We start from the raw sequence: 72,089 nt of genomic DNA on the forward strand, positions 1-72,089 counted from the left end.
GATAGATTCTAACGTTCGAATACAACGGGTGTAAGCCAGAGTTACACATGCAAAACACTTAGGTTGACTTGACGAGCCTAGCATGTACAGACATGGCCTCAGAACACGAGAGATCGAAAGGTCGAATATGAGTTGTATAGTAGATACGGTCAACATGGAGATGTTCACCGTTGATGACTAGTCCGTCTTACGTGATGATCGGACACGGCCTAGTCGATTCGGATCATGTATCACTTAGATGACTAGAGGGATGTCTATCTGAGTGGGAGTTCATTGAATAATTTGATTAGATGAACTTAATTATCATGAACATAGTCGAAATTGTCTTTGCAAATTATGTTGTGGATTAATAACTCGTGCTTTAGCTCTTTGTTTTAATACGTTCCTAGAGAAAGACTAAGTTGAAAGATATTTTGTAAGCAATTGTGCAGACTAGGGCCGTAGTCTGAGGATTATCCTCACTGCTACACAGAAGGCTTCTGTTCTTGATGCACCGCTCGGTGTGCCAACCCCTCTGGCGTCGTCTGTGGATGTTGTGAACATCTGGTAGACACGCTCTGATGACTACCTAATAGTTTAGTGCGCCATGCTTTATGGCTTAGAGTCAGGGCTCCAAAAGCGTTTTGAACGCCATAGAACATATGAGATGTTCGAAGAGCTGAAATTGGTATTTCAAGCTCATGTCCGTGTTGAGAGGTTGAGACCTCTGACAAGACCTTTGCCTACAAGATGGAGGAGAATAGCTCAGCCAGTGAGCATGTGCTCAGAATGTCTGTGTACTTCAATCACTTGAATCAAGTGGGAGTTAATCTTCCAGATAAGAGAGTGATTGACAAAAGTTCTCCAATCGCTATCACCAAGCTACTAGAGTTTCGTGTTGAACTATAACATGCAAGGGAAGTTAATCCCGGAGTTGTTCGTCGTGCTTAAGGCCGTAAAGGTAGAAATCAAGAAGGAGCATCAAGTGTTGATGGTTAACAAGAGCACTGGTCTCAAAGAAGGGCAAGGGCAAGAAGGGAAACTTCTTGAATGGGAAGCCATTTGCCGCTCCAGTGAAGAAACCCAAGAACCCAAACCCGAGACAAAGTGCTTCTATTAGGGGAACGGTCACTGGTAGCGGAACTGCCTCAAATACTTGGTAGATAAGAAGGTTGTCAACTTCAACAAAAGTATATTTGATATGTGTGTGTTATTGATGTGTACCTTACTAGTACTCCTAGTAGCACCTGGGTATTAGATACCAGTTCAGTTGCTAATATTGGTAACTCGAAACAAAAGCTACGGAATTAACGGAGACTAGCTAAGGGCGAGGTGACGATGTGTGTTGGAAGTGTTTCCAAGGTTGATGTGATCGCCATCGCACGCTCCCTCTACCTTCGAGATTAGTGTTGAACCTAGATAAATGTTGTTTGCATTGGTGTTTGCATTGAGCATGAACATGATTAGATCATGTTTATTGCAATGCGGTTATTCATTTAAGTCAGAGAATAATGGTTGTTCTGATTACATCAATAATACCTTCTATGGTCATGCACCCAATGTGAATGGTTTATTGAATCCCGGTCGTAGTTATACACATGTTCATAACATTGATGCCAAAAGATGTAGAGTTGATAATTATAGTACCACTTTCATGTGGCACTGCCGCTTAGGTCATATTGGTGTAAAGCGCATGAAAGAACCTCCATGCTAATGGACTTTTGAAGTCACTTGATTTTGAATCACTTGACACATGCGAACAATGCCTCTTTGGAAAGATGACTAAAACCCCGTTCTTTGGAACAATGGAACGGGCAAGTGACTTGTTGGAAATCATACATGCTGATGTGTGCGATCCGATGAGTGTTGACGCGCGCGGTGGATATCGTTGTTTTCTCACCTTCACCGGTGAATTGAATAGATATGGGTATATTTACTTAATGAAGCATAAGTCTGAAATGTTTGAAAAGTTCAAGCAATTTCAGAGTGAAGTTGAGAATCATCGTAACAAGAAGATCAAGTTCCTTCGATCTGATTAAAGGGAAAGTATCTGAGTTATGAGTTTGGCAATCACTAAAGACAAGGTGGAATCGTTTCACAGTTGACGCTGCCTGGAACATCATAGCATGATGGTGTGTCCGGACGTCGTAATCAAACCTTATTGGATATGGTGTATGATGTCTATTACCAATCTACCACTATTTTTGGGGATATGCATTAAAGACAATTACATTCACTTTAAATAGGGCACTAGGGATGGCACCCGCGGGGTATGGGTATGGGTGGAGATACCCCATACCCTTACCCGTCCATCTTGAGTTTACCCATCACCCATACCCATACCTGTCAAGGATACAATTTTCCCCATACCCGTCACCCGACAGAGTATATGGATACCCGCCGGTAAAAATAGCCGCGTTTACAACACATCAATTGAGTAGAAAATAGTTGTAAAAAATAGGATATAATCATAAATTATTAATAGCAACACATTTTAAACAACAATGTACAACAACATACTGTAACAACAACATATTCTCATAAACAAAAATACTTGCCTATAAAGTGACATATAAAAATATTAAACAAGAACACATAATCATAAATAACAACACATATGCATACACTTTAAGTTCATGAAATCATGATAAATTATAGAGATAATTTGAATATACATTAGAGTTTTTACCTAGCGTGATTAGGAGGGGAATGAATACATTGGGATATTAACAGAAACCCACCTGTCAACATTTTAGATGGGTACATGGGTATGTGGGCATGGGTTATACGATCTCATACCCGTACCCTCTCTACCCGATGGGTATGATATTTTCACATTTAAGTACCCATGGGTAATTTTTTGTCCCATACCCTTACCCTAATAGGGTTTTTACCCACAGGGTACGCGGGTAATGGGTACCCATTGCCATCCCTATATCTAAGTCCGTGGAGACGACACCGTATGAACTATGGTTTGGCAAGAAACCAAAATTGTTGCTTCTTAAGGTTTGGGGCTACGATGCTTATGTCGATAGGCTTCAAAAGCTCGAACCCAAAGCGGAAAATTGTATCTTCATAGAATACCCAAACAAGACAATTGGGTATACGTTCTATCTCATATCTGAGGGAAAAGTGTTTGTCGCTAAGAATAGTTCCTTTCTCGAGAAAGAGTTTCTCTTGAAAGAATTGAGTGGGGGGAAGATAGAACTTGATGAGGTTGCTGAACCTTCACTTCAACCAGAGAGTAGCGCGGCACCGAAAGATGTATCTGTGGCAACTACGTCAGTTGAAGAGAAAGCTAATGATGATGATCATGAAGCTTCAGATCAAATTACTATCGAACCTCGTAGGTCGACAAGGGTGTGTACAACTTCTCAGTGGTAACCATGTCTTAAAGGTCATGTTGTTGGACAACGATGAACCTATGAGCTATGAAGAAGTGATGGTGGGCCCGGATTCCAACAAATTGCTAGAAGCCATGAAATCCGAGATAGGATCCATGTATGAGAACAAAGTATGGACTTTGGTGGACTTGCCCGATGAACGGTAAGCCATTGAGAATAAATGGATCTTTAAGAAGAAGACAAACGCTGATGGTAATGTCACTATTTGTGAAGCTCGACTTGTCTCAAAGAAGTTTCCAACAAGTTCAAGGAGTTGACTATGATGAGACTCTCTCAATCATAGCGATGCTCAAGTCTGTTAAAACTATGTTAGCAGTTGCTGCATTTTCATTTATGAAATCTGGCAGATGGATGTCAAAACAAAGTTTCCTTGACGGTTTCCGTGAGGAAAGGTTGTATGTGATACAACCAAAAGGTTTTTGTCAATCCTAAGGATGATAAAAGGTATGCAAACTCCAGCGATCCTTCCATGGATTGGAGCAAGCATCTCGGAGTTGGAACATACGCTTTGATGAGGCGATCAAAGCATTTGAGTTTATACAAAGTTTGCAAGAAACTTGTATTTGCAAGAAAGTGAGTGGGAGCACTACAACATTTCTGATAGGTATATATGGATGACATATTGTTGTTCAGAAATGATGTAGAATTTCTAGAAAGCATAAAGGGTTGTTTGAATGGAGTTTTTCAAAGGAAGACTTGTGTAAAACTGCTTACATATTGGGTATCAATATCTATAGAGATAGATCAAGACGCCTGATAAGACTTCCACAAAGCACATACATGATCTTGAAGGAGTTCAAGATGGATCAGTCAAAGAAGGAGTTCTTGCCTGAGTTGTGAGGTGTGAAGTTAAGACTTGAAGCTCGACCACGACAGAAGAAAGAGAAAGGACGAAAGTCGTCCCCTATGCCTTAGCCATAGGCTCTATACGATATGCCATGATGTGTGCCGTGATGTGCCTTGCCACGTGTCTGGCAAGGGCGTACAAGAGTGATCCAGGTGTGGATCATTGGACAGTGGTCAAAATTGTCCTTAGGAATAAGGAAATGTTCTCGGTTATGGAGGTGATAAAGAGTTCGGCGTAAAGGTTACGTGGATGCAAGCTTTAACACCTATCCGGATGACTCTAAGTAGCAAACCGGATACGTATAGTGGAGCAACCATTTGGAATAGCTCCAAGTGGAGCATAGTACCAACATCTACAATATGAAATCGAGATTTGCGAAGAACACACGGATCTGAATTTTGCAGACCCGTTGACTAACACTTCTCTCATAAGCATAACATGATCAAACCCTAGAACTCATTGAGTGTTAATCACATGGTGATTTGAACTAGATTATTGACTCTAGTAAACTCTTGGGTGTTAATCACATGGCGATGTGAACTAGATTATTGACTCTAGTAAACTCTTCGGATGTTAGTCACATGGCAATGTGAAATATAAGTGTTGATCACATGGAGATGTGAACTAGATTATTGACTCTAGTGCAGGTGGGAGACTGTTGGAAATATGCCCTAGAGGCAATAATGAAATGGTTATTATTATATTTCCTTGTTCATGATAATTGTCTATTGTTCATGCTATAATTGTATTAACCGGAAACCATAATACATGTGTGAATACATATATCATAATATGTCCCTAGTAAGCCTCTAGTTGACTAGCTCGTTGATCGATAGATGGTCATGGTTTCCTGACCATGGACATTGGATGTCATTGATAACGGGATCACATCATTAGGAGAATGATGTGATGGACAAGACCCAATCTTAAGCGCAGCACAAGATCGTGAAGTTCGTTTGCTAAAGCTTTTCTAATGTCAACTATCATTTCCTTAGACCATGAGATTGTGCAACTCCCGGATACCGTAGGAATGCTTTGGGTGTACCAAACATCACAACGTAACTGGGTGGCTATAAAGGTGCATTACAGGTATCTCCAAAAGTGTCTGTTGGGTTGGCACGAATCGAGACTGGGATTTGTCACTCCGTATGACGGAGAGGTATCTCTGGGCCCACTCGGTAATGCATCATCACAATGAGCTCAATGTAACTAAGGAGTTAGCCACGGGATCATGCGTTATGGAACGAGTAAAGTGACTTGCCGGTAATGAGATTGAACGAGGTATTGGGATACCGATGATCGAATCTCGGGCAAGTAACATACCGATAGACAAAGGGAATTGTATACGGGATTGATTGAATCCCCAACATCGTGGTTCATCCGATGAGATCATCGTGGAACATGTGGGAGCCAATATGGGTATCCAGATCCCGCTATTGGTTATTGGCCGGAGAGATGTCTCGGTCATGTCTGCATGGTTCCCGAACCCGTAGGGTCTTCACACTTAAGGTTTGGTGATGCCAGAGTTGAAATGGGAAATAGTATGTGGTTACCGAAGGTTGTTCGGAGTCCCGTATGTGACGAGGAGTTCCGGAATGGTCCGGAGGTGAAGATCGATATATTGGACGAAGGGTATTGGAGTCCGGAATTGTTCCGGAGGTACCGGGTGACGACCAGCATGTCCGAAAGGGGTTTCGGAGGCCCCGACAAGCGTTGGGGTGCCTTATGGGCCAAGGGGAGGGGGCACATCAGCCCACTAAGGGGCTGAGCGCTCTCCCATCCCATCTCACATAACTTGGAGAGGTGGGGGCGCCTCCCCTAGGGCAGCCACCCCTCCCGTCTTGGGGGGCAAGTTTCCTAGGGGTGGGGCGCCCAAACCCATCTAGGGTTTCCCCTCTGGCCGCCGCCCCTCCCCTAGGGAACCCTAGGGCGCCTCTTCCACCCTTTCCCCCTATATATAGTGAGGGAGAGAGAGGGCAGCCGCACACCCTTCCCCTGGCGCAGCCCCTCCCCCTCTCCTACACCTCATCCTCCTCCGTAGCGCTTGGCGAAGCCCTGCCGGAGAACCACAAGCTCCATCACCACCACGTCGTCGTGTTGTCGGAGTTCTCCCTCAACTTCTCCTCTCCCCTTGCTGGATCAAGAAGGAGGAGACGTCCCCGGGCTGTACGTGTGTTGAACGCAGAGGCGCCGTTGTTTGGCGCTTAGATCGGAATCGACCGCGATCTGAATCACTGCGTGTACGACTCCACCAACCGCGTTCTTGTAACGCTTCCGCTTAGCGATCTTCAAGGGTATGAAGATGCACACTCTCTCTCTCTCTCTCTCTCTCTCTCTCTTGTTCCTAGTATCTCCTAGATTGATCTTGGTGACACGTAGAATTTTTTTTGAATTATTGCTACGTTCCCCAACATCTTAGACATTGAAAAAAATATTTTCACGCAACCCTTTCCCCTCAATATTTTCCCGCCACCCGTTTGCCGCCAACCCCTTCCCGTCATATGTTCCTGATACATCTCCAACGTATCTATAATTTTTTGATTGTTCCATGCTATTATACTATCTATTTTGGATGTTTAACGGGCTTTAATATGCTCTTTTATATTATTTTTGGGACTAACCTATTAACCGGAGGCCCGGTGCCAGTTTCTGTTTTTTTGCCTATTTTAGTGTTTCGCAGAAAAGGAATACCAAATGGAATCCAAACGAAATGAAACATTCGCGATGATCTTTCTTGGGCCGAAAGCAAACCAGGAGACTTGGAGTGAAAGTTTGTAACTCGGTGAGGCGACCACGAGGCAGGAGGGCGCGCACAGGGGGGTAGGCGCGCCCCCCACCCTCTTGGACCCCATATAGTTCCACCGACGTATTTCTTTCGCCTATATATACTCTCATACCCTAGAAACATCAGGGGGAGCCACGGAACCACTTTCCACCGCCGCAACCTTCTGTACCCGTGAGATCCCATCTTGGGGCCTTTTCCGGCGATCTGCCGGAGGGGGAATCGAACACGGAGGGCTTCTACATCAACACCATAGCCTCTGGGATGAAGTGTGAGTAGTTTACCACAGACCTTCGTGTCCATAGTTATTAGCTAGATGGCTTCTTCTCTCTCTTTGATCTTCAATACAAAGTTCTCCTCGATGTTCTTGGAGTTCTATTCGATGTAATACTCTTTTGTGGTGTGTTTGCTGAGATTCGATGAATTGTGGATTTATGAACTTGATTATTTATGAATATTATTTGGTTCTTTTCTGAATTCTTATATGCATGATTTGATATCTTTGCAAGTCTCTTCGAATTATCGGTTTAGTTTGGCCTAAAGTAGATATATTTCTTGCAATATCTTGAAGATATTGCATCTCTTTTTTTTGCACCGCATCTTGTTTACTATTTTGCAGTTCCCGCCAACCCTTTCCCGCCATACTGCAGTCGTTTTTTCCTGCCATTTTCTTCTCTCTACCTATAAAACCCCCTTCAGACGGGGGTGGATAAGCATTCCAGTGTAGTGTAGTCGAGATGTCCCATTATCCTTTCGATCGTAGTTTTCACCCTGGGATGAGCAGGACTCTTCTGAGGCTAGCTACCGATTTCAGGATGGACAATAGCATAGTTCCATGGGACGAACTCACCGGTAGTGACATCATAATGAATGAGTTGGCTCACGAATTACGTAGGTCTGGGTGGCCTGAAAGGACCTATGAGGAGGTACGTAAAGAACTTCTTAGGTTGCATGAAAGATGGAAGAAGGTAGTGGAGCTGAAGAGTGAAACTTTCAAAAGGACTGCAGAAAAGCATCCATTTTTATGGACTGAAGAAAGCGAAGACGATGATGATATCTTCATGCCGCCGCTTCCGGGTTCTGCATCCTCGAAGGGCAAGTGTTCTGTGATTTTTTTTCAAAACTGTGATGATTTTTATAGCAAATTTGGAATCTATGCGTCCTCACGCAAGAAAATCAAAACTCTTGCCCACTTTAGTCCAGAAAATCAATGTCTAAGATGGGCAATGGTTGCACAGTATTTATATGCCAAAGTAAAAAAATACATTTCGGCCTAACGTAAGCCGAAGAGTGGAGCCATGCAACTTCGGCCAACCATTAACGGGAAAAGGTGGGCCCAAGAGACTTTTCGGCATACTCCTGATCAAAAAGGACTTTTCGGCCTACTACTGACAAAAAGGTCTTTTCGGCCCAGGTACGCACCTCTTCGGCCAAGGCACGGCCGAAAAGTCCATTTCGGCCAAGGGGAGGCCGAAAACACCCTTTTCGGCCCACGCATGACCGACGGGGTGCTAGTTTTGATTTTTCTCCACTGCATGCTATAGTTTCCGAATTTGCTATAAAATACGTCATAGTTTTGAAAAAAAAATCTCCATTTCCATCTATTTATGTGACAAGTAATTCAGGATGGAGGAAGTATGACGAAGAATCTTGTCCAACAATTGTCATACAAAATCGTAGGCTTGGTTTGCTGGGAAGGAGGACTGCTGCTTCGTCCGGAAGAGCTCCACAGATCTACGAGTACTAGTAAACTGCTGACATTTAGAAGGCTGTTTGGTACTGCAGCAGTGACGCTTCGACCTCTACTTCCTCCCTTCAGCTGAATGCTTATATATCAATAGCAAGATTATTATTATTTTGAACAAACACGCCCCCTGTACTATTATATCAGAAAGAACAGTACAAACAATGCCACAAGGGCTTGGTCTACCTTATGATCCTATTTTAGTTCCTGTAATCACTGATATGGACTAGTGGAAGTTTTGCAAGATTGCCCAAAAAAATTGGATAATGAGAAGATTTCTGCACCCCACAAGGATGAAATATTCATGGTGGAAAATGGTCGTACAAATTTCAGAATTACAAGTGTAGGAATGGGGCAACCAATCATATCATACTACCTAGTCAAAGTTTCATATTTCGCATCCATTATTGTTGTCTCGTCCTACACACGAAGTGCGACACGATTGCAATACATGCCACATGCTGTCATTTCATATACCATCTCGTTCCCGCTCCTTGGGTTAACGAAAATGGTAGCCCCATTTGTCTGCAGACACATGAAAACAAATTCAGCATGATCCCCGACCCCAACCAGCACAGTATCCTCATGCCGCACGCACAGAAATTCTGTCCACCAGCTCCCAACTGTTTTCACCATTGTTATCCATTTCTTGTGGTGCTAGACACTGAGCTGAAACCCCTCGGCATGGATGAGAAGGAGCCCAAAATCACCTCCATATGAGAGGTTGAAGTTTGCGTTGAATCCATCTGAGGATTTCATGACAAAGAATTGTGGACGCGGCGTGCCAAATCTGACGTGTTAACGTTGCCATGTTGTCAGGAATAGCTAAATTATGGAGCATCCTTCATATCTGGCCTCCCAGTTGCCTTATATGGCATTTCAAGACTGCCTTTTGAAGCGTGCTCCATATGGCAGTTGCGTATAATTCCATATGACGGGAAGTAAACTTCACGTGTGGGAAAACGATGTCCGATTAACACATGGGTCTTGCGATTATGGAGGGTGCATTATGGTGACTCTGTGTTTGCGACAGTTTTTGATGTTAGTGATCAAGAGTAGTGGAGCAAGGAGACATCTGACAAGGAGTGAAAATAGTTTATTTCTGAGGTTATTATCGAGTGCACTTTCAAGTGGTAGCACAAATATGTTTGATGCAAAAATCAAGTCAAGTCCTTAATAAAGCAGAGACGACGTAGAGAACGTGCGTGTGGACTTGGAATATATTATCACATTCACAGCACGCAAAGCTAAGGCATGCAGGCAGCAGGGACGGCATAGTACTAGAAGTATATCATTCCAAACTTGTGAGGACCTAGTAGAATATCATTGTGGGCACGCAAAGCTAGAGCATTCCAAAGTGAGAGGCTGGCTGGGGCTGTAAAGTTGTAGCCGTGCATGTCCAATTTATCTTTGGCCTTGACAACATGACGAGAGCCCGCCAGCCAAACTTATATTTGGCTACCGTGAGACTTCATTCATCACTGCTCTCTGTTCGCAGGGTCTCCAGCTCCCTCGAGTGATTGTTACTTGTGATAAACATAGATAAGGATACACTCATAGACACGTACACACACAAGCACAAGGAGAGAGAGAGAGAGAGAGAGAGAGAGAGAGAGAGAGAGAGAGAGAGAGAGAGAGAGAGAGAGAGAGAGAGAGAGAGAGAGAGAGAGAGAGAGAGAGAGATGGAGACGTCTTACATTTGGAGAGGAGCTCTGCAATGGTGGGACGATTGGCAGCTGCGCGTGCTCGTCCTGGGCAGCCTGGGCCTTCAGTGGTTCCTCCTGCTGGCTGCCCCCATGCGCAAGTACGCCCTCCCGCGCGTCTTGAGGACGTTCATCTGGCTGGCGTATATTTCCAGCGATCCTCTGGCAATCTACGCGCTGGCCACCCTCTTCAATATAATCGCCACGCAAAGACCAGCAACTTCGGTGGTGACACTGGCCGCGAGCAGCAGTCGAGCATCCTGGAGGTCCTATGGGCTCCGATCCTTCTCATCTACCTCGGTGGGCAGGAGGGAATGAGTGGCTACGAGATAGAGGACAACAAGCTGTGGGGGAGGCACACCGTGACCTTGGTGTCCCAGGTGGCCGTCGCCCTGTACGCCTTCTACAAGTCGTGGCCCAGATCCAACGACCCAAAGCTATTGGTGGTCGCGGTTCTTCTCTTCGTCGTCGGGATCATCAGCTTCAGCCAGAAGCCATGGGCTCTCAAAGCTAAAGCCAGGAGACTGGCGGCTGTATCGTCCGGGGTGCAAGGACCAAAGAAGCCTTCCAACTGGAGGGAGCGAATGAACCAGTTTTTCTCCGGGGCGAGCCACTGCTTCACCGGCACCCGGAAGGCACAAAGTAATTTTTCAACCAATTTTTGTTTAGCTATATGTAGGTTGGCTGAAAATACAATTTGGGTCAGTCGATTTTTTGCGCCATTGATTTCTGCTTCAAGATTCATGCTCCTAGTTTTTTTGTTTCTGTTGTGACTACTGTTGTGTTTTGGGCTCAAATATTCCACTGACCATGGTTTTGGGTCAGTCGATTTATTATTGCGCTTAGGCCCATTTTGCTTATCTGTTGATAGGCCGACGTTGCTTCCTCTTTTTTTTCTGTTTGTATGCATTTTTTTTCTTTTTCTTTTCTAGTCGGTTTTTGTCGGTAATTTTGGGACGTTGGATGGGTGTAAAATGTATACATGCATGTATCGTATAACATGTGTATAAATTATACTATCTCCGTGTCAAAATATAAGACGTTTTTGTAGGCTAGTTTAGCCTAAAAAATGTCTGATATTTTGGTACTGAGGTAGTACTAGAGTGCAAAAATTGCAGTACCGTATGTTTATTTCTTACATATTAAAAAAGTGTAAAGTTGCATACAACTTTTTCTAAGTATTATTATTTTTCTTCTTCTTAAAGGGTATAATAGCAATGCCACTAATTCATTCTACCTCTTCATTTTTTTAGTTTTTCTTTCTTTTTCTTTTTTTCTAATGGTAATATAAATGTCACTAATTCATAAGTTCGGAGGAAACTTCATCTTTTCGAAATCCCACTATTATAAGCATATTCTTGCATATTATAAAAAAGCTAATTTTATGTAAACTATGTGCAAATTTTGAGATTATTTGCTTAAAACTTTTCATTTTTTTTCTCCTTATTAAATGGTAATGGCAATGCCCTAATTCGTTCTTTCTTAGAAAACTTAATTATTTTGATTTTATTTTAGTTTTTTTCACTTTCTTTCTTTTGAAAGGATAATATCAATGGCACTAACCCGTTCTATCTTGGAAAACTTTATTATTTTCATTTTATTCCAGTTTCTGTTTCATTTTCTTTCTTCTTAAAGGGTAATATCAATGCCACTAATACATTCGTCCTTATAAAAAAATATTTTAGTTTTTGTTTTATTTCTCTTTTCCTCTTCAATGGTAATACCAATGCCACAAATTACAGTACTATATTTATGTTGTTGCATATTTTTAAAAAGTGTGCAGTTTTCTTGTATATATTGTGCAAATTTTATAATTGTTTGTAATAATTTTTTTTATTCTGTCTTGTTAGAGAGTAATACCAATGACACTAATTCCTACTTTCTAAGAAAATTCATTATTTTAATTTGTTTTAGTTTTTATTATTTTTTCTTTATTTTTGAAGGATAATACCAATGCCGCTGATTCATTCTTACGCATAAGTTTTATTATTTTAATTTTTTAATTTTATTTCATGTTTTGATTCTTTAATGATAATACCAATGCCACTAATTCATCCTTTTTGAAACTTCTTTTTCCAAAAATTTATCTATTATATTCTTACTCTTGCATATTAGAAAAAATGTAATTTCTGTGTAAACTGTGTGCAAATTTTGTAACTGTTTGTTTTAGATTTTGTTTTAGTTTCTTTTTTCTTAAAGGGTAATACTAATGTGACTAATTCATTCTTTCTTAAAAAACTTCATTATTTTTTATTTAGTTTTAGTTTTTATGTGTGGAAACTTCATTTTTTATTTTTATGTGTGTAAGTATATAAGCAACTATTGCACATTATATATGCAAATTATACTAGAGCGTGAAAATTGCAATATTATATGTTTATTCTTTGCATAGTACAAAACATGCAATTTATGTTACTAATTCATTCTTTCTTAGGGAAACTTCTTTTTCGCAAAAAAATATCCACACTTATATGTTTGTTATTACATATTGTAAAAAACATAATTTATGTGTATATTTTGGCATTTTTAAAAAATGTTTATATTTTCTTTCTTCTTGACTTTTTAAATTATTTTGTTAAGTGCACACATTCATTATTTTGATTTTGTATTGTTTTCTTTCTTCTTTTAGGGTAATACAAAAACCACTAATTAAGTCCTTGCGAGACTTCCTTTTTGCAAAAACTTCACTATTATATGCTTATTCTTGCATGTTATATTAAACCACAATTTATATGTTATTTTTTCATTTTTTCCTAAAATATTCTTTCATTATTTGTTTTATCTTGGCCGATGGGTCAAGCTATTCTGAGATGTTCTGCTTAACTATCTTGACATTTGGTTATACTCCAATAAAAATCACATCATCTATTGGACCTAGCTCGTATATAAATCTCGGTTTGGTAGTTGGGTATGAAGAGGTGAAGACGTTATTGAATATTTAGAATGTGTAGGAAAGTTCTTAGATAATTTTTGGATATCTCGGTTTGGTAGTTGACGTACCAAAAAATGATTATTTGTGGTTTGCGGTTATTGTAAGTTTTCTTTATCCCTTTGCATTCATTCATGCCATTTTCACCCTATTGAGAAGCGTACATACATAACTTTTCACCAAGCTACGGTCCACACTGCGTCAGATGTACTAGTGTGGAATGTTTTCAGTCAACTGACCTCTAGCCGATCCCTTTTTCAACAGGCGGACTGGAGGAGGGCGGCAGGAAGCAGCAGGTGGTCTGGACGGAGGCAGACAGAGTGTTGATGGTGCTTGCAGACATGTCTCTGCTAGCAGCTGCCAAGGACCTGGTAGCACAACAGAAAATCGGCAAGGTGGAGGATGTTCTGCAACCTCTGGTCGTCGGTGAGATGGCCTTGCCGGGCTGGCTGCGGATCATATTCGCATTCCACTACACCAGAGAGCATGTGGTTGGAGGTCCCAATCCTCTCTACCTGCTCTATCATCGGTTGATGGTCCCGATCCTGCACATCACCGCCCTGACGCTGTTTGCAATGAGCGGCAAGCACCCGTACAAGCACACACACCGACGTGAAGATAACATACATCGTTATGTGCCTCACTGCCGCCATGGATGTCCTCGCGCCATCCATCCACCGACTCCTATACCACACCACCTAATGTCCAAGACAAAATTTACAGCCCTGTGCGGGACGATACCCAGCTATAACCTCATAGACACCGCTCTCCGGGAAGGTGACAAGAGCATTGGGTGGATATACATGTGGGCTTCAATTGCAATTTCAACAGCTTTTGCAGGCCTCAACTTGGTCAACTGTACGAAAAGGTCACACAAACTGTGATTATAGATCTGGTGGAAACACAAGACCAAGACCTTGCGAGTTACAGGATCTTCAATTCCAGCAACTGGGTTCTAAGCCAGGAGCTGCGAGAGAGAAAACAATGCTTAGGCGTCTCATTTGACCGGAGCGTCCTTCTGATCTTTGCTTCCGCTGCGATGACTTGGCCGGACCGTAAGACGCGCTGGAAGCTCATGTACCGGGCGTGGCTGGGCATGCTCTGCTACTCCGCCAGCATGTGCAGGGGCTACCTGCACGCCAAGAGCTTGGGTGAAGGCGGAGAGTTCCTCACTTACGTCTGGCTCGTGCTCATGCTCAAGGGGGCCAAGAGCTTGGTCGACAAGCTTCAGATGCCGCCGGAGACTCAAGCTTCCGACAATGCCGGATCACAAGCATGAGATCATCGAGGGTCGGAAGACGAGGCCGATCGAAGAGCGCAGACTGTGCGTGGTTCATTGATTTATCTACCTGTTTGCTTGTTTTTCTGATGCATTTCTGTTTGTGTGTTGATGACTAGTAGTTGCAAATAATCTTCTTGTTCTTGTGTGTTTAATATTTTTGCAGTAACTGTTTATTGGCCACTAGTTGAGCTATGTCATTTACGCTCTTCTCATGTATACGCAATGCCCACTAGCTAGGCTGCTACTAGCAAGCATTTTTGTATCACGCTTTGTGTTAATTTCTCTGGCTCATATTACTTGTTGCTCAAACCTATCCATATTACAAGGGCCCTCCGATCCACGTTACTTGTCGCTCAAACTGATGTATTTACCACTGAAATACGTCTAGATACGTCTGTTTGGACAACAAGTAATATGGATTGTTGTAGGGAGTATAAACATAATATCAGGCAGGCAGCAAGCAGCCTGATGGTTTTAAAGTTCGGACATGGTTCTACAAACACCTATCTAGCTCAGGTGCCCTAGTAATTCGACCAAGTGTGCTGGAAAAAGAAACCGCAAACTTTCTGCAATTTTCCTAGAGTATTCTGTTCAAAACTGGGTATCAAAGAACAATGTATGGAAGAACATACCATTTAGTTCTGCATGATCATCATGGTCTACAATAACAATACAACATGGCCTTCTGGTTCTTTAGCTAATCAGTACACGTAAGGTAGAATCCTCCAGGGCACAAGCTTGCAGTACTCTGCCCAGATGTCCTTGTACTTCTCCGAGCACCTCGCCTCGTCTCTTCTCTCCCTCCATATCAGCAGGATCAGCAGGTAGGTCGGGTAGAAGTACGGGATCACAGAGCTGCAGAAAAAAATTATGGGTTACATACAAGGTTACATACATGCTTGACAGGATTGAGATGACTGATTTTAAGCCACAGGAAGGGTATCTCTCACCTGGCTCCACAAGGCAAGCTGAATGAGAGTGCCAGAAGCAGATCTCCAAGGTAATTGCAGTGCCTTGCAATGCCCCTACACGCAACGACAAAGAGACAAAGGACTTGTTCTTTTAGTTTTTTTACATTCAGGACAGCAGCAGTTAGCATGCATGATTACTCCCAAGAGACAAGGGGACATCCAAGGTTTGAAAAACTTCACATGTCTAGAAAACTACTGCTGTTCAGTCAAGTGCAATGGTTGCATAAATCTGTCGCGAACATCATTTAGGTAGGCAGGCGCGCAGTGTTCTAACTAGTATGAATCACATTTGTGTTGACTGTTTACCTACTTACTACCTACCTACATGTGCTTCCCTCACATTTTTCTTCAGCCGACTAAACAGGACCGGCTAAATATTCAGAAGAAGAAAAAAGTGTATGCGGGCTCTATTTTGTTTACACTCTATTAAACAGAAAGAGATCAATTGCAGTACACGATGCTGCTAAAATAGCCAGCATTACACAGTTCAGAACAAGATGTGCACAGATAACTAGTCGACAAAGAAGAAAAACAAGCACAGGTTCCACGAGATGAATGTAGAACTTACCAGTAGCCAGATACAAGTAGTTTTCCCCCAACAACTTTGGGAGGTTTACCCCATATAGGAGCTTTAGGGTCCTTCTTGAACAAATGTTTCTGTTTGTTGGCACCTCTGAACACTAGATAGCTGTGTGCAAAATGAAGCAAGGCTTGGTCAAAGATATTACAATGCAAGAAGCAGATTGTACAGCATAGGTAATCCAATGGAGGGTTTGTGAGGGACACGGAAAAGAGTACCCAATAAGGAAAATGATGCAGTTAGCAACGGAAGCCAAAAGTGGCAGCTCCACTTTGTTTCTCAGAAGCCACCAACCCTGGTCAACAACACATCATAAAACTTGGTGAGCAGCTCATTTGACAACCTTCATAATTTAACACAAGAGACAGGGATACTATTACAGGAAGCTGCACATTTGATAGTCATATAACTGAGAGAACAAATTTAGGAATAATGCACTGAGTAAAGTATATTCAGTAGCGGCATGAGTAGATATTAGCAATTCAAATAATACCCTTTTTCCATAAATGGAATACCTGAATAGTGAAGGTAAAAGGAACGAAAACTAGATCACCAAACACCAGCATGAATCCCAACCTTTCCGCAATAATGTCCCATCTGGAAATAATGGTCAAGCGAATCACAGGAAGGAAAAAAAAACAATGAAGTATGAAGCTTCATCCTTGCCACCATAAGCCCCATATGCAGTCTATAAGCAACAACATTCATCTATTTACTAGAAACAACATGTACTTACGTGGAGGTCATGAATTCTTCATGAATGAAGTAATCTATAATATACCACTGCATGAAGAAACATAATTACTTTCACTTATAATATAGTAGCTGATGATCGAATAAGTAGTTGTCAGTGTTCAATACCCCACAAAAGAATTGGTAAAGAATGACTGCACGGTTAACTGAACCAGCTAGGTAGCTCTTTGCAAGCAAAGAGAGGTTGATAAACAACCATGCCATCATTCCAGCCCTTATGAAAAAGAACCTGCAACCATGATGAACAGAAGAAAAAACATTTATGATCAGGTCCATAGTTTACTGTGATTCATACTTTCTTTTACTGTTTTAGTGATAAAGTTATGCAGGGAAAGTTTTTGAAACTGAATATATATAGTTAATATTCAACATTAACTTGTATTCACACTAATTGCCACCACAAAATAGGATGATATGACCTGTGGAAACAATTATGCAGAAATAAATAAATAGCTATGCAGCATGCCGAACTTCATTTCCAATTGTACTTCAGTCTATAAGAAATATTCATTTGTATTTATGTATCTATTTTATGTATCTATATAAAAATAGAAGCTAGCATGTCAGTTTTAAAGGCAGGAGATCTCAAGAAAATAAAAACTTGCTGTTAATTTATCAATGGGTTAACAAGACCAGTATCAAATAAATGGGAGTAGCTACACTAGCAAACCAATAACTCAATTTTCACAGCAATCATATGCCATCCCAAATTTCCCAGCAAGTGTCACAATTACGTAAGTAAACAAGGAAGACACTGCCAACGTACTTGAGGTCAACTCCCATGAAATGGGGATTAAGCTGCACTCCGAACCACCTGTTAGACAAAGTGGCACCTAACATCATTAAACAGGAAAACAGGAGTGGAATAGACAAGGTGATATCTAACATCATTAAACAAGAAAACAGGAGTGGAGTTCTGAAAATAAAAGGTCCTGTTTGTGTGAATAAAGTTGCGCAAAAGTACCAATCTTCTATGAAGCTCCCAGTAGCATGTGGTTTCAATGAAGAACTTTGATGGCGGGACCTTAACCCAGTATAATAGAGCAGGAAACTGACCTGAAATGGAACATGATGACATGAGTTAATCGAGAGGATGTTATTTGATTTGTTCCACCTGTGACCAGATGTTACCAAATAGTATTAGGTGTTCAAGTTCAATACTAGTGTTATTACCCAAGTCTGGCTTTACCATGACTGAACTTGTGACAGTTGGGTTCAGACATGAGTGTCCAACAAGTCTAAATTTACATCATAGTTGTATAAATAAGATGTCGAGGTAGGAAGTGGCACCTACAATGACACTGAAAGTGAAGGTGGTCGACAGCAGCTCGAGCCCACGGTCAGCCACGACCTGCAAAGCAAATAACAATCGCGACCCCGATCAATTCAGCATAACTTTTTGTGACTCTCCCGGATGCGGTTGACTTTTGTGGATCTCACCGTGGGAGTCATCCAGCCCGTGTAGACGCCGAGCGCGGAGAGCCCCAGGAGCAGCAGGAGCGAGAGCAGACCTGCACACGCGCGCGCGCGCCGGTTAGAGTCGGCTGAGCAGACAGACAGACAGACGGCGGAAGAAAGAGAAGCGCTTTGCGCGTCAGAGAGAGAGAGAGAGAGAGAGAGAGAGAGAGAGAGAGAGAGAGAGGGAGAGGGAGAGGGAGAGATGAGGGGCACCATTGCAACGGTAGTGGAGGCGGGAGGAGTCGGGGAGGACGGCGCCGGCGACGAGCTTGCCGGGGAGGAGGGCGCCCGCGGCGGCGAGGTACGCGAGGTAGGAGGCCAGCACCACCGCCGCGCTCCAGGAGGGCGCCAGCGCCGCGAGCACGCCGGCGGCGGCCGCCGCGTCCATCCCCGTCGTCGCGGCGAAAGGGGATCTCAGCTAGTCACTCTGAAGCCAACTGCAGCGCGACGAATCCGGAGGAAATCGGGGGAGCCCGTGGACCACAGTAAACTGGGAGTCAAATTTCCAGTGAAGGTGGGCCTTTGAATTCAAAGGAGGCCCATTTCCGTCAGCTCTGTTTGAAACGCAGGTCTTTTTTTTTGTATATATAATGCGTCCCTCAAATTCGAACAAAAATTTGCAGAAAATTTTGGATAGTTTCATAGAAATACTGTGATTCATGTAGGGTGCCTCGGGAGGATTTATTTACATAACTTGCCAACAAGATGCCACCCCGACCGTGTCTGCCCTTATGTGTGTGTTTTTTTTTAAAGGATCCCAAGACCTCGCGTATATTGTGCAAGTAACCAAACTATTGTTTGAGAGACAACTCAAGTGCACGCTGATATCGGTAAAATATGTGAATATTGATTTATATGTATGCTCATATGTATGTGGCAACCGTGTGGCAGATTGCAAAACTGCCACACGATCTCATAAAGCGACGCCTTCGTCAAACCCACCCATCCAGGCACCCACGATCCCCACCTATCTATCGCGTTGCTACCCTGCGCAGAATCTCGTGGTCACCGCCCACGCCGCCGCCCACGCCAGTCCGTGCCCCCAAGCTCGACATGCTTGCCAGCCCTTCCTGGGTCGAGGTCGTCCGTGTTGATCCACTCCGCCGAGCGCTGCCACCGCCGTCAGCGCGAGTCCCGGCCACCGCGCTCACGTGCTTCCCCATCTCAGCGAACTTCCTTCTCAGGCGGTCGTGATGGGAAGGCAGAGGAGGGCCATGGTGGGGCGAGCAGCGGTGCTCTCCCTTGAAGCAGGGCTAGAAGCGAGGCGGCGAGTGCACGTTTCACGGTCGGGAAGGCGGGCGGGCGACGACTGCCGGCACGGGTGCTGCTGCTGCGGCCACTCGCGACAAGCGGTGGTAGATAGCCTAACGAGCTGCTGTAGCGGGTGCGGGGCTCACAACCGGGAAGACGATGGGCAGCGGCGTCCGGTGCTCACCCAGTAGCCGGAGAGGCCAACGACGGCGGCCGACGTTGTTGCTGCTGGTGCTGCCACGTCCACACGTGACGAGCTGTTGCGGCCACGGACCAAGATCCATTCAGCAAGCAGCAGTTTCTCATACTTGTTGTTTGATTGATCCATTCAACTGCAAGAGTGCACGTCTCTGTGTCGCGGACATGGACCAAGATCAGCAGTTGTTTGGTCTGTTCAGCTCCGGCTCATGCGTCTACTTCGAATGATGATGATGCTTTTTACAAGTGCCAGTAGTAGCTTGAAGGAAAGAGCCTCATGTTGATGAAAATAAAAATGATGCTAGCATCAATTTTGAAGCAGCAGCAGCAGATCTAGCATCAATTTTGTTCTCTCTTAAGGTGAATAGAGTACTCAGCTTCTCTTTGGTTGAAATTTTGCTCATAAATAGGGGGGTATATGTTGATGATAAATCATGGTTGTTGAAAATAGTCTCGCAAGAGGTGAAGAACCAAATCCATTGTATATTTTATCTGTTCTTTCCCAAACCAAACACACAGTTAGATACAAACATCGCGATAACTTTGACCCAGGGAAAAAATGTTGGAAAATATACCCCGGTAATTGATGTGTAAATATCATGATAATATACACACAAAAGAGCTGATAACTCACATACAAATATCACAGTAATTTTGGACCCTAGGAAAATGTTCTTGAAAACATACCCTGATAAATTACGTGAAAATAATATGGTAATATATGAAAAACATACCTGATAAATTACATACAAACAACGCAGTAGCTTTTACCAAAGAAAGAAAAACGTTGTTGAAAAACATACCCAGTAACTTATATGAAAATACCATGGTAATATACGAACCACCTATCCGATAACCTACTTACAAACACCACGGTAACTTTAACCAAGGAGGGGAAATTATTGAAAAACATCATTGATAACTTAAGTAAAAATAGCACGGTAATATATGAACCACATGCCCGATAAGTTACTTACAAACATCATGGTAACTTTGACCAAAGGGGGGTGGGATTGTTAAAAACATCCCCCGATAACTTATATGAAAATAGCACGGTAATTAAAGAACCGTGTACCTAATAACTTACGTACAAATACCGCGGTAACTTTGACCAAGGAGAGAAAAAGTTGTTGGAAACATAACCCCCTCCCCTTGATAACTTATGTAATAATAGCACGGTAATGCACGAATTACATACCTGATAACTTAAGTACAAACACCATTGTAACTTTTGACCAAGGGGGGAAAATTGCTGAAAAATATAACCCTGTTAACTTATGTATAAATACCACGGTGAATAACATACTACAGGGGTGGTAACTTATGTAGCCGAGGCATGTTAACTTTTGACCCAGAAAAAGAAGTCGTTGGAATATACGTACCAACATGGGATATAGTTCCGAAGATCTCGTGGCGACGAATCTTTTATGTGAAAACGGTTTTGCATCAGATCGATGGTTTGAGGTACAAAACATTTTGAATTTTGAGAATAAGAAGAATCTAAGATGACATCGACTTTTTTATGCTCTAGTGCATACATACATATGCATGTAGAGAAGGTGTGAGAACAATGTTTATGCCTCCGGTAATTTATGTGAAAATACCATGGTAAGTTGAATACTACATGTGTGATAACTTATGTAGCCGAGGCGTGGTAACTTTTGATCTGGAAAAAAATTCGTCGGAACATACCAACATGGGATCTAGTTTTGAAGATCTCGCCGTGACGAGTCTTTTATGTCAAAACGGTTTTTGCATCGGACTGACGGTTTGAGCTACAAAACATTTTGAATTTTCGGAATAAGGATAATCTAGGATGAGATCAACTTTTTTGTCTTCTGGTGCATGCATGTAATTAAAGTAATGAATGCCCATGAAAAAAAGATGATTCATTCTAATGCAATTATGCATGTAATTAAAGAGGAAAGAGAAGGTGTGTGGTAGTTTTAGCTATGTGGCACACGTGTGCCAAATATCACAATCCTATATGTATCTAGTGGTATGCATGTATGGACCATGCATGTAAAAATCCAATCAAAAATATATAATATTATTTCTCTGCGAAAAATGTCTGAACATATGGCATCCACATATCACGTAGATCATCATGAACATGGTGATTCTAGTGTTGGGACACACGTACAGACATATCCGCCTTGGTGGGAGTGGGAACAAAACAAAGTTTAGCCATATTCACCTTGGTGGGAACAAAATAAAGTTTATCCAGTGTGGAGCTAAGTCATGAATACCTCACACGAGTAGCCTATTTTAGACCATATCTAGAATGCAATAATAGGTAGATACGTCTTTAATAGATGTACAAAATTGTCAACCAAAACAGTGGCCAAGCACCATTGTATGTTCCAAACTTAAAAGACTGAGTTCTTGCAAGATATGTCGCGCGGCAACTTAATTGTGTATTTTCGGCAATGGAGCTAGTTGAAAGACTTACCTCCCGATGAACAGATAGAAAGAAATGCAATGACTAGTATATGAGGCATAATCCGAGGCAGTCATCACCTCACAACACTATCAATTCTGATAGTAGCTACACTAGTAGAAAAAGGACCTAATGTGAGACACATTAGTCCCGGTTCGATTTTGGCCCGGTACTAATGGCACCATTAGTGTCGGTTCGAACGACTATGCATTAATGCCGGTTCGTGTTGAACCTTTAGTACCTGTTCGTGCCACGAACCGGTGCTAAAGGGGTGGTGGCAGGCTGGCGTCAGGCGGGGGCCCCATGATCACCTTTATTACCGGTTCGCGGCACAAACCGGTACTAAAGAGCTAACCTTTAGAACCGGTTCATGCCATGAACCGGAACTAAAGGAGTCTAACCTATAGTCCCGGTTGGAGACACAAACCGGGACTATAGGGCTATTTTCAAACTCTACCCCCCCCCCCCCCCCCCCCCCCGGTCCGTGTATCGCATTTCAGTTTTGAAACAATCAAAAGAAAATGATAAAAACTTCAGAAAATAAAATCCTTCGAGAGGTAGTTATATTACTACACCTACTAGTTATGAAAATTTGAAAACTTAAATTTGGACATGTTTTGCAAAAAGTGTAGGGAAAATATAAAACGGCTATAACTTTTGCATACGATGTCGGAAAAAAACGTATAATATATCAAAAAATTCAGCACGAAAATCCGCATCCGATGGAGACCACCTACGGCCTGTTTGCAATTTTTTAGAATCCTCAAATTCCAAAAGGAAAAAAAGATATGGTCAAATTTCAGTTTTTTTAAAAAAATTTGGTTAAATCTGGTCAAACTACTTATTCAAGAAGTATTAATGTTACTACATAATTATTCAAGAATATTAGTGTTACTAAATAATTATTTCAATTTTTTGAATTTTGGTCAAATCTGGTCAAACTATGGTCAAACTATGGTCAAACTATGGTCAAACTTATTCAAAAATATTAGTGTTACTAAATAATTACTGTTTTTTAGAATAATAGTTTCAAACTCAAACGGTGAAACGTGTGACCTAATGCTCAAGCTAAACTGCTGAGGGTTAATAGGATTTGACAACTTACATTTGTCAGGAAAATAACAAGTGCAGACTTGGAATGTAGGGGGAATAGAACTCCGAAGTTAAGCGTGCTTAGGCTGGGGGAGTGAGAGGATGGGTGACCGGCCGGGAAGTTAGGCGATTTGAAATGAGTGATCCACACTTGAGCAGTTAATAGAGGTGATTAGAGACTAAATCATTAAATAATTTAGAAAAAATCAAAATCAAAATTTTTTTCCAAAATTTTCAAAAAAAAAACCTTTAGTAAAGGTCCCCCATACCAGGGCGCGAGCTCACGCCACGTGGTGGCACTTTAGCGCCGGTTCGTGCCGAACCGGTACTAAAAGGAGATGGAACCGGCACTAAAGACCCTTACGAACCGGTTTTAAAGCTCCGTTTTCTACTAGTGCTAGTTAGACAAGTGTATCAAAGCCGTATCAATTTTGATGGAATAAGTTTAGAGTTAACCTTCAAGAGACTACATAGTGTACTATAGCAACCATAGAATCACATCGTAAGAGAGATAGGCGTATCTAGACCTAATGATATAGTTATCATAGTGAGAGGGGGGGGGGGATAATGATGCATGGGAGTTGGGACTTTGGGAGAAGGAATAGTTGTACACACATATAGTGGGGAAGGCATTGTGAATTCCACCTTTTCATTTGACCGTAATGAAAACCATCATTTCAGATGAGAGAATAGCAACCACCATGGCTGCTATCACTATTTTCCCATTAAAAAATATAATTTTTGTGGAGCTACCACACCATTAATATTTTCAGCTTCCGTGTACCTACTCAATGTTCCTTGGATTTAGTAGCACTGTCACTGCTCCACATATATTTCCTACTATCATTCAGTTTTGTTGGCCCACTATGTTGGTTACGCATCTCCCTTTTCTGAATTCTATAAAGCGCAATGGTCTAGTAGAACAAAAATCAACATATTAGTTTAGTTGGGTGCATCATTTGACAAAGATCCTGGAAACATACCATTCAATTTATCATCTAGAAAAAAGACCATGTATTCTCGTCTAGGTATTCCTCATTTAGCTTATCTAGTTAGGCATGGAAGGCATAGGGAACCTGTAGACAACTGTTACTTGCCTCAGAAGGTTCACTCACACATACATGATGGCATATCAATCAACCGCCATGTTCAGCATGACTACGTGGAAAAGTACGCAAATGATGACACATCGACCGACTGCGGTGTATTGCTCTTCATTAGCTTCAGTGGCGACACACATGGATGGATGCATGGTTCATCAGTAATGTATTTCTCAAAACTGTTCAATGTTGCGCTTATTTGATAATCTGATGTGCAAGAAATGTCTATGAAATTAGAGACACGTAGTTTAAGGAAACACCAAACTATGATTATTTTTTGGATAAGCTATATTATCACAATACACCACAATGCCGAACACCTCCTTACAAGGACTGGGACTTTGGGAGGAGAACAGTAGTTGTATGCGCATATAATGGGGAAGGGAATTTTGCATTCGACCTTCTCATTTTTATCGTAGTGAAAGCCACCACTTCCGACGAGGAACTCAACCAATATCACCATGTTCTCATAAATTATATGATTTTGTGATCATAGACACAACTACCACATCATTACTATTTCCACCTCCTATGTACCTACGAAATGTACCCCTAAAAAAATGTACCTACGAAATGTTCCTCGGCTTCGCTACGTTCCTCACTCCTACCCCTAAAAAAATGTACCTACGAAAGGTATGCATCTCAACTTCTCTGAAGTCTATAAAACACAAAGGCCTAGAGGAACAATAATCAATATATTCTAATTTACTTGTCTGCATCTATTGACGAATATCTTTAGAAGGACGTTTGATTTATCATCTATGATGAAAAGACCACATATTCTCCTCTAAGTATTGCTCCTTTAGCCTATCTAGCTAGGCATGGAAGGCACTGGGAACTCCTAGACAGTTGTTATTTGCCACGCAAGGTTCACTCAAAGACCTGTCAGGGATACAACCGGCAAGCAATGAGGGTGGGAGAGGGACTTGGTCGGGGAGGCACAAGGTATGTGAAGAAGGACACTTTTGCTTCGGCACACCCCCCCTAAACACAAGAAGGACTGAGATTGCTCGATACCCATTCGTAATCAGGGGCATGATGGCCATATCCTATATACCTAAGAGATTCATCCCCACTACTTGATTTATCTCAACATGCAACCCATCCACATCATCACACAACCCATCCAAATCAGAGAATAATGGTTGTTCTATTTATATGAGTAATATCTTTTATGGTCATGCATCTTTGAAGAGTGGTCTATTTTTGATGAATCTCGATAGTAGTGATACACATATTCATAATTTTGAAGCCAAAAGATGCAGAGTTGATAATGAAAGTGCAACTTATTTGTGGCACTGTCGTTTAGGTCATATCGGTGTAAAGCGCATGAAGAAACTCCATACTGATGGACTTTTGGAACCACTTGATTATGAATCACTTGGTACTTGCGAACCGTGCCTCATGGGCAAGATGACTAAAACACCGTTCTCCGGTACTATGGAGAGAGCAACAGATTTATTGGAAATCATACATACCGATGTATGTGGTCCGATGAATATTGAGGCTCGTGGCGGATATCGTTATTTTCTCACCTTCACAGATGACTTAAGAAGATATGGGTATATCTACTTAATGAAACATAAGTCTGAAACATTTGAAAAGTTCAAAGAATTTCAGAGTGAAGTTGAAAATCATCGTAACAAGAAAATAAAGTTTCTACGATCTGATCGTGGAGGAGAATATTTGAGTTACGATTTTGGTGTACATTTGAAAAATTGTGGAATAGTTTCGCAACTCACGCCACCCGGAACACCACAGCGTAATGGTGTGTCCGAACGTCGTAATCGTACTTTACTAGATATGGTGCGATCTATGATGTCTCTTACTGATTTACCGCTATCGTTTTGGGGATACGCTTTAGAGATGGCTGCATTCACGTTAAATAGGGCACAATCAAAATCCGTTGAGACGACGCCTTATGAACTGTGGTTTGGCAAGAAACCAAAGTTGTCGTTTCTTAAAGTTTGGGGCTGCGATGCTTATGTGAAAAAGCTTCAACCTGATAAGCTCGAACCCAAATCAGAGAAATGTGTCTTCATAGGATACCCAAAGGAGACTGTTGGGTACACCTTCTATCACAGATCCGAAGGCAAGACATTCGTTGCTAAGAATGGATCCTTTCTAGAGAAGGAGTTTCTCTCGAAAGAAGTAAGTGGGAGGAAAGTAGAACTTGACGAGGTAACTGTACCTGCTCCTTTATTGGAAAGTAGTACATCACAGAAAACTGTTTCTGCGACACCTACACCAATAAGTGAGGAAGCTAATGATGATGGTCATGAAACTTCAGATCAAGATACTACTGAACCTCGTAGATCAATCAGAGTAAGATCTGCGCCAGAGTGGTACGGTAATCCTGTTCTGGAAATCATGCTACTAGATCATGATGAACCTACAAACTATGAAGAAGCGATGGTGAGCCCAGATTCCGCAAAGTGGTTTGAAGCCATGAAATCTGAGATGTGATCCATGTATGAGAACAAAGTATGGACTTTGGTTGACTTGCCCGATGATCGGCAAGCAATTGAGAATAAATGGATCTTTAAGAAGAAGACTAACGCTGATGGTAATGTTACTGTCTACAAAGCTCGACTTGTCGCGAAAGGTTTTCGGCAAGTTCAAGGGATTGACTATGATGAGACCTTCTCACCCGTAGCGATGCTTAAGTCCGTCCGAATCATGTTAGCAATTGCCGCATTTTATGATTATGAAATTTGGCAAATGGATGTCAAAACTGCATTCCTGAATGGATTTCTGGAAGAAGAGTTGTATATGATGCAACCAGAAGGTTTTGTCGATCCAAAAGGAGCTAACAAAGTGTGCAAGCTCCAGCGATCCATTTATGGACTGGTGCAAGCCTCTCGGAGTTGGAATAAACGCTTTGATAGTGTGATCAAAGCATTTGGTTTTATACAGACTTTCGGAGAAGCCTGTATTTACAAGAAAGTGAGTGGGAGCTCTGTAGCATTCCTGATATTATATGTGGATGACATATTACTAATTGGAAATAATATAGAATTTCTGGATAGCACAAAGGGATACTTGAATAAGAGTTTTTCAATAAAAGACCTCGGTGAAGCTGCTTACATATTAGGCATAAAGATCTATAGAGATAGATCAAGACGCTTAATTGGACTTTCACAAAGCACATACCTTGACAAGATTTTGAAGAAGTTCAAAATGGATCAAGCAAAGAAAGGATTCTTGCCTGTGTTACAAGGTGTGAAGTTGAGTAAGACTCAATGACCGACCACTGCAGAAGATAGAGAGAATATGAAAGATGTTCCCTATGCATCAGCCATAGGATCTATCATGTATGCAATGCTGTGTACCAGACCCGATGTGTGCCTTGCTATAAGTCTAGCAGGGAGGTACCAAAGTAATCCAGGAGTGGATCACTGGACAGCGGTCAAGAACATCCTGAAATACCTGAAAAGGACTAAGGATATGTTTCTCGTATATGGAGGTGACAAAGAGCTCATCGTAAAAGGTTACGTTGATGCAAGCTTTGACACTGATCCGGATGATTCTAAATCGCAAACCGGATACGTGTTTACATTAAACGGTGGAGCTGTCAGTTGGTGCAGTTCTAAACAAAGCGTCGTAGCAGGATCTACATGTGAAGCGGAGTACATAGCTGCTTCGGAAGCAATGAACGAAGGAGTCTAGATGAAGGAGTTCATATCCGATCTAGGTGTCATACCTAGTGCATCGGGTCCAATGAAAATCTTTTGTAACAATACTGGTGCAATTGCCTTGGCAAAGGAATCCAGATTTCACAAGAGAACCAAGCACATCAAGAGATGCTTCAATTCCATCCGGGATCTAGTCCAGGTGGGAGACATAGAGATTTGCAAGATACATACGGATCTGAATGTTGCAGACCCGTTGACTAAGCCTCTTCCACGAGCAAAACATGATCAGCACCAAGGCTCCATGGGTGTTAGAATCATTACGGTGTAATCTAGATTATTGACTCTAGTGCAAGTGGGAGACTGAAGGAAATATGCCCTAGAGGCAATAATAAAGTTATTATTTATTTCCTTATAATCATGATAAATGTTTATTATTCATGCTAGAATTGTATTAACCGGAAACATAATACATGTGTGTGAATACATAGACAAACAAAGTGTCACTAGTATGCCTCTACTTGACTAGCTCGTTAATCAAAGATGGTTATGTTTCCTAACCATGAACAATGAGTTGTTATTTGATTAACGGGATCACATCATTAAGAGAATGATCTGATTGACATGACCCATTCCATTAGCTTAGCACCCGATTGTTTAGTATGTTGCTATTGCTTTCTTCATGACTTATACATGTTCCTATAACTATGAGATTATGCAACTCCCGTTTACCGGAGGAACACTTTGGGTACTACCAAACGTCACAACGTAACTGGGTGATTATAAAGGAGTACTACAGGTGTCTCCAAAGGTACATGTTGGGTTGGCGTATTTCGAGATTAGGTTTTGTCACTTCGATTGTCGAAGAGGTATCTCTGGGCCCTCTCGGTAATGCACATCACATAAGCCTTGCAAGCATTGCAACTAATGAGTTAGTTGCGAGATGATGTATTACAGAACAAGTAAAGAGACTTGCCGGTAACGAGATTGAACTAGGTATTGGATACCGACGATCGAATCTCGGGCAAGTAACATACCGATGACAAAGGGAACAACATATGTTGTTATGCGGTCTGACCGATAAAGATCTTCGTAGAATATGTAGGAGCCAATATGGGCATCCAGGTCCCGCTATTGGTTATTGACCGGAGACGTGTCTCGGTCATGTCTACATTGTTCTCGAACCCGTAGGGTCCGCACGCTTAAGGTTACGATGACAGTTATATTATGAGTTTATGCATTTTGATGTACCGAAGGTTGTTCGGAGTCCCGGATGTGATCAGGGACATGACGAGGAGTCTCGAAATGGTCGAGATGTAAAGATTGATATATTGGAAGCCTATGTTTGGATATCGGAAGTGTTCCGGGTGAAATCGGGATTTTATCGGAGTACCCGGAGGTTACCGGAACCCCCCGGGAGCTATATGGGCCTTAGTGGGCTTTAGTGGAAAGGAGAAAGGGACAGCCCAAGGTGGCTGTGCGCCTCCCCCCTTCCCCTAGTCCTATTAGGACTAGGAGAGGTGGCCGGCCCCCTCTCTCTCTTTCCCCCCCTCAAGGAGTCCTATTCCAACTAGGATTGGGGGGGGGGAATCCTACTCCCAGAGGGAGTAGGACTCTCCTGGCGTGCCTCCTGTGGCCGGCCAGCCTCCCCCCTCTAGTCCTTTATATACTGAGGCACCCTAGAACACACAAGTTAATCCACGTGATCTATTCCTTAGCCGTGTGCGGTGCCCCCAGCCACCATATTCCTCGATAATACTGTAGCGGAGTTTAGGCAAAGCCCTGCTTCTGTAGTACATCAAGATCGTCACCACACCGTCGTGCTGACAGAACTCTTCTCCGACACTTTGCTGGATCGGAGTCCGGGGATCGTCATCGAGCTGAACATGTGCTCGAATTCGGAGGTGCCGTAGTTTCGGTGCTTGATCGGTTGGATCGTGAAGACGTACGACTACTTCCTCTACGTTGTGTCAACGCTTCCGCAGTCGGTCTGCGTGGGTACGTAGACAACACTCTCCCCTCTCGTTGCTATGCATCACCATGATCTTGCGTGTGCGTAGGAATTTTTTTGAAATTACTACGAAACCCAACAGCGAGATGTGGCGCGCCCCACCAGACACATGTCTGACGGGTAGCGCGAGGAAATAGCCTGTGTTGCGAGACCGATCTGACCCTCAAGATGATCTCTGATCAAAAAAACCTTCAACATGATAGTTGTTTGTCTCGTCGAAACGGTCAAGATTGCTTTTGGGCTTGTTTTCATCCGAGATCGTTTACCACTGCAAAAAAGACCCACAAGGTGCAGCCAGTTTAAATCGAACAGTTTTGGAAAGTTCGGATAAAACCAGTCCGAATTTGACTAGGGTTTTGGATGTGAATTGATGTAATTTTCTTGTAAGGAAAGCCTAGATAAATCCTTTGCTTGTACGGGAAGTCCAGCCGCCTCTTATATATGTTGGTGGTGACGGCCGATTGAAACAACACACAATCGAACAAATCAATATACTACTTTTTCATCTACGTTTTATCTCTCCACCGTTTTTCTCTCTCGTTCTTCGCTGTTCTTCGTGTTTGAGAGCTGAGAATCCCGAGGCTCTAGGGGCGAGCGAATCGACCTAGGGCAGCCCATAGCCGCCGCAATCCCTGACGGGGTCCCTCCCGGGTGCGCGGGGTTTCGGGTCTGCAAAAGCGCCCGCCGACTGTCTTGCGTATTGCGCTGTCGGTCGGGTCTCCTTCAACGTGAGCTGCGGTGCATCACCCCCGGCGTCGAGGGTACACGTGACGTGTTCGTGTGTTAACACCTCCTGCAGCACAAGCACCACACGAGAAAACCCCCCTCAGCCTTCCATAGCGAGGCCGTTACCACTGCGGCAGAGGCCGACAGAGGCAAGGGAGGGAGGGTACCCATGACACAAACCATACGATGGGGACCTGAGGTGGCAGCGGGGGAAGAAGGGGGTCTTACTGGTTGCCCTGCTTTGTGTGGCCCTAGAGTAGGCTACTCGAGAGTCGTTTTGTTGTTCTTTGGTAATGCGGTTGATCTCATCCACCCAATATCCCATACACTGGGAGAATTATTCCCAGCCGCTGCATCTATTTTCTTCGCCTCCGTCTCCCTTCTAACATCTCCTCTTCCTCTGTCTCTCTCTTCTGTCGTCTCCTCCACGACAACTCCACCCGCCTAAATTGCTTCATGGCAGGGGCAGCGACCCCTTCACCTCTCCAGTCATCAAATCTCCTTCCTTACTCTACATCCTAACCCCTAGATTCATCCGGGGGATCATTTGCCCCAATTTTTTTCAAAAAGGGGCGCTTTATATATATACTTAAAAGGTTTAATTTAGTTAAATGATATGTCCAGGATTGTTTCAATGACAAGTGGCCCCAGACCCCACCCACCAAGAGAGTCCCTTGAGGCGCCGCCGTGCTCGGTCACGAACGGTGGATCGAGGCTAAGACCTGGCTTTGCGCGTAGTGTCAGGCCTCTCAGACTATAGGTGGCCAAACAGGCCGGGATAGCTGGGCCGGCCCGATAGCACGGCCGGCACGGCACGTGCTAAACGGGCCAGGCCCGACACGCGGCACCCCAGGGGCTGTGCCTGGGCCTGAAGGCCGAGCACGCAAGCCGGCATGGCCCGGCCCGATTATATTTTATTTTTTATTTTTTTTATGTATCCTAATATGGCCCAACAGGTAAAAATAGGCTAAAAACGCCCGGTGCGCAAAATAGGTGGCCTGTGGGCCGGCCCGACTAGCATATGGGCCGTGCTTGGACTGCAGGCTGCAGCACGCGGGCTGGCACGGCACAGCCCGTATAATAATCATGCCTCGGCGGGCCGGGCCGTGCCAGGCACGATTAGGATGGGCCGTGCTGTGTCGGGCCGGGCCGGCCCGTTTGGCCAGCTATATCTCAGACTAGCTGCTGCAGGGCAACGACAGCTCCACCGGCGTGATGATTTCAAACAGTTGAAAGATGAAATAATTTTACGTAAATAATTCGAACGAAGATCATAATCAGGACTCAGTAAACCGAATGAGTCAATTAATGTCCATCGCCATCTGCAAAAATGGGCAGGCCGGACGGGTCCATACGGCAGAAATATCACCAACAAGCAGCGGACGCATCGATTGACCAAATTACCAAAATTTATACACATTCAGGTCAACGTTGCAATTCCGTGTGAGTTCGTTACAGTTGATCCAATCCGGGCCTTGAACCATCCTACTACCACTAGTTCTACTTCTACCAAAGAAGAAGAATCATACTACCGGTCGATCCGATCAGAGCCAGCCGGAGCCCGCCCGGTCGTCATCTCACATCTTAGGCGGCGGGGACTCCGAGGAAGTCGAGCGCGGACCGGGCCATGACGGCGGCGAACTCCCCGAAGCTAATCACGCCGTCCCCGTCCGCGTCCGCGTCCCGCATCATGGTCCGCAGCTCCTCGAAGGTGAGCGGCTGGCCCAGCTTGGCCATGGAGCGCGCGAGCTCGGCGGCGGAGATGTAGCCGTTGCCGTCGCGGTCGAAGGCGCGGAAGACCTCGAGCAGCTGCGCCTGGTCGACGAGCCGCGGCGCGTGGGCGGTGAGGACCGGCGCGATGGCGCGCGCCAGCTCGTCGAACTCCACGGTGCCGCTGCCGTCGGCGTCGATGGCGAGGAGCAGCGCGCGCGACTCGTCGCCCGTGGGGCGTAGGCCGAGGGAGCGGAGGAGGGCCGCCAGCTCGAGCTGGGTGAGGCTGCCGTCGCCGTCCATGTCGAAGCGGTCGAAGAGGGAGCGCAGCTGCTTCAGCTGGCTGCCCCAGAGCGACGCCCCCTTGGCTGGCGCCGGCGATGGGTTCGTCATGTCGATGGAGGTAAAGGTTGGATCTTTGACTTGGTGGCGGTGAGGGTGGGGGTGGATGGGATCGGAGGAGGTGGAGGTGGGGATGGAGAATGGGTTTGGGGTGAGACCGGCCGGGGTGGAGAAGACGACTTTGGTATATATTTATGGAGAGATTACCGGGCGGCAGGCGGGGAGGAAGACGCGTCGGCGTTGGTGGTGACCGGGTCGGTGGGTGCATGCACGGAAGGAGCGGAGCGATGGAGGAGGAAACTCTAGGTGGGTGCGCCCGCCGTGCGCGTCAAAAACTGCACGGTAATACGTACTCCACTTTCTTGTTTTTTTAAACACAGTACAGACGCAAGGGCTCATATACACATGCATACACTCACTTCTACTTCAGAGAGGGGATGGTCAGTGGCTCAGTGCTGCTGGCGTGAGGTTTTACTTAGTTGTGTGGCATGCAAAATTAGACATGGAGTACAAAAGAACTTGGTGTTTGTACCTTTTTTCTTAACAAAAAACACTTGAGTCTATAAACCAAACTAGCAGTAGAAACATAATATCACTGTACAAAGAAATTGTGCCGGGGTCCCTGGGGCTCTCGAATAGGCCGATGGTGTACCGCTCCAATGCTCAAGCCATCCTAACATTGTTCACGGACGGAAAGTTATCATGACCAAGGTTTTGCAGAACCACCGTAGAAAAGAAAATGTCACAACCAGAAAAGCTCAGCTTCCAATAAAACTCGCGCGCATCACGTCGACACCTAAGGATGCACCAACGTGACCAGAATGACCGCAAATGATAGTTTTGGCTCCGCCACACCGACAGTCTCTAGTTTCACGTACAAAATGAATGGTGAGAATCTTTGCCTGCGAACCATAGACATTGCCAACATACAAAAACATCGAGATGGAAGAATTAATCAACGAGAAACGCCATCACTATCAACGGTGCACCACCGAGGACTAAGTTATTGTATGCCGTCGCCACTATCTGTCGTAAGGGTTGAAGCGGCGGACAACGAAGGCCTGCCTAAAATTTCCAAATGGAGGAAACCACATCTCCATCATAGATTTAGGCCTTCTAGCGCTCCCACAGCAATAGGTCTGGTGAACGAGGATAGGGGGACAACATCTCACCGATGAAGGAAAGGTAGCAGCGCGGTGCGCCCAAGATCATCTCTTGCTAGGGTTAGGAGCGAAAGGGCTTGGGTGTAGTCTATAACTTGTGTGCGTTTTTTCAGCCGGATCTTTGCACGGTTGGGCAATTTTCGGAACTTCTCCATTGAATTAGTTCTGCGAATTTAATTTCTAGATACAGTTTAGTCATGTGATTATTGTCTGAAGTAAAAAAAAAAGGTTGTATAGAATGACTGACTGGTGGAGACGAGGAGACTGACTCCAGGTCAGGTGAGGTGGGTACCTTGTTGGTTTTTTGTTCCCTGGTGGCGCCTGTGCCTGAACTCAGGTCAGCTGTAACTATCCCCAAATAAAAACAACTTTTTTTTGGAACAAATAAAAACAACTTAGATGTGAGTAGCAAGTTATAATCAGCCTCTCCTCTCCTTATTATTTTTAGACCAGCTCGTAAACCTACTCGAGGCTTGAGAGCGAGATGATGACGGTGGTGCTTGCCTGCTGGCGTGAGGTTTACTTGGTCGTGGTAGTTGCGACATTAGCTAGTGCTCGCGGGAGGTTCAGAAAGGGCGAAAATGAAGGAGAATTTAGCTCCTGTGTTGGGGCTTGACACAGTTGGAGTTGGGTATTTGTACAGCTCGTGCAGAGTTATTGTTATTATGAATTTATTACAGTGAAACCACATAGATGTGCGCATACCGCGTGACAGGCTTGCCATGGTGCAAATGTGCTCGTTCTGCGCATCCCGTGTGACAGCCTTGAACCTTTGGTTGGGAGTGTTCAAATGGAAAACGAGGTTCGTTTTTTTGTTTTTGAAGTTAGGTTCGTTTTGGACCTCCTTGGCATGCATGCATGCAGGACAAAATGATGGTCCACGGAGGACAGCCCACAGGGACGAAAGGAAAGCAGGGCTGAATTTTCTATGAACCGTTGGTTACACTGCCTCCTAGCTAGCTAGCTCGGCACCAGCTAGCTCAACCCCGGAGGAAGGTGCACGGAATCCACCCACCCACACCCAGGAGTCCAGGACCAGAAGAAAGCTAGTAGGTCAAGATCGTTAGCAGCAGAGAAATGAGCATCTTACAGCTGCCCTATTATTTTGGCACAAACAATATACTACTATACTAGCATCTAGTCTAATCTGATCTAATCACCCACCGGCATATGGGTCGGTGATGCATCTACATAAACATACAGGGTTCCAGACCCGATCTGCCGCCAACAAATTAAACCAATCAGAAATTAAATGATGATTGTGCTGGAATGTAATGTCGTCTCATGATTGGCTAGCAGCCATGCCCCATCGATCTGCATGGAAGCTACGTACGTCACCCGCAAAAAAAAAAGAAGAAGCTACGTACGTGGCTGGCATGCATGCACGCAGTGAGCACCGGCAAACAGATGAGCGCACGTATCGTCGTCAACGACGTCCCCGCCTATTTTTAGGCTGACAGATGACCGACTGAATTGGCGGGCGAGCGCATCTGGTCAACGGCGTGTCGCGCTAGCTCAAAACATACGTCTCGTGGTGTGCAGGGCCGTGTCCATCTTGACCCCGATTTGTTTTTGTTTTTGTTTTTGTTTTTGTTTTTGTTTTAATAGAAACAGCTTTGTGATACTATGTACGACTACTTGACGATGAGAGGTCTACCAGTAGTACTTGCCTGCAAAATACTTGGCGTCAGGCGCGCCGCCGCTCGCTCAGGTGCAAAACCCTCCGCTCGATCGATCCTCCGACCCCGCCGACGCCGGCCGGCCGGCAGGCCCGGATCGTTGCCTGCCCCGACGATGCCTCGTCTCTCCTCGCTCTCGCCACCATCCCTCTCCTCCGTCCTCTCGCGACGGCGAGTCTTCCCGCCTCCCAATCCACCCGTCCGTCGTCTCTCCCGGTGGGTTTTCTTCTTCCTCTTCTTCTCGTGCCAAAGTCTTATTTGCTGGCCCATTAATTACTTGGCTAATATAGTTCTGGATATACAGAGTACTCGTAACAAAACATTGGAAAACGCTGAACAGAAATATATTTCTCTTCTGTTAATCATCCCTTATTCATGTGCCATGTTGCCGTAGATCTCGCCGCGGATTTCAGTAACCCTCGGAAGACGGCGTAGTCACCATGGACGTGCTCCGGAAGAGCAGCCACCGTGACGGTTCTATATACAAGCGCACGCATGCGTGGAAGGAAATCTATCGCATCGCGGATCGTAACGACGGTATGTGATGGATGATATCTCTCTTTCCTATCTTATTTCGTTTGTTACTACTCCTCTATGATATTGTTCATGGTCTAGGATCAACCGACATTGCACATCATATTATGTTATTATTGTGGTTCATTGCGGCTGTATCTCCGCTAAAGTTTTTGGTTGTCAACTTAAATCTGTGAATTATTTCGCTATCGTCCCTGCTTCAAGTTGTGCTTTTTTACTAGAATAGGTTCAGTTCACCCAATTATGATGTTTATCTCATTTGCCTCTCCTAAGATTTTGGTTCAGATTTTGGGAGGCGATAGATGGCATCATGCCCTATGCACGTAATTTGTTCATACCTTCTCATTCTCTGTAGGATGTATTTTGTATCCCAACTGTTAATTACCTATGCAAGTAGTCGTGGACAAACATGAGAACATTTTGTAACATCCTTATGATTATTTATCATCGTGAAAATAGATGAAATCAAAATAGAATTTCTAGAAAGAGAGAAACAAAACAAAACTTCTATAATGGGCTGAAATAACATGTTTTTGTAGTCAGTCGGGAAGTATTTTAGTGAGCTATATGAAATACCCGAGGAGAGTAAAATGGACTATTTCTCTCTCTCTCTCTCTCTCTTCATTGTGTTTTACTCGTTGCAAAAAAATCAGAGCAAAATTTCAGGTAAAAGAGAACATAGATAGTTTCCACTTTTTTTAACAAATAATAATTTTTTTTTTGAGAAATATAGATAGGTCTCACTTGGATGAAAAAGAAAATATGATTAATTGACCATGGAACATTAAGGGGCGTGTTTACTTTTTGCATGGGTAGTACTATTTAATTATTTATTTTAAATATAACTTGTATTTTTATGTGAAGCATGGTTGGAGGCAATGGCGTTAACAGATCCCGCGGGCTGCCTCATTGACATTGGCAGTGGATATTGTAAGCGTCATCCACCTAGCCGCATGTTCCAATTTTTCTCTTTAAAGTTGGCTAAAACTCCTATCGATGATAGGCCAATACAGTTGTATGGATACATAGCAGTGCGAGATCATTTGGACCTATTGCTTAATTACGTCGTCAATTTCAGTAGAGATGATCCCATCAACGTGGAACAGGTGTGTATCATAATTATCTGTAAATTTTTAAGCCTACCTTACCCCATGTATTGTGTTTGTTCTGCTTAACATTGTGAAGATAAAACCATGCATCATCATCTCTTTAAAGTATTCAATGTTGTCTTCATCTCTTGGTGCAGTTTCGGACGTGGTTTTTGAATTATTGCCCATATGGGCAAAGCAATCTCCCAAATTGTGCCTAGGAAATGATACTTCGAGCGTCCAATACTTTTTTTTTTACATGAGGGGGTTAATCAGAACAAACCAAAATACTTGAGGGGGTTAAGTTATTTAATTCCTCATTTCAAATTAATCTTTTTCATTTTGCATTGTCTCATGCATAGAACTTATGGACTGGATCATACATACTCTTGATAACGTGCTACAAACCACTTAATCTCTTGTATAATGTCATTGTATACGCATCACATTGACTAATCTGTATAAAGTCTTACATTGTGAGTTCACGATTTACCATGGAAATGGTTCAAAATTGTGCAACTAAGTGACTCTCAAAAACAATATTTTATGGAAGTAAGTGTGTTCCAAATGGCAAATAAGACAGAATTGTTTTGGACCCTTCGTTACTACTCTGCACGCCACACAAATTTGACTGTCTTCTGTTTATATGCATGTGAAGATGCATAGAATGAATGGTGCCATCACTACATAGTTTTTTCTATTTTTCTCTTCTCACTTGGACATGCTTATGAAATCAAATATTTGGGATTTGAAACAAAACCAAACAAGTTAGGGAATGGGGGCATTCCCCATCTCTTAACACCGTTATGCACCTTGTAACCATTCAGCTCAACAGATGACAAACATCATGGTCATCAACTGTAAAATATCCCCTTGAAGTATATATTAGTACAAGGGAAACTTTTAGATAGAGGTATTTCTCACTTTCATATGAAGAGATACTAAACAATGATAACATTAATTTCATAGGGTTCTTCCATCAGCATGGTCGGGCCGAAGAGAGGGATAGATCTGAGTGGCAACATTGTAGTCGAATACGACATGAGGATCAAGACATACGAAGAAGTAAAGCATGACCTACAATTGATCGACGGCGCATCGATGATACACCACAAGGACCTGCGGGATCGCCGGGCATTTACGAGTCGTATCCACGGCGACCACGGCGCAATAGATCTCACTGTGTCGGCCCTTGATGACGCGGTTGAGGCGACCGTGGAAGTCGTCAGATCGGAAGTGCAGAGCGGCTTCGCTCTACGCCTTGGGTGCTTCATTGGCGGGGTGGATGAGGAGATCCAAATCTTCGACGGCGCCGTCGGCAGCGAGGCACATGGGTTGAAATTAAAAAGGTTTGTGGTGGCTGTAGCGATAAGGTCTTGGATGAAGCTGGAATTCAAGGTGGCCCCGGAGTCGGCGCGGTGTCAGATTGCCTTCATGGCGAACAACCATGGGGTTTCTTGTCGGAATATGAAGATGGATTTTGCATTGTTCTCAGTGAAGATGACATGGTCCTCTTTGCCTTGGCGGGCACCGAGCTTACACCGGCGGTCCAAGAATTCAAGCTAGATGTGAAAAACCGCATCACTTCATGCTCTAGCCCCTTTTGATCAACAGTACAATATCCATCTTGTTCGCCAATCTGATTAATATACAATATACATTTGTGTAGATAACCACAAGGGTAAGCTAGTCTTTTCACTAGCCTGTTAATGTGAAAAATATTAAACCGGGGCTAATGGCATACTAATCAAGGATGCAACGACTGAAGTGGCAAATGTGCGAATCAAATCTTCAGAGTGGCAAATCTGCGAAGCCCCATGAACAAAGTGGCAAAAATTCAAATATCTCCGTATATGCGGCGTGACAGCTTGGAAGGCTTTATTGATTGATGAATAGGTTTACAATCCGTAGCCAAAAGGCTTAGGAGATTCTCGAGGGCATCCTGTAACCACAAGTTCTCTTCTTGGCCAGTTAGCAAATCAAAAATGTTTTTCTTTTAAATCGTTAATGGTGCTGGGATATCTCATGACCGTCGACCTGGTCCTTGTGGTCCATCTGAGGGTGATCTTGTTCTTTTTTTTTTGAAGGGAGGGTGATCTTGTTCTTGCAGTGCACTCATGCTGATTGATGAGAACGCAGTGCACTCATGCTGATTGATCATCCAGTCAATTCAAAATCATCAAATGCAGCAGATCAAAGATCAGGTCCGAGAAGAGCAGTGAGCACCGCTGGCAACATCAAACCATCCTTTTCAGTTGAAAAAAATCCTGCCTCGTTTTTCAGTGGGACTTTTTATTTTAAAATCCTACCATGTCAGCTCATTAAGTAGGTGATTTTGTCATGTACAGGACAGACAGCACCTTGCTTACTGTAATTCTAGTTTCAGGCCATCAAGCCTCAAGCAGACAATTAGCAGACCAGGATGAGATGTCAGCACAGAAAAAGCATAGACGAACGAGCGAGCCTGTTCTTCATCGATAAGCAGCACAAGGGGCAGAGACGGGGTAATTTACATCAGATGGCCTGCCTGCCTGCCAAACCATGGGTCACACCAGCTAAGCTCCATCAACCCGTTTGCTTACCTTGTTTGAAACTAAACCAAATGCAATCAACCAACGCGAGATCCAGAGCTCAATCTCAACATTATATTGCAGAAAGAACACCAGCTCCACCTCAGCTACGCATGATCCATCCGTGCATCGTGCGTCATCGAGGGTTCAGGGGCCCCTGCGTGGCCTGAGGCACGAGAGGCACCCGATGCCCCGCGCTTGGTCCACAGGGATCATGCCCCCACCCTTGGACGTGTCGATCGCCTCCAGCATCGTCACCACCTCTGCCATCTCTGGCCGCTTGTCGGGGTTCGCGTCCCAGCACCGCTTCATCACGTTCGCAAAGGCGCTCGGGCAGCACCGCGGTATCTCCGGCCTCAGGTTCTGCAGATCAGAAATCGTTTGTGTTGTCAAGTATAGCCTCAGGTTCAGAAATCGTCAGAGAATAGCAGGTAGAATTACAGATCTGTTGTACCTGACGAACAACAGCGGACGTGACCTCCGAGAAGCTCAGGTCCGCGTACGGCATGTCGCAGCAGTACACCTCCCAAAGGCAGATCCCGTAGCTGTAGACGTCGCATTTCCTGTTGTAAGCGTTGCCGTTGAGAACCTGCACATCAGATGCCACCGATATAAGGCATGCAACATGCAGGGAGCTAGCATACGCAAGGCGCTGTCTGATGCTAAGATGTCAGAATGTATTACATTAGTGTGTGCTGGAATTCAGATTAGTGCCAGCAAATTGGGGTACAAACGAAACTATGAGGACAAATTAAGACCATCAAAGATAAGATAGATACTCCCTCCGTCCGGAAATACTTGTCATCAAAATGAATAAAAGGGGATGTATCTAGATGTATTTTAGTTCTAGATACATCCCTTTTTATCCATTTTGATGACAAGTATTTTCGGACGGAGGGAGTACCTCAGGTGCCATGTAGCCAAGGGTGCCAATTTCGCCTGTCATGTCGCTGGGGTTTGCAGCTTCATGGCGAGCAACACCAAAGTCGGCGATTTTTACAGTTCTTGTTTTGTCAAGAAGCATGTTTTCAGTCTTTACGTCACGGTGAACAATTTTCTTTGAGTGAAGATAGCTTAATCTGTCAAAGATTTAAAGATCAGTATTCCTCAAATCAGTGAGAACTTTGGAGGCCAGCGGGAGTCAAAGACTGAATAGCAGGACTGATGAGAATGCGGTGATCACTTACCCCCTGGCAAGGTCAAGAGCTATCTGGACCACAACTTTGAAAGCCAGCTTCCTTCTCCTGTTCTTTATCAGAAATGTTTTCAGTGCACCTCCAGCAAGGTACTCCACAATGACACAGCACACATTACTTGGCATGCCAATGTTTCCATCTTCTGTCTGAATATTCAGATCCCCAGCACCCATTATAGCCCCTATAAACTGTACAAGAAAAATTAAGCTGTTCTTAGGACAAACTGTCATGTTTAACATGGCAAAAGTCAATACTTGTCAAGTACTCTCTAAATACCCGAAACAAATGGATTTAGCTGTAAATAATGACTAACTGAATGAATATACTAGATAAGCTTGCTAAGATATGGCCAACTATTAGATGGGTTAATCTGATTATGATATAGCAAGCCGCAGCACCCCTGGTTCCATTATAACAGCACGGCAAGTGAGATGAAAACATTTGATGCATGTGAATACTTAATCTTTTTTTACTTGGAACTAATATTTCGTCTTTGCAGACAATGATTATACATGTTAATAGCGTTGCTATTCTAGTGGCTTATACAGAACTTACTGAAAACTTCTTAACTTGTTAGAGGCCTAACTAAGGAAGCTAATGGCTACACATGGACAGTCAACAACTTTATCGCTGAAATGCGCGTGTACTGCATTTAGACAGCAAGTATCGATCATCAGTCCCAACACTGAAGATTCATTTCATTTCATCATCATTTTTCAAGAATCGATAAATGCAACAAATGACGGATGTCAACACAGAACAGATTAACAAAATAAAAAATTGAAGAAAGCGCAAATAACACTGCAATAACGTGTCAACCCAAACAGTACCTTAGTTACATTTGGATGATCAAGCTTATGCCAGACGGAGACTTCTTGTGAAAAAGCTGCTCTTATTGCTGTTATTTCTTGCTCTGACCTGTGACCATCTTCCCCCCAATCAAGCAATTTAACTGAAACATAACTGGTGTTAACCATCCATGTTGAAAATTGACAGTGCTAATAAGAGCTTTCAACTTCCGTACCAATTATTGTCCCAAACTAAGAATGAAGAATTGATGTTAAACGCTGTTGCCAGGATTGAGGTGGGACAGCAAGCAAGAGAAAGAGAGAAAGAGAGGGGGGACAGGCTATTTGCTACAGAAGATCTGTATACCCTGTCCTGGGATATATGGGTCGACAACAGCATACTAGCTGTAGTGGTGTCTAGGCTAATGAGGTAACATTATCCGGTACCGAAATAAGCTTTATTTTAATTCAAGTGCTTACAGGATAACACATGCATTTTTTTTAATCAAGCTCACAACAGTATATACATATTGGGATTCCAAATTGATTCGCTTTGCAGAGCAATGTGTGCATACAGCTTGGGGATTGCAAAATGAAGGAGCCCGTGTTGGGATGGGAGAAATAGGCGAATGCTTTCGACAAGCCAGAGTCGCCCAATAACAGAATAGCAACAGCTCAACAATCGAGTTTAATGGCATGCGTTGCTGAGCTCAGAAAGAGAATTCAGCATGGAGAAAAGATCCATCTATTTATGCTGTTGCCATGCCATGCAATTGCATCTATACTGAGCCCGGTTTGAAAATTAACATAAATCTCTAGATTGCATCACTGCACACTAGTAAAATGTCTGTCACATTTGCTAAAGCCTGCAGGAAACTTCGACCGCGACCGGAAACCGCTTTCTCGCCCTTGTGTAGCTCTCAGAGATCACATGAATGACGCGGCCATGAATGAGATGAGCCCATGATACCGAACAAGTGGTTTGGGATCACATGAGCCAAGCCAAAGGGCACAGCGAACGCCAGCCGCCTTGCCCAATCGCAACCGGTGTCACGGGGAACGCACGTACGCCATGAGTGAAAGGCCACCAAGAAAAGGCAGCGGCACCAACTTCTGCGACTTGCTAAAAGCGGAAAGTAAAGGAAGAGCTTGAGACACATCGGCGGGCAGGCAGGTGGGCGCGCGGCACCTATCGAGTGAGTCTCGTGTCGCCGCAATCGGCCGGCGCCGCCGCGCCGGCACGCACGGGCATTCCGTCGAACAGCGTGCGGGCGCGCGCGGAGTCCCGGCTGGGCTGTCCTGGGCTGGCTGTGTGCCCGCGCGCCGAGTGTCCGTGTGCGCAATGAACAGGCGTGCGGTGAACGTGGGACGGTGGGATGGGAGTGGAGGGGTGCAGAGGAGATGGTGGCGCGGACCTGCGACGTCGAGGCCGTCGTAGACGCCGCGGTGGACGGTGCCGAAGGTGCCGCGCGCGATGACGCCCCGGACGACGAGCCTGGCGGGGTCGGCCTCCCAGTCCTGGCGCGGCTGCTGCTGCCGCTCCTGGCCGTCGCCGGCGCCGCGCTTGGGCTTGTCCAGGGTCCATGCGCGGGCGAGGTGGCGGTCGAGCTGCTCGTCGAGGCTCTTGAGGTCGATCTGGTCCGCCCGCACGAACCCGGCCCCGTCCCCGCCGCCGCCGCTGCCGCCAACAGCCGCCTCCTTCATCTCTCGACCTCCCGCGCCTCACTTACTCACTCACTCACTCACCGCGACCGCCTGCTGTGTGGCGCCGCGGCTAGGCTAGGAGCAGTGAGGCAGTGAGGATCGATCGGCGAGCATGTGAGCAGAGCACATGGGACTGCCTCGGAATGGTGGCAAGCAGGGGGGGAGGGTGGTGTCGTGTCGCGCAGCGGCGCGTGGAGGTGGAGAGGGAGGTGGATTTGGTTGGATTTCTGCCTGCTTTTTTCACCGTGATCGCGCCGTGTTTCGCTCGCCTGCCTGCGCAGGCGTACTTATACGCGGCGCGCGGGGAGGAGGGACCCGCCGACGGCGCACGGGGCCGGCGGGACGGGAGGCCGACGGGTTGTGGATAGGCGTGCGTTTGGGCTCGCCAGCTTAATCCGGCTGCTTGTTTACTCGTACAAGCGCGCGCGCACGCTCCTCCCTATAAACGCACGCATCCACACTCTACCTCTATAAACACCTCCGACAAACCGAGCCACACATCATTTTGAGATTGACCAAGTCGCCAAGACATCTTCGTAGTCGACAGAAACATCTTCTTTCGCTGAACGCACAACACTGAAAGGCTTGAAATAAATCCCAAAGAATGCAACCACCAATGCCAAGTCAACAGATCGAACCATGATGGGTTGGTTTTATCACAAGGAATTTAACCATGCGAGGTATGCTCAGTTTGCTTTCTATGAACGAGGCCGGTCACTCATTTTGCTCGCTGAGTTTAGCAAGCTTAATGGACAAGCTAACAAGTTTTACAAGCATCTTGTTAGTACAACTGCAGTGCATATTTTTTTATCGTACATGACATTTTTTCTATTAAGATTATGTGACAATTTTATCGTGTCATATCAGTCCATCTGCTCAATATAAACACCCCAAACCAGCAAACTAGCGCTCCTCTTCCGCTGGTTACCATCTTTCTTTAAAAAACTCACATTTTTGTCATGTACTGCAGTAACGGGTCGTAATCTGTTGATAAGCGCCTGCAAGCGCTCACATGCCTCAGACGAACAGAGCCAAGAAGGCCTTTTTTCCCATTTATCATTAAGCTTAACGTGTTTAAAGAGTATTTGTTTCCAGAAATTTATTGGTTTAGGGACTTAAAAAAGTCCCTATAAGTCCCACTTAAAATAAGACTCTCAAGGAGGAACTTATAGTTATAATATGGTCTTTTAGTCCATGTTAAGTCCTAAAAACCAAACAGATAGGAACTTTTTAGAAACTTGAGATTTATAAGTTGGGACTCAAAAAAAGTCCTAAGACTTATGAACCAAACAGGGCCTCGATAATACAGGGCTTTAACAAGCACGAGCTCAATGAGTCAACAATCAACAAGTCGAGTAGCTCGTTAATGCATTCCTACTTCATTCCCTTTCATCGGTTATGGGGGAAATGATTTGCATGTAAGATGATTTTTATCCTTCTTCTCCGCTCCACAACCAAGCTTTGTCTAAAGTCCAAGGTCCAGATCATGAAATTGCATTTCAAATATATATATGTCCGAAAGTGAGTATAGGGAAGTTCAACCTGGCGTAAATCTAAACGTTCAATTAATCCGGAAGGGAAAGGGTGCTAATGTATGATGATCCCGTGAAAATAGTGCCGAGCCCTGGGCATGTCTCTCTTACCTAAAAACTTGACTCGATCTTATCATTTTACCCGCCCTCCATCTTAATCGTTCCTTGGGTCTTATCCAGTAGAGTGAAATGTGAGCCTGCGTGAAGTGACATGTGTCTCCGTTGTCAAATGTGGACCTCTCCTCTTCTATAATAAATAAACTACTTCCGGTGCCACTGGCCACTCCCAATCTCCTTTTGACTTGTGCCGGCGTTTCGTCTTCACCACGAGACCGTGACACATATCTACGACGAGAATGGACCGGATCAGTGTCCGTACCAGCCCTCTGCCAAGGCATGCGTGGTAAACAATGGACGAGACGGAGGTTAGGCTGCGTGAAACGACGTGCCGGGTGTAAATTAACATATTTTGTATCGATCTTCCTAAATTAGAAGTCCTAATTCAAAATATCATTTGCCGTATGCATTGTTCTGATACAGAGGCCGTAGGATAATCACATTTTTAAAAAAATCCAAGGTGCCACCGGCCCGTGGTTCCATGCCTTATCTCAACAACTACTAGTGACGTCCATAAACGATGATCGACATCAAGGGCATTGACTCAGATGGCCTTAATTAGTTACTGGTCTCAGTAAAACGTAGTACTGCCAGTACTACTCAAGTTGACGGGCAAGCTATCTGGTCTGACAAATTAACTCAACCCTAGCTACAGGGTTGAGTATTCGACGTAGCTTGGTTTTCATGCCATACTCTCTCCGCAACGCACCAATGGCCATGTACATCTAAATGTTTGCTTCCCGGAGGTGCTCGTTTTGTGTCGCACGTACATGGGGCTGAGCAAACCACATTTTCATCAAAAGAGAATTGAATGATATCATTGTCAGGGTGGAGGATATATAGCAAGCCAAGCAATACTGCATTGACCTATATGCTCGCCTTTTTCAATAAAAAGGCCAGTTGACCTAGTTTTACACATCACTATCAGGGAGGAAGGTAACAAGCCGAGCAATGGGTGCATTTACCAACGCAACATCCTTTTGCAAAAAAGGTCACATGATGTAGTATTATAGATCACTGTCAGTATGAAAAATAGCGAGCCGAGCAATGGCGGCATTGACCAACCTGACCTCCTTTCGCATATAAGTCACTTAATTTAGTATTATAGATTGTTCCACGAAAGGTATTGAGCCAAGCAATGGTTGCATCGACCAACCCAGCCTCGTTTTGCAAAAAAAAAAAACCATGTCACTTAACCTAGTGTTATAGACCGTTGCCCAGGACAAAACATGGCAAGCAGAGCAATGGCTGCATTGACCAATGCGGCATCTGTATGGAAAAAAGTCACTTAACATAGTATTATAGATCGTTGTTAGGGCGAAAATGGCAATATGAGAAATGGTTGCATTGACTAACACAATCTCCTTTTTCAGAAATGTCACCTAACCTAGTATTATATATCATTGCAAGATTGAAGATAATGAGCTGAGCAATGACTGCATTTACCAACGCAACATCCTTTTACAAAAAAAAAGTTGCATGACGTAGTATTATAGATCACTGTCACGACGAAAGATAGCGAGCCGAGCAATGGCGGCATTGACCAACCCGGCCTCCTTTCACAAAGAAGTCACTTAATCTAGTATTATAGATTGTTCCACGGAAGGTATTGAGCCAAGCAATGGTTGCATCGACCAACCCAGCCTCGTTTTGCAAAAAAGAGTCACTTAACCTAGTATTATAGACCGTTGCCGGGACAAAAGATGGCAAGCTAAGCAATGGCTGCATTGACCAACGCGGCATCCGTTTGGAAAAGTCACTTAACCTAGTATTATAGATCGTTGTTAGGACGAGAATAGCAATCTGAGAAATGGTTGCATTGACTAACACAACCTCCTTTTTCAGAAATGTCACCTAACCTGGTAATATATATCATTGCAAGAGTGAAGATAATGAGCTGAGCAATGAGTGCATTTACCAACGCAACATCCTTTTGCAAAAAAGGTCGCATGACGTAGTATTATAGATCACTGCCAGGACGAAAGATAGCGAGCCGAACAATGGCGGCATTGACCAACCCGATCTCCTTTCGCAAAGAAGTCACTTAATCTAGTATTATAGATTGTTCCACGGAAGGTATTGAGCCAAGCAATGGTTGCATCGACCAACCCAGCCTCATTTTGCAAAAAAAAGTCACTTAACCTAGTATTGTAGACTTTTGCCAGGACAAAAGATGGCAAGCAGAGCAATGGCTGCATTGACCAACGCGACATCCATTTGAAAAAAAAAGTCACTTAACCTAGTATTATAGGTTGTTGTTAGGACGAAAATGGCAATCCGAGAAATGGTTGCATTGACTGACACAACCTCCTTTTTTTAGAAATGTCACCTAACCTAGTATTATATATCATTGCAAGACTGAAGTTAGCGAGCCGAGCAATGGATGCATTGCCCTTTTAAATATCACTTGACCTTGTATTAAAGATCACTATCTGGATGGAAGCGAGCTGAACGATGGTTGCATTGACCAACGCAACTTTCTTTTGCAAAAGTATTACCTAGTAGTACAGATCACTTCCAAGAATGAAGATAGTGAGCTGAGCAATGGTTGCATTGCCCTTTTAAGTGTCAGTTGACCTAGTATTAGTATATCACTATCAAGATGGTAGATGGCGAGGCGAGTAATGGTTGCATTGCCCTATTAAGTGTCACTTGACCTAGTACTATAGATCACTATCAAGATGCTAGATGGCAAGGCGAGCGATGGTTGCATTCATCAACACAGCCTCCTATATTGCAAAAATATGACTTAACCTAGTAATTTTACAGATCACTGCCAGGACCGAAGATAGCGAGCCGAGCACTGGCTGCATCGACCAACGCGGACTACTTTTGCAAGAAGGTTAGTGGGCCTAGTATTATAAACCACTATCGGGATGAAAGGTGACGAGTCGAGCAGTGGCCACCTTGACCTACGTGGCCTCCTTTTGAAAAATGTATTGCAATTTCTCTTGTTGGATAAACAAAAAATTATAGCATGTTAATATATTCTTTTAGATTTGTACGAAAAATTGTAAAATCGACTAAGAGTTGGCGAAATCTCAGCAACCGAGGTATAGACATATACGCCCCCGAGGAAACAAAACGAGCCTACGCATCTACTGGTCTCTGTAAAATGTAGTACTGCGAGTACTACTCAAGTTGACGGGCAAGCCATCTAGTCTGACAAACTAATTCAACCCTAGAGGGTTGAGTCCTTGGCGTAGCTTGGGTTTCATGGCATACTCTCTCCGCATCAATGGCCATGTACATCTAAATGTTTGCTCTACGGAGGTGCTTGTTTTGTGTCACACGTACGTGTATACTTAATCTAAAAGAGATCTTGAATGCTATCACAAACATGGGGCTGGGGGAACCCCATTTTCGTGGAAAAAAATTAAATAGTATCATTGTCAGGGTGGAGGATAGCAAGCCAAGCAACAGTGCATCGACCTACATGTCGTCCCTTTTGCAAAGAAGGCCAATTGACCTAGTTTTACAGATCACTATCAGGACGGAAGATAACAAGCCGAGCAATGGTTGAAATTACCAACATGACATCCTTTTGCAAAAAAGTCGTGTGACCTAGTATTACATATCACTATCAGGACGAAAGATAGTGAGCCGAGCAATGGCTGCATTGGCCAACACGAACTCTTATCGCACAAATAGTCACTTAATCTAGTATTATAGATCGTTCACAGTACGGAAGGTAGCAAGCCGAGCAATGACCGCATCAACCAACACGGCCTCCTTTTGCAAAAAAAAAGTCACTTAACCTAGTATTATAGATCGTTGCCAGGATTAAAGATGTCGAGCCAAGCAATGACTGCATTGACTAACGCGGCCTCCTTTTAAAAATAAGTCATTTAAACTAGTATTATGGATCATTGCCAGGATGGAAGATGGCAAGCCGAGCAATGGCTGCATTGACCAATGTGGCGTCCTTTTGAATAAAAAGTCACTTAACCTACTATTATAGATTGTTGCTAGAACGGAAGATGGCAAGCCGAGGAATGACTTCATTGACCAACACAATCTTCTTTTGCAAAAAAATTACTTAACCTAGTATTATAGATTGTTGCCAGGACGGAAGATGGTGAGCCAAGCAATGGCTGGATTGACCAACGCGGCCTCCTTTTGCAAAAAAGGTTGCTTAACCTAGTATTATAGATTGTTGCCAGGATAAAAGATGGCGATCCGTGAAATGGCTGCATTGGCGAACACGTCCTTCTTTTGCAAAAAAGTGATTTAACCTAGTATTATAGATTGTTACTAGGTCTAAAGATGCCGGGCCGAGCAATGGCTACATTGACCGACGCGGTCTCCTTTTGCAAAAAAAGGCATTTAAACTAGTATAATAGATCATTGCTGGGACAGAAGATGGCGAGGGGAGCAATGGCTGCATTGACCAACCGGCCTCCTTTTGCATAAAAGGTCACTTAACCTAGTATTATAGATTGTTGCTAGGACGGAAGATGGCGAGCTGAGCAATGGCTACATTGACCAACGCAGCCTTCTTTTGCAAAAGAGTCACCTAACCTAGTATTGTACGAAAGATGGCGATCCGAGCAATGGCTGGATTGACCAACGCGGCCTCCTTTTGTAAAATATATCACTTAACCTAATAGTATAGATTGTTGCCAGGATAAAAGATGGCGATCCGAGTAATGGTTGCATTGACCAGTGCAACCTCCTTTTGTAAAAAAGTCACCTAACCTAGTATTATATATCATTGCAAGGACTGAAGATAGCTGAGTCGAGGAATGGATGCATTGCCCTTCTAAATGTCACTTGACCTTGTATTAATAATCACTATCGGGATGGAAGCTAGCGAGTCGAACAATGGTTGCATTGAAGAATGCAACCTTCTTATTGCAAAAATATAACCTAGTATTATAGACCACTTCCAAGAATGAAGATAGCGAGCCGAGCAATGGCTACATTGCCCTTTTAAGTGCCACTTGACCTAGTATTATAGATCACAATCAAGATGGTAGATGGCGAGGCGAGCAAGGTTTCATTGATTAACACGGCCTCCTATTTTGTAAAATCATCACTTCACCTGATATTATAGTCCATTGCCAAGGACTGAAGATAGCAAGGTGAGCACTCCCTGCATCGACCAACGCGGCCTACTTTTGCAAAAAGGTTAGTTGACCAAATATTCTAAACCACTATCGGGATGAGAGATAACGAGCCGAGCGATGGCCGCATTGACTTACAGGTGCTCCTTTTGAAAAAGCGTCACTTGACCTAGTTAGTTATATGGATCATCGTCAAGACTTGTGAGACGAGCTCCATTGATGTCAACGGAACATCAGTCGACTGATATATGGATCATCTTGCATTTTTTTCATTAAAATGATTTTTTGCCGTGCTATAAGATTTTCTATTACCGTGGCAAAAAAACATTTTAATGAAAAAAAATGCAAAATTGAATAAGAATTGGTGAAATCTCAGCCAACTGAGGTACAGGCATGTATGCTCCCTGAGGAAACAAAATGAGCGTACACATTCTACTGCCACATAACAGTAAAATTTAGCTGGATCATATCCACAGCCAGCGGCACATTCTCCAAACGCCGACATGAAAATGTTAACATACCGGCAACATGCAGCAGCTAGATCCCCTCACTGGCCACCGCATGCACGGTCCAGCACGGCGCCTCTACTATACGTCCGGTGCGGTGATGCGTGCTACATACATTTGTCCCCATTGAGAAAACCACGACACTAGTTTTGGACTTGGCATGTGTCGCCAAATGCAGAAATTCTTTTATAAACCATCCAGAGAGAGGCGAGAGGTCGGCATTGCATCATCTTCCTTTGACCTGCCCGCGCGCGCCGGCGTCCCGTCGTCATCCCGAGACCGTGACACGTAGTGTATCTACATCCGTATGACGAGGATAGCCGCGGGCTTCACTTGTTGACCAGTGGACTGGTTCAGTGTGCTGTGTGCTGAAACCACGTGCCCGGTGATATGATTGTTCAGTTGCATGCATGTGCGAGGACTAGTGAAAGAACACTTTGCTCTCTCGACGACTCGATCCGTGGAAACGAACGAAACAAGTGTGTGATGTGGCGGGGCCAGCCAGCTTATTTTATCTTGCATGATTGCATCCTTGTCCTCTCGCTCGTGGATCTACCTCTACCTAGCTAGGTGCCACATGCATATTCATGCATCCCATGGTTCCATCATGCATGGCCATGGCTATCCGGACACCAGGAAAAGCGTGTAGAAATCTTGATCCAGCTGGTCGTAATTATGGGTTACTGCAAGGTATACTATGACGTCAAGTTCGATTGCAAAGAAAAAAAAAGGTTTAATACGTAACCTACGACGTGTGCAGAGTGATCTCTCAACTGACAAATATTGCATCAAATTAGTAATGTGTACGTGCAACACATGTCCATTATGACAGTAATATTCTTTTTAAGATTATTCACACTTAATGTTGATTTCAAGATTATTTTGCATTTAATGCAATTACTGTCTTTCTAAATTATAATTAATGTCATTGGCATCTTTTTAAATTATTGATGATGTGATGGATACATCATACTCGTGTTTTTATAGATAGTATATAGTAGAAAATAGGAGGGCAATCAAACGCGCCTCCTAGGCGGGCCTTTTTAGTGCAATGCAGCTTAGCGAGGCTTTGTTTATTTTGCTTTTTTAGGTTTTATTAATTTAAAGTTTCTTTTCCATTTGGCTTTTTAAAATATGAAAAAAAATATTATTTTTGAAATGTGAACATTCTAAATTTTGAGAATGCTTTTTGGGAAAGCGCTACTATTTGGAACATTTGCTAACATTTTGGAAATATTTTTTATAAATAAAATCAATACTATTTAATTTTTTGAACACTTTCTAGAACTTAAGAACAGTTATTAACAACTTTTAAAATATAAAACAGATGAACGGTTTCTAAAAATTGGGAACATTATGAAAGTTGAACTTTTAAAAAAGTTGTAGAACAAGCTTTTTATTAAAAAGAACAAAAACTATAGAAAACCAAAACAGAAAAAGATTCAAAAAGGAAAATGGGCCAAAACATTATAGAAGGTTCCCAAAACCAGTGCTATCTTAAAAGTGTCACGTAGGATAAATGATATGGTGGAGAAAGAGAACTCATCAGAAAAAGCTTGTCTTCTCTTATTTAAGAGAAAGCAAGAGATGATCTTAGCACAATATGTCTCACCACGCTTTTAGGAATACCTAGTTATTGAAGATAAGGCTAAGAGATGACCCATTATAGACAATTTTTTTGTGTCATCTCTAAATTACATGCAAAACTTAAGATAAGACTACCTTATCAACCATTGTACATGCCCTAAAAACCAGACAAGAGTGGACTCTCCTATATTCACATTTTTTTCTTTGATCTGCTTTGTAAAAGGACATTCTTATCACCAATGTATCGGTTTGGCTGTGTTGATTTATGGGTGTGTCTAGATCTCAGTCGACTTAGACTTCGCGAAGTCTAAGTCGAATGACATCACCTAGAACTGATTTTGCCCGTTTTGCCTCCCTGGTTAGTGGGTTCTAATTTCTCCCGCTCTGGGCCTTTCTTTATCTTTTTTTTATGTCTGAGTTGTTTGTTTGTTTGTCTTTTTATTAAAAAGGGAAAAAAAACTACACCTGAAGCCCACCTCTACCTAATAAAATGACGAAAAATCCTTTCGTTCCTTGTTTCTTCTACATTCTTCTTGTTTTTGTCAAAAGGAGCCTCATTAAAAAAATTGCACACACAAGTCAGCTTGGTCTATGTGTGTGCGCATTTTGGTTAGAGTTGGGTTCAATTGGTGAAACAATCAGCTCCGTTCGTCAGTTATAACAAAAACAGAGGTGCTCGGAATCTGACGGCGGCTACTTCAAAAACCGATCACAAACTATTTCAAAAAAAAATTGTCCACTTCATTTTCGATTAGACACATCAAAAACTGCCCAAGAAAAAAGGGAATCCTCCATTTCAGAGCATCTAGAAATTGGGCTCCGCTCAGGCTGGATATTTTTGGAGAACATTAGAAGATGTTGAGCGTTGGGGCCACATTCCAGTGACCCGAGAAAAAAATACAAAAGGAGAAAAATAGAAAGAAAATGAAAAAAAAGGATTAAATATAAAAAATATACTCCCGTTGTAAATAAATATAACACACTTTAGGTCACTACTTTATTTCTTAAGAAAACAAAATTTCAAAATAAAAAACCTATATATTGCACTCGGCCATGACTCCTTAATTCATGGCAAACTTGATCTGCATGAGAGGAAACTTGAACTCTCAATTTAATTTAAATAACCAAAAAAAGAAAAAAAAGAAAAAAAAACTTTTCATTCTTCAGAAAGAGATGAAGGTCTCCATGAGAAGAAACTCATAAATTATGCAATTGCAGTCGACATGGCACACATGCAGTCGCAACTCAAGGAATGGGCATGCAATTGGCACAGAAAAATAAGAAAAAAAGATGCATCTTCTCGTCACTCCGACGGCGGCGGCACAGAAGACAAGGTATAACCCCTATGAAAATGCAGTTCAGGGGTGGACATGAATTGCAGTCGGGTGCCGACACTTATAGTTACGAGTCTAGTGGCACACATGTAATTGCAGTCGACATGGCCCACATGCAGTTGCAACTCTCGAAATGGGCATGCAATTGGGCACCCAAAAAAAAGTCCATCGTTGTCATCACTTCGGCAGCGCGCCAAACACGACAAGCTATAACCCCTATGAAAATGGCTCAGGGATGGACATGAATTGCAGTCTGGTGCCGACACTTGCAGCTATTATTATAGTGGCAGACATGCAATTGCAGTCGACATGGCCTGCATGCATTTGCAACTCAAGGAATGGGCATGCAACTGGTACACACAATAACAAAAAAAATTTGCATCCTTGTCGTCACTCTGACGGTGGCGGCACACAAGACAGGCTATAACCCATATGGAAATGCAGCTCATGGATGGACATGAATTGCAGTCGAGTGCCGACACTTGCAGTTGCGAGTCTAGTGAAAGACATGCAATTGCAGTCGACATGGCCCGCATGCAGTTGCAAGGGAATGGGCATGCAACTGGCATTCCAAAAAAGCCACTCCAGCTGCGGCGGCACATAAAAACAAGCTATAACCCCAATGAAAAATACAACTTGGGGATGGAGAGGAATTGCAGTCGGGGGCCCACACTTGCAGTTGCCCACACTTGCAGTTGCGAGTCTAGTGGCGGACTTGCAATTGCAGTTGGCATGGCCCGCATGCAATTGCAACTCAGAGAATGGGCAGGCAACTGGCACCCCAAAAAAAGCATCCCTGTCGTCACTCTGCCGGCGACACACAAGACAAGTTATATATATGAAAAGGCAGCTTAGGGGTGGACATGAATTGCAGATAGATGCCGACACTTGCAGTTGCGAGTCTAGTGGTAGATATACAATTGCAGTCGACATGGCCCACATGCAGTTGCAATTCGGGGAATGAGCATGCAACTAGCACCCCAAAAAAAATGCATCCTTGTCCTCACTCCCGTGGCGGCGGCGCACGTGACAAGCTGTAACCCATATGAAAATGCAGCTCAGGGTGGACATGCAATTGGCGCCCCTCTCTTTAGTTTCGGACATGTTGCAACCCTTGCAATTGCAGTCGGCATGGCCACGTGCAAATGTTGTGCAACCAAAAAAAAGTAAAAAAAAAGATGAAAAATGAATATGCACGTTCATAAACTACAACAACAACAAATAAACACGCAAACTTTTAGTCTTCCACGGCTTGTAAAAAAAACTTGCATGTGGCCATGTGAGAGAGATGAATGGCAAACGCAAGAAAATGGGATTGAAGCCAACAATCATATTAATCGCTCCTGTCCGCAGGCAACACGAGCACGGGAAAAAGGCCCAGCGTAGAAAGAAGCCTAAAATACATATATAGACAAAGAAAAAGCCACACAACACCCGCCACGGTCAGCCCATGGCGTGTTCCTGTCCAACACGGATGAAAAGGCAAAATGAAAAAAAAACGATAATGGGCCGGTCACACCACTAGAACAGGCTGATACTCCAATACAAGACATGAGCGATCGTGAACCTTATAAAGCTAGAAACGGTCGAACGGGCAGGGACATCGACTGAGACTTAGCTAAAACTCAGTCGACTGAGTTTTAGCAGTCCCCTTGATTTATAGATACGTCGCTCCCCATGCACTCGACCGTGTCCATACCATACGATCGGCCAGACGGCAGTGCCCCGGGTCACCTACTGTGCATCGAGCGGCAGTGCTGTCCCTATGGTTTTGCCATATAACTTGGAAAAAGACTAAATTTCAATTGGAACATAATAAGATGCTCCAGGCAGCAAGCAACCAAACTAAGAATTTTCCCACAAAAAAAAACCAAACTTAGAATTTCTAAGCATCACAATTCTCCCCAAAGATGCTTAATTTGCATTACCATGTACTAGATCAGAACCACCAAAAATATCAGTCGATTACATATGTTACAGACCCGAACATCTAATTTATTTGGCCGCCCATGCATACAATCCGTATGTCCTCTAGCTTCGCGGCGGGTTCAAGATGTTGATGGCTAACTTGACAAGCTTCTCGTTCTCCCCGTTTTCCTTCCGAATGGGATTACGATCGACCTTCCCGATCACTCCTACGCCGCTCAGCAAGATGTCGCAGTCACTAGGCGCGCCCAGGGCGTCGTTAAGCTTATCGGTCGCGTTGACGACACGTCCGGCGTGAAGGTCGTCGAGGGCGGCGGCCACCGTCTCGGCCATGGTCGTGTAGTACCCGGTGCAGGTGTTGAGGTCGCGCACGAGGTCTGAGATGATGTGCAGCGTGGACGTCACGCTGTTCGCGGTCTGGTTGGTGGCGACGATGCCGCGCTGCAGCGTATCGTTTGAGGAGGCGGCCGCCGGGAGCACTCTCGGGTTGACGGCAGGGGAGACGCCGACTGCGAGGATAGGGGCGCTGGCTGCTGCGAGGAGGACGAGCAGGGCCAGGGAGGAACTCATGGTGATTTACGTGCGGAGGTTCAATTCAATGGCTGCATCGTTCCAAGCCGTGTATCCTTGGGATTTATACAAGCGGAGAGGCCTCTATTTTAGAAAGAATGCACGAATACAATCCTGCATAAACGGGATTTATTTTATGATTTGATGTACTTCCTTCTAAAGAACATATATTGTTAGTAATTTCCTTTTTGTGGCGATCACTCTTTATCTGAGGTTAATCAACAATAATGGCGCCGATGAATTCTTATTTGGCAAGATCTCATCATTAATCCTCTCCAAAATATGCATGATTTTGTGAACTTCGAAAAGGCTTGCCCATTGACATGAGGTTAGTCCTCTAAAAAAAACCTTTTTTCCGGGAAAATCCTCTCCAAAAAATTTGTCAATACCGTTCGAAGGGGGTCCTCTCTATTAACTAGCAGAACATCTGTGTGTTGGTACAGGCTATCCACCATGTTATCTCTAACATCTGAGTCCAACACAAAAAACCCCATCCCACGATGCATCTTCTCTTTTTCTATAGGAACCTCCCATTGCCGCTCGGTTTCCCGTCATAGCGGGACATTTCTCGCTGAAGCCACCTCCTTAAAAACCGGATGACGTCCACCTCATCTTCGCCGTGCGTTGCAATAGGGATGAATTTTTTTATGTTCACAATATAATAAAGTGGGTTAAACAAAGTTATACTATTGACACAGAAAAACAAATAAATATAGAGATCATTCTCAAAGATCCATTCAACTTTGCAAATGCACACTGCCGTGGCAGGCAAGTGGTAACGTGAACGTATTCCTAGTCACCAATAAGCTCCACCTCCAGCCCACATATGCTAGAAGGGATACTTGTCGTTCTTCTCTTCCCCGTCCTTCCCTACATCTTCTACTCTTAGCCTCTTCGCCTAGAAGTTTCATTGGCGCCAACCAGGACCACGTTAACATTAGTTTGTTCGTTATCGACACCTCATCTTCTTCTTTCTCATTCCTCACCAACTTTAGTTCTCGTTCCTACTTATTTTTTAGAATACTCTTTTTTTCGTCTTATTTTTTGGAACACTCTTTCTCCAATGCCACGGATCACTTGGTGGCTTTAGTTCTTTTTCCTACTTATTCTTGGAACACTCTTCCTTTCTGCCATAGCATGAACCAACTGGTGTCCTGACACGCGAATGTTTCCGCAACCGTCAGTATGTGGACATCCTGCAGAGCATAGGTGTCATCCATCTTGGGGAACGTTAGGTCGCCCATGTCGCGAGCGCATGGTGGCTGTCAAGGTTTTTAATTTTGGAAACAAAACAATTTCGGACCTCACAGAAATATGCGATTTCCGGAAATTGCTTCGGATTTTGAGATTTCAAATATCACTTAATTTTACTGAATTCTAACGTAATTTAAATTTACTTTGAAATCATTTTGAATCTACCTCGAAATTTTGGGGTTAAAATATTTCGGACCCATTGAAATATGTGAAATTTCACTGAAATATGCCGTTGTCCATGTTGGCAAGCGGTGCTCAGCCATCTCGCAACATGTTGATCATCCTTTGCCCATCGAGATGGCTCCAATGGGGTCCGAAATATTTTTACCCTGAAATGGGCGTCATCCGGTTTCAAAGGAGATGGTGCCATCGAGAAATGTCCCGCTACGGCGGGAAACAAGTGGGAAGTGGAGGGAGCCTGCTTGGTGCCCATTTGATGTTCAAACACGCTCGTACATATGAGGGAGAAATGAGCTTCGATCTTGCAGATGATCTTAATCATTTGTTGGATTGATTTATATGCATTCTAGCCCGTTGCAACGCACGGGCGTTCTACTAATCAAAATGAGATCTCTCTTAGTGCCGAAGATAGCCAAGTAATGGCTACATTGACCCACATGGTTTCTTTAGGCAAAAAGGCGAGTTGTCCTAGTTCTAGGGCATCTCTAGCCGTGTACCCGTAAACTGATACACTTAGTGTTTATGGACGTGTCCGTGGATACGGAAATGGAAGCCGTACATCCAACCACATGCAACAAAGTTCAGCCACATTTGAAACGCCAATTGAACAAAATGAACAAAATTTAACCGCTTGCATGTTGCGCCTCCTCCAAAGGATCTACTAGCCCTGATCGTCGTGGTGGATCCCGCCGTGTCAGACCCGGGCAACATCGGCGTACCTGGATCCTCAGGCCAGAAGCATAAGAATAAGGGCAACAAGGAGAAGAAGGAGGTTGTGCCTACTCACCGGTCGGAGCAGCTCCAGGGACTGTGCATCAACAACTGAACATGCTGCAGTGCAGTTCTTCTATTTTTCTGAAGATGCAATAGTAATCTCTTTGTCTGCTTGTTTCCTTTGTTCTATTGGTTAAACTTGGAATCTGTGCCGGTACTAGTTATTTCCTTGGTTTTTTATGAGGAAAAGTTATTTCCTTGGGTTAATTTGTGAATTTTGTTAAATTTGGGACCTATGGAGTAACAGTTTGCTAAGTATGGTTGTTAAGTGATGTTAAGTATGATTGCTTACTGCAACAATGTGTCTATCTCCTTGTTTATTATGTCATGGTAGTTTAATTCCTCTCAGAGAGATATGTATGCTACACGGATATGTCTGAACTACAAATGACAATGCAGTGTTCCAGACAGCTAAAGTCTTACAATCTTGTTACTTCCATACAAACACTAGCATTGATCATCGCTTGAAACCTTGCAACATCCAAAGTAACACTACCATTTATCATCCCATTACAACCTAACAATACAAAACAAACTACCAGTTCATATGCATACATCAAGCATAACAGAATTGCTGCTTGTTCCCTGCTCATGACACCTTCTTTGCTTGCCCATGGCACCTAAGAAAACCTAGTCTACAGAGCGGTTCATAAACCACCTAATCATTTCTTCAGAATCAACAATAAACACAGAACACCGAGTAACATAACACCTCCAAACAACAACTTAAGCACACAAACCACTTTTCTACCTAAAGCTAACAAGTATCTCTACTTCATTCTGCCTGTTGCTTGCTCATGGCACCTGGTTTGCTTTGACTATAACTCCATGCACTGCCTCTGCCTGCACCTGTAATCCCCCCTTCAGCTCTTGCTTCCTCAAGCTCGTCTCTTCTGTCCTCTGCTGCACCAATTGCATCAACAACAACATCACCAACTAATATCCGTGTACTAACCAGATGCTCAACGTACTCCAGGTCCCAATGCCACAAATCACACTTTATATATGAAATTTAGACATAAAATTTGACAAGTGCAACTAACCACAAACAATCCTAACCTAGGACAACAACAACATTATTGCTTACACTGCGCTTCTTGCACTTGTAAAACACCCAACCATCATGCTCCTCGGTGCTGGAGACGTAGAAATTGACAACCTCATCACAGTAAGGCCAAGGGACCGATGGCAACACCACCGAGCGGCCATGCAGAGATGACCTAATCAATTTGGAGGAGGACATGTCGGAAGAAACAAGGGCAAGGATTAGCAGGATGGATAGCGACGGCGATAGGGGCCGGCAGTGGAGAGAAAGAGACGACGACTGTCAATTTGGGACTAGTGTTACAGCAAGAGATAGGGCAGCCAGACGAGCTCATGTGATGCACGGCGTGGTCCAGCCCACACTAGGCTTACGCTAGGTGTGTTGCGCCGTGCCGCGGCATGTGTTGGGGAACGTAGCATGCAATTTCAAAAAAATTCCTACGATCACGCAAGATCTATCTAGGAGATGCATAGCAACGAGAGGGGGAGAGTGTGTCCACATACCCTCGTAGACCGAAAGCGGAAGCGTTAGCTTAACACGGTTGATGTAGTCGAACGTCTTCGCGATCCAACCGATCAAGCACCGAATGTACGACACCTCCGAGTTCTGCACACGTTCAGCTCGATGACGTCCCTTGAACTCTTGATCCAGCAAAGTGTCGAGGGAGAGTTTCTCAGCACGATGGCATGGTGACGGTGATGGTGATGTGATCCGCGTAGGGCTTCGCCTAAGCACTACGACAAATATGACCGGAGGAGTAAACTGTGGAGGGGGGCACCGCACACGGCTAAGAGAACAATTGATGTGCTTTGGGGTGCCCCCTTCCCCGTATATAAAGGAGGAGGGGAGGAGGCCGGCCCTAGGGGCGCACCATGGGGGAGGGGGACCGACTTGGACTCCAAGTCGGTCCCCCTTCCTTCTTTCGGAGGGGGAAAGGGGAAAGGAGAGGGAGAGGAAGAAGGAAAGGGGGGCCGCGCCCCTCCCCTTGTACAATTCGGACTACCCCCGGGGGGGCACCACCCCTTGTGGGCTGCCCTCTCTCTCCTCTATGGCCCATGTAGGCCCATTACTTTCCCTGGGGGGTTCCGGTAACCTCCCGGTACTCCGATAAATTCCCGAAACACTCCCGAACCATTCCGGTGTCCGAATATCATCGTCCAATATGTCAATCTTTACCTCTCGGACATTTTAAGACTCCTCCTAATGTCCGTGATCACATCCGAGACTTCGAACAATCTTCGGTCACCAAAACACACAACTCATAATACAAATCGTCATCAAACGTTAAGCGTGCGGACCCTACGGGTTCGAGAACTATGTAGACATGACCGAGACACATCTCTGATCAATAACTAAAAGCGGAACCTGGATGCTCATATTGGTTCCTACATATTCTACGAAGATCTTTATCGGTCAAACCGCAATGACAACATACGTCATTCCCTTTGTCATCGGTATGTTACTTGCCCGAGATTCGATCGTCGGTATCCTCATACCTAGTTCAATCTCATTACCGGCAAGTCTCTTTACTCGTTTCGTAATGCATCATCCTGCAACTAACTCATTAGTCACATTGCTTGCAAGGCTTATCATGACGTGCATTACCGAGAGGGCCCAGAGATACCTCTCTGATACTCGGAGTGACAAATCCTAATCTCGATCTATACCAACCCAACAAACACCTTCGTAGACATCTGTAGAGTATCTTTACAATTACTCAGTTACGTTGTGACATTTGATAGCACACAAGGTGTTCCTCCGGTATTTGGGAGTTGCATAATCTCATAGTCAAAGGAATATGTATAAGTCATGAAGAAAGCAATAACAATAAAACTTAGCGATCATTATGCTAAGCTAACGGATGGGTCTTGTCCATCACATCATTCTCCTAATGATGTGATCACATTCATCAAATGACAACACATGTCTATGGTCAGGAAACTTAACCGTCTTTGATTAACGAGCTAGTCAAGTAGAGGCATACTAGGGACACTTTGTTTTGTCTATTTATTCACACATGTATCAAGTTTTCGGTTAATACAATTCTAGCATGAGTAATAAACATTTTGTTGGAAATATGCCCTAGAGGCAATAATAAATTGATTATTATTATATTTCCTTGTTCATGATAATCGTTTATTATCCATGCTAGAATTGTATTGATAGGAAACTCAGATACATGTGTGGATACATAGACAGCACCATGTCCCTAGTAAGCCTCTAGTTGACTAGCTCGTTGATCAATAGATGGTTACGGTTTCCTGACCATGAACATTGGATGTCGTTGATGACGGGATCACATCATTAGGAGAATGATGTGATGGACAAGACCCAATCCTAAGCCTAGCACATAGATCGTGTAGTTCGTTTGCTAAAGCTTTTCTAATGTCAAGTATCATTTCCTCAGACCATGAGATTGTGCAACTCCCGGATACCGTAGGAATACTTTGGGTGTGCCAAACGTCACAACGTAATTGGGTGGCTATAAAGGTGCACTACGGATATCTCCGAAAGTGTCTGTTGGGTTGGCACGAATCGAGACTGGGATTTGTCACTCCGTGTAAACGGAGAGGTATCTCTGGGCCCACTCGGTAGGACATCATCATAATGTGCACAATGTGACCAAGGAGTTGATCACGGGATGATGTGTTACGGAACGAGTAAAGAGACTTGCGAGTAACGAGATTGAACAAGGTATCGGGATACCGACGATCGAATCTCGCGCAAGTATCATACCGCTAGACAAAGGGAATTGTATACGGGGTTGATCGAATCCTCGACATCGTGGTCCATCCGATGAGATCATCGTGGAACATGTAGGAACCAACATGGGTATCCAGATCCCACTGTTGGTTATTGACCGGAGAACGTCTCGGTCATGTCTGCATGGTTCCCGAACCCGTAGGGTCTACACACTTAAGGTTCGATGACACTAGGGTTATAAGGAATAGATATACGTGGTTACCGAATGTTGTTCGGAGTCCCGTATGAGATCCCGGACGTCACGAGGAGTTCCATAATGGTCCGGAGGTAAAGATTTATATATGGGAAGTCCTGTTTTGGTCACCGGAAAAGTTTCGGGTTTTATCGGTAACGTACCGGGACCACCGGGAGGGTCCCGAGGGTCCACCAAGTGGGGCCACCAGCCCCGGAGGGCTGCATGGGCCAAGTGTGGGAGGGGACCAGCCCCAGGTGGGCTGGTGCGCCCCCCCCCCCCACAAGGGCCCAAGGCGCCTAGGGTTTGGGGAGGGGGCGCACCCACCTAACTTGGGGGGCAAGTTTCCCCTCTCCCCCCCTTGGCCGCCCCACTAGATGGGGTTTTGGGCTGGCCGCCGCCCCTAGGGTGGAACCCTAGGTGGGGCGCACCCCCTCCCTCTCCCCTATATATACTTGAGCACTTTTGGGGATGCCTACAGATGAGTTTTGACTCCATGGCGCAGCCCTGCCTCTCTCCCTCCTCCTCTCACGCGGTGCTTGGCGAAGCCCTGCAGGATTGCCACGCTCCTCCACCACCACCACGCCGTTGTGCTGCTGTTGGATGGAGTCTTCCACAACCTCTCCCTCTCTCCTTGCTGGATCAAGGCATGGGAGACGTTGTCGGGCTGTACATGTGTTGAACGCGGAGGTGCCGTCCGTTCGACACTAGGATCTCCGGTGATTTGGATCACGACGAGTACGACTCCTTCAACCCCGTTCTCTTGAACGCTTCCGCATAGCAATCTACAAGGGTATGTAGATGCACTCTCCTTCCCCTCGTTGCTAGTTTCTCCATAGATAGATCTTCGTGACACGTAGGAAAATTTTGAATTTCTGCTACGTTGTAGTTTCCAAAACAACCTATATTGTATTTTGCATACTTTATTTACACTTTTGATCCTATTCCTTCCTTCTAATGTCCAAGTGTCGTCTTCCACCATCCTAGAGAGAGCCTGCACCGGTGTTGTCTGTTTGTTCTCGAAAACAAATCGCGAGGAGGTAACTGCAAAAAAAAATCAAAAAAAGAAATCTCTCTGTATATCGATTGGTGGGTGAAAAAACAGATGAGAACCAATACGGAGGGCATGAATTGCAACAATGAGATGAGATAAGGAGCAGCGCACTAACTTCATGAACTCGCAGGATTGTTTGCCACCACGTACCAGACGGATCTGGAGAATCTGGCAGCGATATTTGCCTGGCGAGAGATGTGAACTGATTAAGAGAACAGATCGGTGGAGTAGGGAGCAAGTGAGGATGAATTGTGTGAGAGTGGGTCGGGAACTAACCTTGATCAGCTCGGGGTGATGCCTTGGCCACCGGCCGCCGGGCATGCGATGAGTCCATTAGGAGACGAGGAAGGGAACCACGCTAATATGGGGGAGGTTTCCGATTTTATTTCGCAGTTACCTCATCACGATCTGTTTGACTGATGTTAGTCTCGGTCTTGGATTCCTATGACAGGTGGGGCCTTGGTAATGTAGCGCGTGTATTATTATTTTTTTGTTCGCTATTGGCGGGAGAGAATGGAGGGAAAAGTAAAAATTGGTGTGAACCAAAAATAAATAAATTATGAGGGTGTCTAACAATTTGAAACCAAACAAATTATAAATTTTCTTATTATCATCTAGCCCGTGACGGGCACTCGCACATATATTTGTGCCAAGTAGAACGTGTTTCTTCTATGTTTGTACAAACTAAGTGCAATATGGGTGAATTAAAAAATGAATACTAATACTCAAACAATCGAAAAAGTTAATCCAAAAACAAAAAATTCCTAGCTTGCATGTTACGACCTACATATACGATTGTCGTCCAAAATCACTAGTTGCCGTCCATCATATCCAAGATCACTAGTTGTCCCCCATAGGCAACCACGGCGTCCAGATTGGGCGCCGCCTGAGGAGTCGCCTTTACCGGCACATAACCATCGTGTTCGTTGAGGTGAGGGCGGCGAGGTTGGATGCACAATAACAGTCGCACATCGCGGCAATTCCATCAAGGAGGAGTTGCCACTTGTGAACGCGAAGGCGAGCGGCCACCTCCTCCACTACCTCAGTGGCCGCAACGGTGCCAACTCCTCATCGCGGGCCATCGTGTCGGCTGAGGAGAGGGAGGCGAGGCAGGCAACGCGGTAGGAGTGGTGCAACACGATAAGTCCGTCAAGAAGGAGGTGTCGTCGGCGATCGCGAAGGCGCACGAGCATATCCTCCACTACCTCGGTGGCCATTGCGGGGCCAACTCCTTTTCACGGTCCATCGTGTCTCCTAAGGAGAGGGCGACGAGGCAGGCTGCATGGTAGGAGTGGCACACCGCGACAAGTCCGTCGAGGAGGAGGTGTCGCCGGCGATCGCAAAGGCATGCAGCCATATCCTCCACTAACTCGGTGGCTGCAGCGAGGCTGACTTCTTGTCATGGGCAATCATGTTGGCTGAGGAGAAGGCGTTGAAGTGGGCGCGCGGTAGGAGTGGCGCAACACAGCAAGTCCGCCAAGGAGGAGGTGTCGACGGCGATTGCAAAGGTGTATGATCACCTCCTCCACTACCTTTAGTATTATAGATCTTGATATATTTTTTCATATAAAATGGTCAAACTTTATGAAGTTCGACTTGAGACCATTTTTATATGCACTGTAAAAAGGACCGAAGGGGGTATTTACAAAAACTTTGAAATGTACCTGCTCATACTTTATATATAAATATGATTATCGAATTTTTCTCAAATTTTATGATGAGTTCCCAAAACGTAGTAATTTTTAGTTTTCAAAATAAATAAATTGTAAGACAATTGTCTTCAGTTCAAAATTGCAGCATATGTAGGAGGTGAAGAAGAGCAGTAGCAGCGATCTGCAGTATGAGAGCGTGGAGAGGAGCAGCAGAGAGGAAGACTAGGAGCCGAATAGCAGCGGCGGAGGACTTCGCTGGGGATCAGATAGCGCGGCTGTCCTTGTCTGATGGAATTTTTGTATAAAAAGTATGAGCAGGTACATTTCAAAGTTTTTGTAAAGGAGTGATACAATTTGTGCCTTAGTGAAGAAGGGGGCGGAGAATGTGTAGCAAACAGAACAACCAACACCAATTTGGAATCAAGTGTTGACACTTTACGATAGTCACACGTAGAAATCTTCTTATCCGAGTTATTACATGGACATAAAACAAAAGATAGCAAATAACACTAATGAATTCGTCACTAATGATCGGTGAATTTTTCATTATCCATCGAACCTGCATGTAGAAGCAATAGAGTAGTAAGTTTCATGTGCGAACTTTATACACCAGATTGTACACCATTTCCTAACAATGGTAAACTTGACATCCAACATCACAGAATGATAGTAAATTTGTGAACACATAGTATAGCTAGGTAAAATCTGTAAACACATAGTACATCACAAGCAGTAAATAGTATAACTAGCTGTCACGTCTTGTACGGCAGTAGCTAGCAAGTTCATATAGTCGTTGAATTTTCATCATGATACAACACCGGCAGCAGCTGCCAAAGTTCAGCTAGTCCCAAACACCTAGAACCATATCATACAACCTGAATTCTTTGATCTGACCGTTCATTAAAGCAAAAATATTCTAAACATATGCCATACAAGTATACACAAAAATATTCTTTGATCTGTATACACTCTTGTACATTTGCTTTATAAGAATATAATCTTTGCCTTGTTCTTATTATCGATGTGCTCCATTCCTGGACACAAATCTGTTATTACCTTAGAAGAGTCTTGTACATACATGTTCATATTTATGTTGCAAATTAGCGTCCTTGTTTCGAGTATGCTCACTTGTGTTGTCTTACTCCCATATATACATGGACTCTATACTAAAAATATACTCCAACTTAAATGTTATTAGTTTAGCAGTGGATATGATAATAAGGGATCACATTTAGAAACAGAAGGGAGGAGGAGTACTAGGACTTTGTAGACTTTTTCTTAGGTCAACCAACTTTTTAGTCATCATGATTGACTGAATTACTTACCCTTTTCCTTGTGCAAATCCATGTCACATTTTTAGTGACTTGTAGCCGATAATAAATGTTACAAAAAAATCGCCAACGTTTGTGATTGCAGGTACATAAGGATAGACTCAAGCTGGGGGAGGTCACACCGTTGAGTGAGATACTATTATGTGTTGGTCATGGTGCACTCACATTAAAAAAATTGTTTCTTTGAATATTTACAATCCCAAAACTCTTTAGTATTTCTGAAACTTCAACTATAATATCTAACCTTGCTTACACTATATTCCCTGAATATTTGTATCAAATATTCCCTGTAAAAACTGAATTCAGAGATGAATGTTTACTCAATGCAATGCTTACACTCCATTCCCTGAATATTTCAAGCATTCCCTGTACAAACTGAATTCATTGATGAATGTTTACTTAGTGCAACATTTAAACTGTATTCCTGTAAAGATTTTGTTCAATCCCTGACCAACCGAACAACAATGAAGTGGACAGCGATTAGGAGGGATAGGGGATAAATCCCAACAAGAATTAAAGTGACAGACATAGGTTTCACTCAAACCACACGGTGATCAATTCCCTGTGGGGAACAAATCCCAAACAACTAAACACAGCCCAGGTGGTACAGTATATCTATGAAATTGAAACAAGCCTGAAGCTCCTCTCTCTCATATGATTTGATCGCAAAAGCAGGGGAATGGATCCATCTCTCCTATCTGACAGTCCATCCCCTTCATTATCTACCAAATCACATCCCATGGCCATGTCTCGAGGTGGCCACAAATAAGGTCAGTGGATGAGAGGAGACGGGAAGGAGGAAGGGAGGGAGGGTTACCTCGGAGGCCAGTCTCGCCCGTACACGGTCAGGGAGAAGAAGGGCGGCCGGAGGAGCGGCGCGCCGCCGGCGGGCAGGCTGGATGGGCAGCCAGAGGAGCAGGGGACGATAGCAGACGACTTGCAGCTTTCCTACCGCGGCCTTGCCGCTTCTAAATTCTTCGCTGCCCACAAAGCCGACGCTCCCTTGTCCGTCGTCGCCTTCCCGCCGCCCCCCTGCCCATCCACCTTCCAGCCTTTCCTCTCAGCGGGAGGAGATTGGATGATTGATTTGTGTCGTACAAGACCTAGATCGATCCAGACTTGAAGGCGAATATCAATCTGGACCGGAGAATAAAAGTGGTGGACTTCGCACAATTTGGTTTTGCTTGGACGGTTAAACAGATTTTCGCGCCACATATCCGTAAAAAAAAGTTTTTCACGCCACACAATGGGTAACAACGTGTCTACTCAATTTTTTTTGTGCTGAATTATTTTTTTATTTTAAAATTTGTATATTTGTAGTCTTATAATAGATATAATTTGCAACCAATACATAGCAACAAATAAGATCTTTTGCACCACGACAGGGTCATGAGCCGCAAGCCTGCAACGCATATGCTACACCGCTTATATGTGTATCTACTGGTAATTTTGCAACAAATATTTAAAACGATGGAGAATATGTGTTGCTTTATAGGGGGTATCCTTGTAGTGATGAAACGGCAAATCAGCTGCTGCTCTAATGAAGAAACCCAAAGTTGAACCCAAACCCGAGACTAAGTGCTTCTGTAATAAGGGGAACAACCACTGGAGCAGAATTACCCTAGATACTTGGTAGATGAAAAGGCTGGCAAGGTCGGTAGAAGTATATTGGATATACATTGTGTTAATGTGTACTTTACTAGTACTCCTAGTAGCACCAGGGTATTAGATACCGGTTCGGTTACTAAGTGTTAGTAACTCGAAATAAAAGCTACGGAATAAACAGAGACTAGCTAAAAGGTGAGATGATGATATGTGTTGGAAGTATTTCCAAGGTTGATCAAATATCGTACGCTCCCTCTACCATCAAGATTGGTGTTTGCGTTGAGCAAAGACATGATTGGATTATGTCTATCGCAATACGGTTATTCATTTAAGGAGAATAATGGTTACTCTGTTTATTTGAATAATACCTTCAATGGTCTTGCACCTAAAATGAATGGTTTATTGAATCTCAATCGTAGTGATACACATGTTCATGCCAAAAGATATAAGATAGTAATGATAGTACCACCTACTTGTGGCACTGCCACGTAAGTCATACGCATGAAGAAGCTCCATGTTGATGGATCTTTGGGCTCACTCGTTTTTGAAAAGTTTAAGACATGCAAACCATGTCTATTGGTGTATATGCATGAAGAAACTCCATGCAAATGGACCGTTTGGACTCACTTGATTTTTTGAATCAATTGAGACATGCAAATCATACCACATGGGCAAGATGACTGAAAGCCTCGTTTTCAGTAAAATGGAACTAGAGAGCAACTTGTTGGAAGTAATACATTTTGATGTGTGCAGTCCAATGAGTGCTGAGGCGTGTAGTGGATATTGTTATGTTCTTACTTCACAGATGATTTGAGTAGATGTTGAGTACATTTACTTGATGAATCACGAGTCTGAATTATTGAAAGGTTCAAGTAATTTCAGGGTGAAGTTGAAAGATCGTCGTGACAAGAGGATAAAATATCTATGATATGATCATAGAGATGAATATCTGAATTACGAGTTTGGCACAGAATTAAGACATTGTGGAAATTGTTTCACAACTAATACAGCCTGGAACACCATAGTGTGATGGTGTGTCCGAATATCATAACTGCACCCTATTGGATATGATGCATACCATGATGTCTCTTATCGAATTACCACGATAGTTTATGGGTTAGGCATTAGAGACAACCACATTCACTTTAAATAGGGCACCACGTAATTCCGATGAGATGACACCGTATGAACTATGGTTTAGAGAAACCCAAGCTGTCATTTCTTAAAAGTTTGGGGCTGCGACGCTTATGTGAAAAAGTTTCAGGCTGATAAGCTCGAACCCAAAGCGGATAAATGCATCTTCATAGGACACCCAAAACAGTTGGGAATACCTCCTGTCTCAGATCCGAAAGCAATAAGGGATTGTTTCTAGAATCGGGTCCTTTCTCGAGGAAAAGTTTCTCTCGAAGGAATTGAGTGGGAGGATGGTGGAGACTTGATAAGGTTATTGAACCGTCACTTCAACTAGTGTATAGCAGGGCACAAAGAGTTGTTCCTGTGGCACCTACACCAATTGAAGTTGAAGGTTATGATATTGATCATGAGACTTCAGATCAAGTCACTCCCAAACCTCGTAGGATGACAAGGATGCGTACTACTTCAGAGTGGTACCTAATCCTGTCTTGGAAGTCATGTTGCTAGACAACAATGAACCTACGAGCTATGGAGAAGCGATGGTGGGCCCGGATTCCGATAAATGGCTCGAGGCCATAAAATCCGAGAGAGGATCCATGTATGAAAACAAGGTGTAGAGTTTGGCAGAACGGCTCGATGGTCGTAAGGCTATTAAGTACAGATGGATTTTAAAAGGAAGACGGACAATGATGGTAAGTATCACCATTAAGAAAGCTCGACTTGTCGTTAAGATGTTTTCCGACAAGTTCAAGGAGTTGACTACAATGAGACTTTCTCATTCGTAGCGATGCTAAGAGTCTGTTAGAATTATATTAGCGATTACTGCATTATTTATGAAATCTTGCAGATAGGATGTCAAAACATTGTTTCCTCGACGATTTTCTTGAGGAAAGGTTGTATGTGATACAACCGGAAGGTTTTGTCAATCCTGAAAGATGCTAATAAGTATGCAAAGCTCCGGCAATCCTTCTAAGGACTGGAGTAAGCATCTCGGAGTTGGAATGTATGCTTTGATGAGATGATCAAAGATTTTGGGTGTATACAAAGTTTATGAGAAACTTGTATTTCCAAAGAAGTGAGTGGGAGCACTATAGAATTTCCGATGAGTATGTGTTGTTAACATGTTGTTGATCGGAAATGATGTAGAATTTCTAGAAAGCATGCGGAGTTATTTGAAAAGTGTTTTTCAATGGAAAGCCTGGATTAAGCTACTTGAATGTTGAGAATCAAGATCTATAAGGATAGATCAAAACGCTTAATGGTACTTTCAAATGAGCACATACCTTGACATGATCTTGAAGGTGTTCAAGATGGATCAGTCAAAGAAGGAGTTCTTGCCTGAGTTGTAAGGTGTGAAGTTAAGACTTAAAGCTCGACCACGGCAGAAGAAAGAGAAAGGACGAATGTCGTCCCCTATGCTTTTGTCATAGGCTCTATACGGTATGCCATGCTGAGTACCGCACCTGATGTGTGCCTTGCCACATGTCTGGCAAGAGGGTACAAAGGTGATCCAGGAGTGGATCACTAGATAGCGGTCAAAATTGTCCTTGGAGTAATAAGGACATGTTTCTCGATTATGGAGGTGATAAAGAGTTCGGCGTAAAGGGTTACATCGATGCAAGCTTTAACACCTATCCGAATGACTCTGAGTAGCAAACTAGATACGTATAGTGGAGCAACCATTTGGAATAGCTCCAAGTGGAGCGTGGAAGCAGCATTTATAATATGACCTAGAGATTTGCGAAGTACATACAGATCTGAATGTTGCAGACCCGTTGACTAAAACCTCTCTCACAAGCAAAACATGATCAAACCCAGAACTCATTGAGTCTTAATCACATGATGATGTGAACTAGTTTAGTGACACTAGTAAACTCTTTGGATGTAGGTCACATGGCGATGTGAACTGTGAATGTTAATCACATGGCGATGTGAACTAGATTATTGACTCTAGTGCAAGTGGGAGACTGTTGGAAATATTCCCTAGAGGCAATAATAAATTGATTATTATTATATTTCCTTGTTCATGATAATCTTTTATTATCCATGCTAGAATTGTATTGATAGGAAACTCAGATACATGTGTGGATACATAGTCAGCACCATGTCCCTAGTAAGCCTCTAGTTGACTAGCTCGTTGATCAATAGATGTTTACGGTTTCCTGACCATGGACATTGGATGTCGTTGATGACGGGATCACATCATTAGGAGAATGATGTGATGGACAAGACCCAATCCTAAGCCTAGCACATAGATCGTGTAGTTCGTTTGCTAAAGCTTTTCTAATGTCAAGTATCATTTCCTCAGACCATGAGATTGTGCAACTCCCGGATACCGTAGGATTATTTTGGGTGTGCCAAACGTCACAACGTAACTGGGTGGCTATAAAGGTGCACTACGGGTATCTCCGAAAGTGTCTGTTGGGTTGGCACGAATCGAGACTGGGATTTGTCACTCCGTGTAAATGGAGAGGTATCTCTGGGTCCACTCGGTAGGACATCATCATAATGTGCACAATGTGACCAAGGAGTTGATCACGGGATGATGTGTTACGGAACGAGTAAAGAGACTTGCCAGTAACGAGATTGAACAAGGTATCGGGATACCGACGATCGAATCTCGGGCAAGTATCGTACCGCTAGACAAAGGGAATTGTATACGGGGTTGATCGAATCCTCGACAGCGTGGTTCATCCGATGAGATCATCGTGGAACATGTAGGAACCAACATGGGTATCCAGATCCCGCTGTTGGTTATTGACCGGAGAACGTCTCGGTCATGTCTGCATGGTTCCCGAACCCGTAGGGTCTACACACTTAAGGTTCGATGA

The 72,089-nt window shown here is 44.0% G+C and overlaps 4 protein-coding genes, 1 long non-coding RNA gene and 1 pseudogene across 5 annotated transcripts; 3 read left to right on the forward strand and 3 right to left on the reverse strand.

Moving 5' to 3' along the window:
• The first annotated feature begins 10,407 nt into the window (after positions 1–10,407).
• Positions 10,408–13,311, forward strand: LOC123182228 (uncharacterized; annotated as a pseudogene).
• A 1,902-nt stretch (positions 13,312–15,213) lies between these two features.
• Positions 15,214–18,928, reverse strand: LOC123069393 (delta(14)-sterol reductase). Its single transcript, XM_044492248.1, has 12 exons — positions 18,646–18,928; positions 18,415–18,485; positions 18,269–18,325; positions 17,939–18,030; positions 17,741–17,788; positions 17,083–17,203; positions 16,958–17,004; positions 16,737–16,818; positions 16,440–16,516; positions 16,210–16,329; positions 15,621–15,695; positions 15,214–15,525 (listed from the first exon to the last, which is right to left on the reverse strand). Exons 1-12 carry the CDS (start codon positions 18,818–18,820, stop codon positions 15,372–15,374), a joined length of 1,119 nt encoding a protein of 372 aa, XP_044348183.1. The 5' UTR covers positions 18,821–18,928; the 3' UTR covers positions 15,214–15,371.
• A 13,345-nt stretch (positions 18,929–32,273) lies between these two features.
• On the reverse strand, positions 32,274–33,278 carry LOC123182240 (probable calcium-binding protein CML14). Its single transcript, XM_044594746.1, has one exon. It carries the CDS (start codon positions 32,983–32,985, stop codon positions 32,467–32,469), a length of 519 nt encoding a protein of 172 aa, XP_044450681.1. The 5' UTR covers positions 32,986–33,278; the 3' UTR covers positions 32,274–32,466.
• Positions 33,279–36,175: 2,897 nt separating this feature from the next.
• On the forward strand, positions 36,176–37,479 carry LOC123069414 (uncharacterized). The gene is made up of 3 exons (XR_006432517.1): positions 36,176–36,313; positions 37,175–37,240; positions 37,314–37,479. It is a non-coding gene; the product is annotated as an uncharacterized lncRNA (long non-coding RNA).
• A 779-nt stretch (positions 37,480–38,258) lies between these two features.
• LOC123069403 (uncharacterized) lies at positions 38,259–38,989 on the forward strand. Its single transcript, XM_044492258.1, has one exon. It carries the CDS (start codon positions 38,383–38,385, stop codon positions 38,962–38,964), a length of 582 nt encoding a protein of 193 aa, XP_044348193.1. The 5' UTR covers positions 38,259–38,382; the 3' UTR covers positions 38,965–38,989.
• Positions 38,990–39,845: 856 nt separating this feature from the next.
• On the reverse strand, positions 39,846–43,998 carry LOC123069417 (serine/threonine-protein kinase STY13). Its single transcript, XM_044492272.1, has 6 exons — positions 43,368–43,998; positions 41,995–42,116; positions 41,156–41,352; positions 40,873–41,047; positions 40,423–40,557; positions 39,846–40,331 (listed from the first exon to the last, which is right to left on the reverse strand). Exons 1-6 carry the CDS (start codon positions 43,654–43,656, stop codon positions 40,116–40,118), a joined length of 1,134 nt encoding a protein of 377 aa, XP_044348207.1. The 5' UTR covers positions 43,657–43,998; the 3' UTR covers positions 39,846–40,115.
• Between the last annotated feature and the right edge of the window lie 28,091 nt (positions 43,999–72,089).

Source organism: Triticum aestivum, chromosome 1A, assembly GCF_018294505.1.
Source record: "Triticum aestivum cultivar Chinese Spring chromosome 1A, IWGSC CS RefSeq v2.1, whole genome shotgun sequence".
NCBI classification, from domain to species: Eukaryota; Viridiplantae; Streptophyta; class Magnoliopsida; order Poales; family Poaceae; genus Triticum; species Triticum aestivum.

What these genes read in the sequence shown, in the direction of transcription:
- LOC123069403 (XM_044492258.1), top strand. Translation starts at nt 38,383, where the DNA reads ATGGTCGGGCCGAAGAGAGGGATAGATCTGAGTGGCAACATTGTAGTC.
- LOC123182240 (XM_044594746.1), bottom strand. Translation starts at nt 32,985, where the DNA reads ATGACGAACCCATCGCCGGCGCCAGCCAAGGGGGCGTCGCTCTGGGGC.
- LOC123069417 (XM_044492272.1), bottom strand. Translation starts at nt 43,656, where the DNA reads ATGAAGGAGGCGGCTGTTGGCGGCAGCGGCGGCGGCGGGGACGGGGCC. An exon ending in CGACGGCCTCGACGTCGCAG is followed by an intron (nt 42,117 to 43,367) that starts GTCCGCGCCACC and finishes GTTATGTTTCAG; the next exon opens with TTAAATTGCTTGATTGGGGG. An exon ending in CGTCCGCTGTTGTTCGTCAG is followed by an intron (nt 40,332 to 40,422) that starts GTACAACAGATC and finishes TCTGATCTGCAG; the next exon opens with AACCTGAGGCCGGAGATACC.
- LOC123069393 (XM_044492248.1), bottom strand. Translation starts at nt 18,820, where the DNA reads ATGGACGCGGCGGCCGCCGCCGGCGTGCTCGCGGCGCTGGCGCCCTCC. An exon ending in TTCATGGGAGTTGACCTCAA is followed by an intron (nt 17,204 to 17,740) that starts GTACGTTGGCAG and finishes TCATGGTTGCAG; the next exon opens with GTTCTTTTTCATAAGGGCTG. An exon ending in CTACTTGTATCTGGCTACTG is followed by an intron (nt 15,696 to 16,209) that starts GTAAGTTCTACA and finishes CGTTGCGTGTAG; the next exon opens with GGGCATTGCAAGGCACTGCA.